The following is a 70,947-nucleotide window of genomic DNA, read 5'->3' as shown; positions in this document are numbered from 1 at the left end:
ATGTAGATTTTTACTTGGTCAATGAACTTAAAGAATTTAAAATTACAGAAAATTGCTTTGCATGTATATCTATGTCCCCACAGAATACCAAAGCCACATGGACAAGGAAACCCAATTACGAGTGAGAGACTGTCCATAATTGTATCTTTCTGACTGACATATTCCGTGTACATTCTGATGATAACAATGTACCCTTTTCACAGACTGTGGTGATACTTTTCTGTCTTATTTAGCTGTTTAAATCTGGCTAACTTTTAAATTATTTCATGTAAATGTGTAACACAATACTTTGTAAGATAGTACCCTGAAATTAGTAAAAAAAAATGTTTTACTACAGATGAGGTTTCTAAATCAGCTGCTGAGATTGTCAGAAAATATATCATCTCTCTTCTGACTAGTAATCCATAAATGTATTTCTTAATTTGGAAAGTAATTTTGGAGCAAATGGGTATGCAAACATTATATTTGGCAGTGTAATTCCTTGTTTGAAAACCCAGAAGTGTGAAAAGGATCCATATAGTTATTGCTCACATTATGGTCTTCAACATTGTGTTGTAACTAAATGCGACATCAAATGTTTTTTAAATGTGTCATTCCATACAGGACTAGTCTTGAAATTCCAGAGATCAATGCAATGATCATTAATCCAAAGGTTTGTAGTTGATAAACATCCATCCATCCTATAATTATATGTTATATTCTTGTGTGTGTCTATTTATCTCTGTCTATGAATTTGATGCCTGTTGTTTCCAACAGGACAACAGCTTGATAGTTGGAGGGGGTGACAATAACATTCACATCATGGACCTGGAGAGCGGTATCTTCAAGGTTGTAACAAACTCAAGTAACATTTCGATTGACTGGTAGTACAGACCATGTTTCACTTTTTTGGTATCCGTAATACAATGAAGGGATGATCCACACTCCGATTATAAACTACTGTTGTTTTTATTACCTTTTTTTGGTATAAAATACCCAAAATAAATGACATATAAAAGATATTAGAATGCCACTAATGTTGCTCCCTTGTGATTCGTTTTGCTCTGCAGTCTGTACTGAAGGGCCACACAGACTATATACACTGTCTGTCCTTTAGAGAGAGGGAAGGAGAGATACTCTCTGGTGGGGAGGATGGTGCTGTGAGGATATGGGGTCAGTGAACTACACACAAGTGTTTCTACCATGTTTCTAATATCTTTACTGATCTTTACAGAGAATGAAACAAATAACAGCTTTTAATTATTAATTTCTCCCTCCCCCAGACTGTCGTACAAAACAGCCAGTTCACTGTATTGAAGTTTTCAAATATATGGTAAGACCTGAATAGACACTCATCTTAAAAAGCTAAACAAAGTAATGTTAGAAAATACAACACTGAAAATCCCACTCTCTTGCTTTCACTTATTCTGGAATACTTGTACTTATTATGGGTTAGGAATGTGCACGCCCCCAGTTTGGAAAGTGGATTAGCTGTCTTGCTACAGACTGTGATTGGATGGTAAGTTGGCATTGTTGAGTTTGATTGGTCGGCAGAGATAGTGGAACTATTCTTTTTATTATTTATTCTTGTTTATTTTGTATCTAACTTCAGTGTTGTAAAATTATTGTTTTTAAATACCTCAGTTACAATCTGCCTGGTTTGAATGGTCAACTGCTCCTCTGGAATGTCTCTCTATGTATGTAATGTTACAATACTCCTATTGTTATGAAATGTTATCTGTTTCCTCTTTAGCTCTGTGGTGGAGGCCCATCGCTCTCTTTATGGCACCTTCGTTCCATGTCCCCCACCTCGGTCTTCCCTCTGTCTGGCTGTCAAAGGGAAGCTGTCTTTTACCAGGACCTGGTGAGAGGAACTTTTTAAATTTAATATGTGGTTAAAAGGAGTAACTTATCTGTTGAAAGTAGAGTGTATTGAATGACTATAATATCTTTGTTTGCATATGTATGTGTGTGTGTGGCTATTTATTAGGTCATTTTGTTTGTTTTTAGATCTTGTCAGTAGGTGAGGGAGCATATGTGTCCCATTGTTTACATGGAGGAACAGTGAAAGCTCAGATTCCCTGCACACCTTCTTCACTCAACACACTGGCTCTCAATCTCAAAAACACTGAACACAGGGTAGGTGCATCTAGTAGGTTCTCATTAATAACAATACATGAACCATTAAAGGAATATTCTGGGTTCAATACAAGTTAAGCTCAATGGACCGCATTTGTGGCATAATGTTGATTACCACAAAGAAAAAGTGATTTTGAACCCCATCTCCTTCTCTTAAAAAAGCAAAAATCGAGGTTATAGTGAGGCACTTACAATTTAAGTAAATGGGGCCAATGTTTGTAGGGTTTAAAGGCAGAAATTTGAAGCTTATGATTTCAAAAAAGTACTTGCATTAATTCTTATGTTAAACTTCTGTATTATTTGAGCTGTACGGTTTTTATGGTCATTTTAGGGTTTATGATGTTACATCTGCATTGGTAATTAAGTTAAAGTAAAATTGCATATTAACCTTTTCTGTGTAAAGTTATAAGCTAATTTTATCACACTAAAATCATGTTAACACGCATATAGTTTACATCTCGTGGCTATACTGTTGAAACTTGAGTATTTTAACATTTATGCACTGGCCCCATTCACTTCCATTGTAAATGCCTCACTGTAACCAGAGACTATTAAGCAGAGATGGGACAATTCTATTAAAATGAATAGGAGAATTTGGAACATCCAACCAAGGAGCTGTAAGCGCCAACGATCAACGGATGTAGAAAGGAAGCTGTACAGGTAAAAAAAAGCCAATCACCTTTTAGATACAGAGATTGCCTGTCATTCAACTCAAGAACACTCCTGCACATTAGCTATACAAGCCAGAAATGTTTTTTTTTTTTTTTTGTGTGTGTAATATGAACAAAAAAAAAGCACAATTTATGATACCAGTTTTGTCTGATTTTACTGCTGATTTAAAATATGCTCTTTGACCAAAATCTTGACCAACTGTTTTTGAGATTTCATTGTTCCCCCATTCAAGTAGATTGGAGCTGCACCGGCATGACTGGAAATAGCCTCCTGAGAGCATTTCAAAGATGGCCAACAGTGGACTGACTTGCTTGAAAGACTTTGCTGTAACTCACTGTAAACTTTTTTTAAAGAAAAGGAGGGTCGAAAATTGAATTTGGTTGTAATCAACATTGTTACAAATGCTGTTGATTGAGTTTAACTTGTACTGAACTCAGAATATTCCTTTAATAGCAGGTACTGTCACTCACAACAATGCCAACAGAATTAATGCAGCCCGGTTAAAGGAATGTCCCGGGTTCAGTACAAGTTGAGCTCAATCGACAGCATTTGTGGTATAATGTTGATTACCACAAAAATGTATTTTGACTCATCCCTCCTTTTTCTTAAAAAAAGCAAAAATTAAGGTTACAGTGAGGCACTTATAATGGAAGTGAATGGGGACTAATTTTGGAGGGTTTCAAGGCAGAAATGTGAAGTTTATAATTTTAAAAAAGCACTCGCATTAATTCTTTTGTTGAATCTCATGTATTTGAGCTGTAAAGTTGTTTCAATTGTCATTTTAGGGTTTGTTGACTTTACATCATCATAGTAACAAAGTTGTAAGGGAGGCTATAACTTTACACAGACAAGGTATGGAAGGAATTGTATCACACTAAAATCATGTTTACACACATCATTTATGCCTTGTGGCTAAACATTGAAACAATATTTGAACGTACAAAAACTGGCCCCCATTTACGTCCATTGTAATTGCCTCATTATAGCCTTGATTTTTTAGCTTTTTTAAAACAAGAACCGAGCCAAAATACAGTTTTTGTGGTAATCAACATTATGCTACAAATGCTGTTGATTGAGTTTAACCGAGTTTAACCCGGATATTTATTTAAATTTTGTAAATGCAGAAATTATAACTTTAATCCATATTCATCTTCCAGGTTATGACAGTAGGGGGCAGCAGTCACCATATTGATGTGTTCACCAACTTCAGTTACAGAGCCTTTTCCCTGTCATTCTAAACATGCACACCAACGCAACTGTTTTTCCTAGTGAATTTAAATGAGATTAGAAGGCAATTCAACCATGTAATTTTTTTTAATGTAATAAACTGTTTTTTATTAATTTTCAATGGTTTTGAATATGTCTCTTTTGCTTTTGTGAACCCTGAATCATGCGTTGTAGCTTGAAAAGACCTTAAAGAAGGTAATTTTTTACTATTCAGTTTGAAATAAAAGCTGTGTATCAAAAGTGAGCTGCCTTCCTAGACAGTATGTTTACAGGCTTCTAATTCGAGCAGACTCGGACCTATGCACCGCCACCAGCTGCTCTGCATCAGCAGGCAGCTTTCTAGGTTAAAGGACACGGTCAAAAATGTGTGTGAGAGGAGATGACAATCTCAGCAGCAAAAGGAGTGGCATGAGGGAAGAGGAGGAGACACGGAGCGCCTCAGACACATGATGAGGATGAGAGTGACTCAACATTCAGGTGCGGCGGCCTTAAATGGGCGGATCTGATCCCTGCGGCCGCTTGGACACTGTTCGCGCTTACCATAACAACGCTGGATTCCCGGATCCTGCTGTAGGACAGACCGGCACCGACTAACCAGCCCGGAGGGAACATGAGCCAAGTCTTCCGTATTTTTCCCACCGAGTGCTCGGGAGATTATGTGATTTAATGTGAGCTTCCTCTTTACTCCGAGTTTGATCATATTATCTCCTGAGCATGTGGCAAGAGCATATGCGGCTAGTTAAGTAGCTAGCCTAGCTAGTTTCAAAACAACTAGATGTTGGCTGCGGAATGAGTTGAGTAATGGACAGACGTGTTCGTGAAAGTGTCGAGAACTGAAGATACAAATCAAGGCGATAGTTCAGATCGAGTTTTGCATGTTTTTTACAGGTGTGCCGTTTGATCGTTTCACCTGCTGTACGTGAGTTTCTAGGGGAAAGTGTGGTTGGACATTTGATTATTACTATAAAGACACAATCTAGTTTATACAAAATGTAATCCGTGTATAATCCCCCTGAAACGCACCGAGGTTTTTCGTTTTATTTTTATTTTCTCTTGTTTCGAGTGGCGCTCCCAGATTGGTGAGTAAACTGGTAATTAAACTGCTGTCCAGAGCTCCGTATAGTTTCATTTTTATTTCTCACCCTGTTAGCCTATGTTAAGGAATTTAGCGTAAAATTGTATTTGTCTTCGAATCAGATCTGAGGCTAGGTGTGTCACTCACTTCAACCTTATTTTGTGCTATCATGGTCACGTGGGCTTAGATGTCATTAGTGCTTAAACTAAATTTAACACGAAAACGACGTGTTAATCTTAATTTTGAGAAACGCGTATGCCCTTCTCGCGACAGTAGTTCAGGAAAAACACGTCCCTTCCTGTTTTTGTGGAAAATGTTGGCCGTTGACTGTGCAGCTTTGTCTTGACTCCGAATTGGTCCAGTTTCTTTTTAATATCCTTTCCTTTTGTTTTTGCATCAAATTAAAATGGTAAGGGGTGTGTTGTACATATTTCCCGCCCTCCTTCCTTAAACCCACACGCAAAGCCGATACATGTGGTCTCTAGTTGTACAGGGAGAGAGTGGGGTTGGGATTTCAGAGGGAAGCTATATTTAGTGCCACAGCTGTTGATGCTGGTAAAGGGGTTGTCTTACGAAATTAGAACAAAATGCATAAGTAATAATACCTGTCTATTCCGCTTTTTACAGGATTAGGGCTTAAACCAAGAACCAGAGGACTGACAGGGATATATATCTCACTTTGCTGTGTGATCCTACATTCCATCAGTTACATTGAGTAACACTTTTCTCCAAAGTGAGGGAAACTACCAGTCCATGCATGCATGCATTGCATAGCTGTCAGAATGGGATTATTGTGACCGAGATGCCATTCACATGTCTGAGAAATCAAGATTTGGACAAAAACTTGTATCTCCAAAAAAACACATGACTTTTGTTTTTAACACACACATAACTCAGCATTACTAAATAACTTAAGTGCTCTCTTTATAATCTCAGTCAATCAATACTACACCACAATAATGTGGTAATCTGTTTACACTAGAGGGCCAATCGATGAAGAGGCAATTTCAAATAGATTTTAATCATAGATTCCTACTGTGGGCAAAAGCAATGGAAATAAAGCTAGAAATGAACATCAAGTTTTAAGATGATCTAGTAATTATTGCACTGTTGAGAGTGTAAATGTAGCACAGGCAATGCCATGTCTATGGAACACAGAAGTCAGCTGTGATTAATAAAGGGGAATGCACTGGAATCTGCTGGCAGCAGGAAGCTGGCTGTGAGGAACGTCCTTGGTGCTGATGCTTAAGTTCAAGCTTGATTCTGAGGAAAACTGGAAAGACAATAAGGTGATGGTTACAGTATTTCACCCAAAACACACAGCACTGAATCTCCTGGCACTTTAAGACATTTTACAAGTGACATTGAGGAGCGGTAAAACTTGATGAGGACACATTTTCAAAGACAATATGAACAGACGGGAAATGGCAGGAATGGCCGGAAAAGACTACCATCATCTCTTCAAGCTTCTCATCATTGGTGACTCCAGTCAGTACTTTTTGTTGTTTTCATACATTTGCTCACAAATTATGCTTGTTCAAGTTCTACCATGTGACATCATCAATAGAAAACTAATGCTTGCTTCCCTAATCAGCTAGAATATTCTGAACAGTATCCCCTTTATTTTCTGTACAATAAGTATAACCACGTGAATTTCTTTAGCACCATGGCCAATGCTAGGAATGTTTTGGAATTCATTTTGGTGTAGTTACTAGAGCATTGTTGTGCAATTGCACATTAAGAACGAAGTGGAAAGCTGAAATGAAACTACTATGTGTAAAGGCAGTCTGGATCCCCTTATGAATGAGCCATTTTATGAGTTATGGAGTACTCCCTTGGGTAGGACTGATTGTGGAAGTCATGAACCTTGCCTGAAGGTTGGGTCAATATTTTGTTATGTGAGATTTCTTGCTATGTTGTTTTGGATGGTGAAAAATATTTTGCCCCTTGCCAACTTTTATACCTAACTTGATGTAAATTTAATGTAAACCTTTCTCCATCCTCAGGGGATGGGGTCTTTTATGGTGTATATTTAGTCAAAATTTAATTGCCCCTGTATCTTATGGTAATGGTGCAGATGGACAATCTTAAGATATTTATTAGTGCTGTTGTTTCCACAAAATCTTTGTCAAAATATTTTAATGTCTATCTTTAAAGGAACGTTCCAGGTTCAATAAAAGTTGAGCTCAACCGACAGCATTGGTGGCATAATGTTGATTACAAAAAAAAATTATCAACTCGTCCCTCATATATTAACCAAATCAAATAAAGTACAAATTGTGGTTACAGTAAGGGGCTTACAGTGGAAGTGAATTTGACCAGTTCACAAATGTTAAAATTAACATTGTTTGAAAATTATAGCCTTATACATAATGTTTATAAGTCACCATAATACATGTTAATATGATTTTAGTGTGATAATTTGAATAAAATTCTATCCGAAAGCAAAACTTTGGTATCATAACGATGTAATGTTGGTAATTACATTTATACATGTGTATAAAAATCTTTAAAAAATATTGCTGTTCTAAAATTATGTTAACATGTATAATGTTCACGGCTTGTGACTAAACTTAAAACGGTGTGTATTTTAATTTTGGGGGCCCCATTCAATTTTATTGTGCCTTCCTGTAACAAGGGACAAGTTGAGCAACATTATGCTACATATGCTATTCCTTTAATATTTACATTGTTATTGTTTTTAGCCGAATGGTCAACAAAGAGAATAAGAAGAATAACCTTCATGTTTAATTTGAAATTATAAACTTTGAGATTGTAAACACATTACTGCTCACAGTTAAACAAATGCTGCTCTGACTCTGTTGCAGATGTAGGGAAAAGCAGTTTGCTTCTACGATTTGCAGACAATTCATTCTCTGGTGAGTTTGCTTGACACAGACTGTGCCTCTGTGTGTTTGTGCATTTAAGAGAAAATGTGGCAAGCCAAATACACAACCTAATTCACTGTGCTCTCATGTGCAAGACAGAAAGATGCACGAGTGTAGGCTTGTTCATGAAGATAACAACTTTGTAATTTTCATGCTCTTTATAGGCAGTTACATAACCACTATTGGAGTTGACTTTAAGATCCGGACAGTGGAGATTGATGGAGAAAGAGTGAAGCTCCAGATCTGGGACACTGCAGGGCAGGAAAGATTCAGAACCATCACTTCTACGTAAGACTAACACATGTCAAACATAATGTTCATTTAATGATTGTATCAACCAAGCAACATGTGTTTTTTCTGTCTTACTATCTTTTCCTCACTGTCATCTCTGTTGCACTTTCTAGGTATTACAGAAACACACACGGTGTCATCATTGTTTACGATGTCACAAACCCTGAATCCTTCGTCAATGTGAAACGATGGTTAAATGAAATCTCACAGAACTGTGACAATGTCTGCAAAATTTTAGGTAGGTTTGCCTTTGAATTTGTACTTTTTGTGATAAAAGGAAAGGATATGAAACCATCCCAGTAACCAAACTTGTTTCAGTTCTATCTGCGTCCGCTCTTTGTATTATGCATTGTGATATAAAAAGAGAGATTTTGATTGTATATTCTGAATTAGCTGTAGTATTGAAGGTTTACTTGTAATTTCCCTCTGACACTATCCCTTCCAGTGGGAAACAAGAATGATGACCCTTCTAAAAAGCTTGTGGACAGCCAAGATGCTCAGCGCTTTGGAGAGTCAGTTGGTGTAAGGTTATTTGAGACAAGTGCTAAAGAGAATATCAATGTAGAGGAGGTGAGATTTGTTTTCTGTACTGTGACATCTAAAAATATATGTGTATATATTATTGATGTAATTGTTTATTATTATCAAATTAATATAGCTGTTATAAAAAATTTAGTTTTTAACTCAGCCAGAAGATACATTTTGTCTTTCAATGCACTTTAATGTGGTTTTTACCCTTTTCATCTGTTTTTGTAAATTCCATTTTCTTTGCAGATGTTCATGGCATTCACCCACATGGTTCTTCGGGCAAAGAAACACAGCCAGAGTCGAGCGGAAAGAGAGAGGGAGAGAGAAAAGGACACTGTTCATATCAATTCCCACAGGGACCGAGAGAGGAGGAAGAAAGGGAAGAAATGCTGCTAGAGGTGCAGATGGAAAGTGGGACAAATCAAGCAGTTTACAGCTCAGAAAGATGACACACAAAGTTTTTTATGTTAACATTGCACTTAGATAAAGACGAGAGGATAGAAACTAATCTGCAATTAAGTGCCGAACATTGCTTCTGTTTTACACAGATGTTTATTAATGTGATATTTTTTTAAAAAGGGGAATTTACTGGCATAGAATTACACTGGCGTCAGCAGTCTGGTCAAGCAAAGACACTGTTCACAATACTGGTGTAATGTGTTCCACTGTTATTAGTGAGACAAAATGTTTCTTGTTGGATTAAAATGGAGTTGGTGTGTGTGTATATATAAGAATGTATGCAAATAATAAATTAGCAATGAAATATGACTTTGCCACAGCAATATTCATTTCTAACATCTATCAATTGTGAAAGTGGCATGGCATGCTTTCTCCTACTTACACTGTACTAATCCTGTGATAAAATATGTTTCTCAGTCAGTTAACTCAGTGGATTTGCCATACTAAATAAATGGTTTCTTTAAATTGTATCATGACCACTGTTCTCAAGCTGAATCATGTTTTGAGCCCTAAATAATGTTCATTCTAATTTACACACACTTCTACCATCAAAGAGGTGTATGAGTTTCTTCTGCAGAACACCAATGAAGATTTTTAGATGAATATTTCAGCTCTGTAGGTCCTCACAAAGAAAGTGAATTGGTACCAACATTTTTAAGCTCCAAAAGCACATAAGACCGCATAGAGGAAGTGCTTCCTTTGCCAGCTGAGGAAGTTCAACCTTCCACAGGAGCTGCTGACAGTTCTACTTGGCCGTCATCAAGGTTTGGTTCAGCCACCAAATCAGACAGGAGGAAAGTACAACGGACAGTCAGGACTGCTGAGAGGATTATCGGTGCTCCCCTGCCCACCCTCCAAGACCTGTACATCTCCAGAGTTACCAGAAAGGAAAAAAAAAACCTGTGTATGTGAGAACACTTGGTAATAAAGTTAATTCTGATTCTAATAAAAGTAATCCATAAAACTCCAGACTCCATGTCTTCAGAAGCAATCTCATACATATGGGTGAGAAACAGATCAATATGTAAGCCCTTTGTACCATCAATCTTCACTTTAACATTCTTTTTTTGTTGTTGTTTTTGCATTCACATTATTCGTGCATGTCGCCACCTACTGGGTAGGGAGGGGAATTGATAGTAAAAAAAATTCTCACCCACACTTAAGATATCTTATGGAGTCTTTTGGATTACTTTTATGCTGCCTTAATGTGAATTTGAGCTCCAGAGATTTGGTCAACATCCATTTGTAATGTGAGAACCAAGAAAGCTGATTTTTTTTTTTTTTCTAAATCTGTTCGTTTTGTTCTGCAGAAGAAGGTCATATACATCTGGTATGGCATGAGGATGAGTAAATTCTGAGATGATTTTTCATTTTTGGGTGAACTATATTTGCAGTAATTCCCTGAAATTGGCGTTTGTTTGACAGTCGTCTCTGCTGTGTCACCGGTCTATTGACGTAGACTGATGACGTCATCGTGAACATGGCCGCCGCCGAAAACGAGTAAGTGTTGGACTGCAGTTAACAGTGACATAAATATATTCTTTAAGAATCCGTATGTAATTCAAAGGTTGTTTGACATATACTATGAAATAGTTTTTAATCATAAGCCTTAAGTTAGTTGAATTAAAGTATACTTTTTAACAATACGGGATACATGTCATAGGTGGCTAAATCAGTTAGCATGACTACCGTGTTTTATTATGTAATACAACTTATACCTGATTTCGTTGGAAGTTGATATACATTTCTACGAAGTTAATGTTCTCGCACTAAAGTGATATCCATGGGTGTTAAAATTGTGTCAGTACGTAAGCCGCAGCGCGTATGTTGTATTTGTAGTATTTAAGGTTGTATTTGCGCAGGTTTGCTATTCTGTCGTACTCGTGTCAAGGTTTTTTTTAAACCAATTCTGCCTGAAATTTGAGTCCTAATCACATTTTTTTGGCCCCACAGTGTCCTGTCTGAAATTGAAGTGCTGCAGTCAATCTACTTGGATGAACTTAGTGTTATTCAAAAAGATGAGGGGTAAATGTTTGAGTTAGACTTTCATAAATGACTTAGAATAATTACCGTCCCTCTGATCTTATTGTTGTGAAAATTGTTTTGTCAAATCTCTCTAAATTAGAGGGTGGACAGTCTGTCTGGTGATCTATCCCTCCACTGCAGAGGACTGTCTCTCTCAGTTTGTCCGCCTCACACTGACAATGGATCTGGACTCGGAGGTTTGTTCGTCAAAAAGCTAGAAGATGTCTTATTTATTTATTTATTTATTTATTTACATTTATTTGATTAATCCAGTAGTGAATCAGGAACATCACTTTTTTTTATTACAAATAGCTACCTGTCTTATGTGCTGCTCGGGATGAGCTTTGTGTAGCTGTTTTCTTTTCTCACTTGACCTTTAATTCACTTCCAGTATCCATATTCATCTCCTTGCATCTCCATTAACAATCCACGTGGACTCTCAGATGATAAACTGCTCAGGTGAAGGATCCTTATTAAGCATTGTTTTAAACTTTGAATTGACTTTTTGTTTTACATTAAAAAGGACACATTTTTTTACTTCTACTTTTTCCTCAGTTTACAGAGGAGTTTGCAGATGGAGGCAGAGTTGTGTCTAGGAACTCCTGCACTGTACCAGCTCATAGAGGTTTGAATCCTTCCATACTTAGTTGATGTCTACAGTCTTTTTGTAGTTAAGTGCCTACTATCATCTGTCTGTCTGTCAAACAATTTCCCTATTTTCCATTCTCACAGAGAGCCAAAGAGATCCTGACAGAGAGCAATATTCCCCATGGGAACTGTGTTATCTGTCTCTATGGCTTTAAGGTTTGTTTTTTAAATTGTAAGAATATCATAAAATTATGCACTTAGTGTGCGCTGTATCCCGGATGTTTAAGTAAATGCTAACTATGCCGCTAAGACTATGGCTTAGACTGGATGCATTTGACACAACATGTACAAAACTATTAATATTGTTTGGCTACATTTCCTCTGCTTTGGCCTTCCCACTAGGAAGGGGAAGTGTTTACTAAGACCAGCTGCTATCACTATTTCCACTCACATTGCCTTGGTCGCTACATCACCCATTCTGAGATGGAGCTGAAGAACCGTGAGAAGGAGCTAGAGGAGGACAAGACCAGAGACAGAACAGAAGAAGGGGTGGGGTGGATTATCACAGCAAAAGAGATACTTACATCTCTATATTTTAATACTTATATACAGTTTCACAACTGTTTTTCCTTTGAGCAAAATGCTACAAATCTCCCATTATATATGTTGATTCCAGTCAGGGGTCTTATTGTTTGTTTTGCAAATTATTACATAATGTCCTCCTTTGATGTTACTTTTGTCATATAACTAGTTTCAACACATACAGTGGGCCCTAAAAAAAACATGGACACTAAAGGCACACTTTCATGTGCATGCATTTCCTTGCATTAGATAACAAAATATAAAACCAGGTGGCAATTTATTTATATATATATATATATATATATATATATATATATATATAAGATGGCATAAAGACTTTTTATACAAGACTTTTTACAAAGAAAAATATTTTTTTGTTGTTTTAAAATGATTTAACAATATAGATACTTTTAAAAATTAAGATCAAAAGTTTTTGAACACTTTTAACATGTCTATAGTTAAAGGGATAGTTCACCCAAAAATGAAAATGTTCTCATAGTTTACTTACCCTCATTTCATCCCAGATGTGTATGACTTTGTTTCTTCTGCTGAACACAATTGAAGATTTTTAGAAGAATATCTCAGCTCTGTAGGTCCATACAATACAAGTGAATGGTGACCAGAACTTTGAATCTGCAAAAATTCTGAGTCAGTGCAAAAGTAATCCATATGACTCCAGTGGTTAAATCCATGTCTTCTGAAGTGATATATGGTAGGTGTGGGTGAGAAACAGATACATATAGAATCCCTTTTTTCCCTGTAAATGTCCACTTTCACATCCACATTCCTCTTCTTTTGTTTTTTGGACAACTATTGATTTGGTTCTCACCCAAACTTATATCATTTCTAAATCATGGATTTAACCACTGGAGTCGTAAGAATTATTTTTATGCTGACATTGTGATTTTTGGAGATTCAAAGTTCTGGTCACCATTCACTTGCATTATATGGACCTACAGAGCTGAAATATTATTTAAACAAAATCTTAATTTTTGCTTTGCAGAAGAAAGTAAGTCATACACATCCAAGATGGCATGAGGGTGAGTAAAAGATGTGAGAAATGTAATTGTTGGGAGAACAATCCCTTTAATGTAATGAGCTACACCTGTAGTTACTCTGCTAGGACACCTGTGATAGAAACTGACCACTGATGATCTTGGTACACTTTTGTTAAAAAATAACAGTGAAGCTAATTCCAAGCATCTTTTGGTCCAAGATTTGGCCACCTTGTTTGATATTTCTTCGAATGCAGTTAAATTCATGCTTATTAAGTCTGGCTTAAGTGTCCAAACACATTTTGAGGCCACTGTAAAAGGGGAATGAGATGTGCTGTGAAGAAAAATCTTTGATATAAATTAGTTTTATTTCATTTCATTAACAGGCATTGGCTGTTGTTTGCCCTGTGTGTCGAGAGCCTCTGACCTATGATGTGGATACCCTCCTTTCCTCCCCGGCTCCTAGTTTCACCCAGGTAGAAATGCAGAGATACAATATAACTTTCTGTTGACACAGTTTTGGCACTTAGGTCAGACTAAAATGGCCTGTGCATGACTTTTATCAACATTGGAAATGTCAAGTGGACAAAGTCACTCTTGTGTTCAGTGCCAAGCAGTAGATTTTTTTGAACAGTGCGACATTGTCCTTTGTGCAATCTCTCTTGTTGTGTGGCCTGTTGTTAGCTGACCAGGATTACTGGAGGTCTAGATGGATAGCCGAACACTCCTATGTATGCTCACTGGTCACATGCTGTGGATATGAATGAACATTGTGTTTATCATTTTGTCACACACAGCTGGAGGATGCAGTCATTGGTGGGGAATTTAAAAAGAAATGGGCAGAGCTCCAAAAGGTTCTGGAACGGCAGAAGGAGAAGGGTGGGGTTATTGACCAAGAAGCAGAGTCTAAACGGTTCCTCATTCACATTAATGAGGTAAATCCAGGATGGAACATTTTATATTTACTAGGGCTGTTATGTAGGGAATAATGTACAGTCAGTCAGTCAGTTATTATCACAGAACAAACACTGAAATGGGTGATCAGGACCCAGACACAAAGCAGAGGGACCTTGTATCATCCTGAAGGGTTTAATTTTGTGATAACAACCGTCTGACTGTACATTATATCACTTATTACACACATATTAACCAAAAAAATAAATGGACATATATGTATATGTCATATATGTGACATATATGTATATGTCATACATTTACATAATAAATGGTGGCCAAGCAATGAGAGACAGCTGGGGGAGAATGATTGTTATCAGCCGGGAGAGGGATAAGGTGGAGCCAGAGCTGCAGTTCGAGAGAGATGTGTGTGTGTCTCTATGTAGCTGTCGCTCTCTCTCTCTGGCGTCCCTGGATCATCCTCATCTCTCTCCCGCTGTCAAAACTGCATTATTGTATGTATAAAACATTGCATCCGAATGCATTAACCACATCGGCACCTTAACTATAAAACAGTCATGACATTTGAATTTGTGAATGAAACGGATTACTTAAGGTAATTGATTACTGTAGTGGGACCAATAGAGTTTTTAACTGCCCCATCTTTAATAATGCTCACTGAATAACAATTATTTTGCAAAGCTTGAATCATGTATTGACTGGTTCACAAGCAATCCACGTTGATCTGAGCAGAAAAAACATACAATCCACACTGAAATGTTCTGAATACACAAACATAATTCAATCGATAGTGATGTTCACGGGTGCTCAACAGGCCAAAGCAGAGACGCTGGTCTTCAGATGTCACATTTTCCATGTTTGTTTACAGACAGAACGGCATGTGTTTCTCCCAGACAGTCACAGCAGCAGAATGAGATACATTTTTAAAAGTTGCGCTTGTACTGCTCTTAAAACATGGCGCACATAGCCGGAAATGCATAGAAACTATCATAGTTGTCCATCTAGTACATGTTTACAAAAGACCAAGATTTAAAAATAGCACAGATGGGTGCAAAAACGGTCCAGGATGCCTTCAAAATAGCAAGAAACAGCCCAACTGTTCTAATGTGACATTGCATCTTTTAAAAGTGGTGCGATATGATAACAGTCAAAGCCATTTAATCTAATGCATGTTTATGCAGAAAAACATCTAAATCAAGGTAGCCACTTGAAGGTGTTCTCTTGTAAGTCCCCTTAAAAGTATAGATGAATCTCCCATGACAGGCCTCCCTATTCTTCACCTGTGACTGACTGTCTTGCTGAAGAAACGTTCATATGCAGTTATATTTGGTCCTTTTTACGTCACAAATTCCAAACGAACCGTTTCTGGAGCTTTGATTAATAAATGCTCTTTTTCAATTAAGGAGGACGTATTCCGTTCTGAAACTAGCAGTGTGTTTTTATAGAACAATGTCCTCTTATATGTCAAAAGATCAAGGAAAATTTTATTTATCATGTCATGATCCCTTTAATTGACAGCCCTGGTATTTACATTTTTGTGTCGTCAAAGTCAATATTTGAAGTGAATTAGGATTTTGTCTGTTTTTTCTAAAGGCTCCAGCTAATCTTTCTGACACCCTTGGCACAGATGCATCAGGTGCTAAATCTAGTCCTTCACTTCCTTCCTCATCCCTAAATTCCACCAATACAACCCTAGCCTCTCAGTCACAGCATCAGTCCAGTCATGATAGAAGGCAACAAGGTGACTTCAAGAGAGGTCGTAGAGGAAGAGGAGGTGGAAAAGGTGGATCAGCGCGTCACACAATACCTACACCAGGGGTGGCACGCTTCAACAAGTTCTCACAATCTTATGAAAAGATCAGTTATGTCAACTCTGCCCCACTGAACAACATGTCACAAAAAGAAAGTGCAGCACAAGGAGAGGCATGTGAACTCGATGATAATGCAGCACAGCTCAGGCAGCCTTTGACCAATGAAGAAAAACCTGTTTCTACAGACTGTGGACATGATGAGAGCCAACAAAAAGTGGATATTTCTAAAGAGGTTACTCAGACAATCTTGCAGGAAAGGGAACATATGAGTAGAGGATGGAAGCGTGGTAGTCGTGGCCCAGGACGACATTATGGACACTGGCAGGAGAGGAACATTAAGGGACCCAATCACTGGGATGTTTCTGGGGGTGTCGGCCACTGTGTAGGAGGACATAGAGCCAGAGAGGGAGGGGCAGGTCATCATCACAGAGGGGGAGGGTCTCATAGAGGAGCTGGGAGGGGTTTGCATCAGAGAGTCGAAAAAGAATTTAGAAAGGAGGGAGTGCTCTGACAGTGGGAGAGGGGAGGTACAGGCAGAAAAACAAGAATACCTCCCAGTTTCAGCAGCTGTATTTTGATCTTTTCAGTGTCCATAATAAAATTCTGCACAAGCATTTAATTGACTTAGGCCTACGTTTTTCATCTGTTCTCAGGCACAATGATGTTCCTGTAGCTCAACTGGTAGAGCATGGTGTTAGAATTGCCAAGATCTTGGGTTTGATTCCCAGGAAACTGATAAAATGTATACCCTGAATGGCACTGTATGTCACTTTGGATAAAAGCGTCTGCTAAATGCATAAATGTAAATTTGTAAATTAGTTAAGATAAAGTAAACAGCTATGCAAACAAGAAAAGCTGTATCAGTTCACATTGCATGACAGAATTGGTAACATTATGTTCTCAGTTTTGGGGCCGGATTTACAAAAAATTTGTAAAATGGAAGTTCTTAACTATTTTATTCTAATGTCCATACTAGAGAAAAGAGTTACAAATGTTTTGGATTCTTGAAAAGACTTAATATTTTTCTTAATATCTTAAACTGTCAACATTTATAGCTAGATTTATTCTAACAAACTTAAATTTTTCCTAAGAACTTTATTATTTTCATGAATCCAGTCCCTGGAACAGCTCCATACAGTTCAACAAAACCAACTCTTCAGAGGAAATACTGGTTCACTCTACAATTGGGTGTTCTCACTGGTGGTTAGGAACGAACTCTAAGGCAACTAATAGCAATAGTGTTAATCCACTGTAAACACTTGTTGTTACAAAACAAAAATGAAACCCATAAACAGACAGCAAAATAATAATAAAAAAAATTGACAAAGCATTTAACTATGAACAGTGGAATACAGGAATTTAAAGGGTTGGCTAAGTTCACCCAAAAATGAAAACTCCCTCATCAATTACTCACTCTCATGCCATTCCAGATATGTATGACTTTCATCTGCTGAACTGAAAAGAAGATTTTTAAAAGAATATTTCTGTTCTGTAGGTCCTCACAATGTGTTGTCTGGATTACTTTTATGCTGCCTTTATGTGGATTTTGGAGCTTCAAAGTTTAGGACACCATTCACTTGCATTGTGAGAACCTACAGTGCTGACATGTTCGTCTAAATACCTTAATTTTTGTGCTGCAGAAGAAAGTAAGTCATACATATCTTAGATGCCAGGAGGGCGAGTAAATCAGGAGAGAATTTTCATTTTAGGAGTCTCCTAACAGTCGTCTCTTATGAAAAACATCTTTCTGCGTAGTAATAGGAAATATGTTGGCCCTAATGCTTTAATGTCTTCCATTTGGTGGTATTTTATAAGTAGAATTTGTTTTAAAATTAAATAAGTCATCTGTTAACAGCGTTTACCCATTTCAATAATGAAACGAAACCGTGATCATTCTAGACCCAACGTGGAGGCGCCAAAACCGCACTGCGCATGCTCGAGGAATGGTAGTGCGCAATGTTTTGAAATCGTCAAATATGTCTGGCGAAGCGATGACAATGTCCAACATTCGTCACCCAAGCATGAACAATTCATACAATAGCTGCGCTTCAGAAGAACGAATGGACGTTGAAATAGACGCTGGTCACGCTGGAACAGACCGAGGGAACTTGGAGACGGAAACACGAGCAATCTGTTCATCAAACGGTAGTGGCGGGGAAGAGGATGAGACGGAGGCCGCGGATCAGGAAAGAGAAGCCTCGGGCTCGAGTACTCCACGCTGCGGGGATGGAGTGGTGCACGGTTTCGGAAGAGAACAGGAGGTGTCGGTGGACATCGGAGAGACTTACTTGTGTCAGCGGGCGGACAAAACATGGCGTAAGCTCGTAGCGGAAAATACCTGTTTACATTTTATTTAAGAAATAGTTCATTTTACACTTATATTTTTATACCAGCCTCTAGAGGACCTATAACAATATTATCACATGTATTATTGTGATTAGAACAGCGCTGTATGATAAACGCATTTTAACGTAAAAGCACAAAAGAAATAGTATGCAACCTTATAGTGCACATTTATTTAACTTTGTCTTTTTCCCCTTAAGATTCAGCAGAGGTTATTCAGTCCAGGCTAAATGAGCAGGAGGGCAGAGAGGAGTTTTATGTACACTATGTTGGATGTGAGTGGAATGTTTACAGTATATAGCGTTTAATCAATTTCCAGTCGCAGCACAAGCTCCTTCAGTGTCTGCTACAGTTTATGACTTGGTACAGGTTTGTGTAGCCCTTACAGATATACTGAGCTCACTCTTTCATTTTCAGTCAACAGACGTTTGGATGAATGGGTTGGAAAAGCTCGTTTGGCACTGACAAAGACTGTAAAAGACGCAGTAAGAAAGAGTGTTGAGGAAGGAGGTGGAGTGGAGCTTGGGGACCAGCCTGAGAGGAAAATCACCCGGAACCAAAAACGTAAACATGATGAGATCAACCACGTTCAGAAGGTTAATGTCATACCTTTAATCATCACTCTTCTGCAAGTCTTTCTGCAAGTTATAGCAAATCTATACTTGCACTGTCACCAATAATGTATTATGTGACTAAGGATCGTGTTTTGTTCTCCTTTTGTTTTTGTATCGGTATATGAGTTCTTTAAAAGTCTGAATATGTCCATATCAGTCCTATAGTTAAGTTTGACTTTGTTTGACCTCTTATTTTTATTTTCCTCCAGACTTATGCAGAGATGGACCCCACCACAGCAGCCCTGGAGAAAGAGCATGAAGCTGTAAGCGGGGGCATCATTCTCTTAATACTCACTGAAACCTCAAGAACATAATTGTAATGGAGTGCAACAGTGCCTGCCCACTTTATAGCCATCTGGGTTTCAGAAGTAGTTTTCCCATTACATTTTTGCATAGGGATTTATTAAAATATGAGTTGTAAGCCTTGAACCAGACCAAGCAGCTCCGAGGTGAATGACAAAATTACAAACTTTGTTTTGAGGCAAAAAGTAGTTGGGAATTGGACAAAAAAACAGAAGTACATGACTCTGTCAAGAGGGCATGAACTACAATCCCATGAATAATTACAAATTATGTAATTTAATAAAATGGTGGAAATATAATAAACATCCTAAAATCAATATTTTCATTTAAGTATAGACCTTATTCACACTAGTGTCACTTTTTTTTAAAATGGGAATGACAACGAGGCTGTGAGAGATAGATTTACAGTCTCTTCAATGTGCTGTACTGAAGTTTTAAGTGTTTTAGGATCGTTCTGTGGACAAAACATTGAAAATATATCTGTCCAAGCACATTCAGTAAACAAAGCACTCCTGACAACATGAGCTGTAGATGGGTAATGTAGTTGTTTAGCAGGAATTCCGCTATCAAACACAATACAAAAGTATTGTTTTAAGTTGATATAACGCAGACTGAAGGCTTCAACAGAATCATATTCTATCGATGAACAACCTCAGAGCTCATGTTACTGTTGAAAATCTATTTGTCTATGTAAATAATTTATGGAAGTTTTTACTTCGGAACCAGACTGTTGTGCTCTATTGCACTGAGCGTACCCTCCTGTACAGTTTTTACAGTGAATAAGTTCTATCCATTTATATGGCATTTAAGAACAAAACATCAATCTGTTTCTTCATTCTAATGTCCCTTTTAATTTTTCAATTTTCAGATCACAAAAGTAAAATATGTGGACAAGATCCAGATTGGTAACTTTGAGATTGATGCATGGTACTTCTCTCCCTTCCCTGAGGACTACGGAAAACAGCCTAAACTTTGGATCTGTGAATACTGCCTGAAGTACATGAAGTATGAGAAGACTTTCAGATACCACCTGGTTAGTCCACATTATGGTTTTGTTGTTGATGCTGCATATGGTTGAATTTCTGCTATTAAACTGTAGGGGTGCTATAATTTTTGGTCACTTAATTACTGATATTTTACAAGCCTTTGTTCTGAGATAGGTATTGTGCAATTGTTCTGTCAATCTGCTGATTTTATATGATTTTGGTAGTGATTTAGAACATCCAGCATTTCTGCTATTACCGAAAAAAGCTTTATTTTCTCATTAAATTTCTCTTTTGTTTTGCTTCTTTTGTTACTCAATGTCTCTGTTACAGTCGCAGTGTCAGTGGCGTCAACCCCCAGGCAAAGAGATTTATCGCAGAAACAATATCTCAGTGTATGAGGTGGATGGGAAGGACCATAAGGTAAGTCAAATCACCAAAAGAATGTATGATTTTAAAACTTGAATGAGAATTAAATTAATAAATTAAATGTATTGTTTGAAAATACACCCATATATTTGTGTTGGGCAATTGTCCCAGTTCTTACACTCATTGCAATTTTCCTTCTCATTGTAGATCTACTGTCAGAATCTTTGTCTACTGGCGAAGCTCTTTTTGGATCATAAAACGCTTTACTTTGATGTTGAGCCATTCATATTCTACATCCTCACTGAAGTCAACAAACAGGGAGCACATATTGTTGGTTATTTCTCCAAGGTAAAGTGTATCTACTGTTTGTGTTTTGACATTTTACCTGAAATTTGTGCAGTTCTAGGTACACATTTCTTAAAAGAAAAGTTCACCCAAAAATGAAAATTCTCTCATAATTTACTCACCCTCATACCATCCCAGATGTGCATGACTTTCTTTCTTCTGCTGAACTCAAATTAAGATTTTTAGATAATTTCTCAGCTCTTGATTCATACAATGCAAGTGAATGGGTGACAACCTTTTGAAGTTCCAAAAATCACATAAGTCAGCATTAAAAGCAATCCATAAGGCTCCAGTGGTTAAATCCATCTTCTGAAGCGGTATGATAGGTGTGGGTGAGAAACAGATCACTTTCAAAATATTGTTTTTTGATTTGTTTTTTTGTGATTCACATTCATGCATTTTCCCCCCTACTGGGCAGAGAGAATGGTTTCAAGCAAAACATTTCCTAAATATTGATCTGTTTCTCACCCACACCTATGGATTACTTTTATGATGACTTTATGTGCTTTTTTGAGCTTCAAAATTTTAGAACCCATTCACTTGCATTGTATGGACCTGAAGAGCTCAGATGTTCTTCTAAAAATCATAATTTGTGTTATGCAGAAGATAGAAAGTCATACACATCTGGGATGGCATGAGTGTGAGTAAATGATGAGAGAATTTTCATTTTTGGGTGAACTATCCCTTTCAGTCTTATTTGTTATTTTTTGTCTTGATTGATCTATTTTGCATTTTTCATTTGTAGGAGAAAGAGTCCCCTGATGGGAACAATGTTGCTTGTATTCTCACTCTTCCTCCATACCAGCGAAGAGGATACGGAAAATTTCTAATTGCATTCAGTAAGTTTCATCCCTGTTTCACTGATCATCAGTTGCTCACTTCTGATGTAAAAACTTGCAAATACTTCTATAGATGGCTAATAGTTATTTCTCTCTTGTGCTAAGGTTATGAATTATCTAAATTGGAGAGTATGGTGGGGTCTCCAGAGAAGCCTCTGTCAGACTTGGGGAAGCTGAGTTATAGGAGTTACTGGTCATGGGTACTGCTAGAGATTCTACGAGACTTCAGAGGGACATTGTCTATAAAAGACCTCAGGTACAATTCCCCAATTCAAGTACACACTTGCATGCAAACAATTGCATGAGATTCTGAGACGCATTTAAATAGAGTTGTATACCTTTACAATTCTGGCAAACATTAAAAGAAAGAAAAATACAGAGATTAGACAATATTAACATGCTCAACTGCTTGGTATTTATTGCAGAGGCTTTTATAAATAGAACTGACTAATGCATACGGTCTATGCCCACAGTCAAATGACAAGTATCACACAGAGTGATATCATCAGTACACTACAGTCTCTGAACATGGTCAAGTACTGGAAAGGTCAGCATGTCATATGTGTCACGCCCAAACTTGTAGAGGAACATCTCAAAAGTGCCCAGTACAAGAAACCACCAATAACAGGTAAAAGAGGCATCCTCATTTTAATGATTTGTTGCTAAAAACAAATCTAAATATGTTTGTTTAGTTGAAAAATTCATAAATGTGCTTTTTTCTTTTCCTTACTAGGTAAGGAATATTGGTGTATATAAGGGTTTAATGAAAAGAGTTCAAATGTAATTGTGTTTTGTTTTAGTGGACACACATTGTCTGAAATGGGCGCCTCCTAAACACAGGCAAGCTAAGTTCTCCAAAAAATGAAGTGATATGAACGTCAAAACAATGAAGAGAATGAGACTGCTTCATCCCAAACTTTGATGGACATCCAACAGCTTACCTAAATGTCATGTAGAAATACTTTCTCTAAGAGAGAAGATTGTACATTTTCACTGTATTAAATCTATTATCTTTTTTAAATAAATGAAAATAGTAATATCAGTTGTCTTTGTTTGTGAGGCTTCTTTATTTAAAGACAACATTTTATTGTATCATTGCAGTACGTTAATTGTTCTGTGAAGTGGTTTAATATTTAATTGCAGACTCCCCTTGAAGTTTACATGGCTTTGTTTAAACTCTTGATGAAAAATAGCTGTGAAGTCAAACAACAGTTATGCTGATTTATACATTAGTATAAGGGAATATAAGGTGGAGGGTCAAATGACTTATCCAATATAATCTCCAACATTTGTAAGTTAATACTAACTGAAATATCTTAGATCTTGTCACATGTAATATATATTATATATAAGATCACACACACACTGACAATTACCCCTCTCTCTCTCTCTCCACTATTCCACCCAAGAACCCTCCAAGAATGCTAAATATCCACCCCATTTTCCTACAAACAAATCCAGATTCCGTAATCTTCTATAAGACCCCTGCTCTAAGGCTGCCACTCTCCCCATCTCCAAGCACCAAAAACAGTACAGAGCATGCGGCATAGCTACAAAACAGATCTGGGAATCCCAAAATGATGACCCAAATTCTCAAAAGATCTAAACACTCCACTCTCATACAGGTCGCGAATGTATTACCCCCTCACCTCACAATCCACTCTGTCCAGCAGAAAGGGGCTTGTTGATACATCATTTTGCAGTTCAGCCAGATGCTTGAGGCAACATTTAAATAAATGTCCAAATTAAATACTCTTGACCACTCTTGTCCAAATCTTGTGACTTAACTTGTCCGGTTAGTTTGATAGAAAGGATTTGTAATGGTGAAATAGGGGCAAGGACTTACTGTTCAATAGAAAACCAGGGAGGGGTTCTTTCAGGTAGAAGCGATCATTGAGCCAAATGCTTGAGACCAAACAATCTTGTGTAGGCCTACCCCACCTTTGATAATTGGCCTATGTAATTTGTTGAAATGTAATCTGGGATGTTTAACATTCCAAATGAAGGACTTTGCTATGCTATCAAATTGCATGAAATAAGAGAGGGGGACATCTATAGGGAGTGCCTGTAGCAGGTAGTTGATTTTTGGAATATAGTTAATTTTAATAACTTTAACCTTCCCAATCATCGATGCCCATCATGAAGCCCACCTGTCTACATTGCTTGAAAACGTTTTTTATTTAAGGTCAAAATTAATTCTAAATCAGACAAATTTGTTGGGAATAAAATACCGAAATACTTAATGCCCAGTTTGGGCCACTGAAAGGTGCCTGGCTGGAAGGCTGTTACTGGACAGTACGCTGTCAGAGCCAAAGCTTTGGATTTAGACCAATTGAATTTGTATCCTGAGAACTTGGAAAAGGAATGAATAATTATTTGGAGGCATGGCATAGATGAATGGCAGAGACGAATAATAAAATATAATCTGCGTAAAGCAGAAGCTTATGCACCACACCTCCCGCCACCACCCCCCCTGGAAAATCATTCTCCTTTCTTATCTCGGCTGCTAAAGGTTCCAGGTCAAGACAGAACAATAAAGAGGAAAGAGGGCAACCCTGCCGTGTGCCCCTATCTGGAGTAAAATAATCTGAAATTAATCCAATTTTTTGTACCGCTGCTACAGGGTGTCTATAAAGTAACTTAATCCAACCAATAAAAGTCTTCCCAAACCCATATATTTCCAAAATCTTAAAAAGATAATCCCATTCTACCATATCAAACACCTTTTGGCCGGCAAGTGAGATGGCAGCGACCGGAGACTGATCATTCGCTACTGACCACATGATATTGATGAAATGCCTAATGTATCAGAAGAGCTACTGTTGTGGCTTCTGGCACTTTTGTGGAAAATTACTCTCAAAGTCTTGGGGTTTTGATGCCAGAAGTTGCTCTGCAGAACAACTCAGCTTCTTTATCTCTGATAATAAATCTTCTGGCATCAAAACTCAAGACTTCGAGGGTGATTGTTCACAGAGGTGGCAGAAGCCACAACAAATTGGTGACCCCGATGTGATTGGAAAGGAGTAGAAGAGTGGAAGACCAGAGCGGGCTGGCTGGATGAGCAACACAAACAGGTGGCCACCTAAAATGTAAGCATTTTTGCTTATATAATTAATTTGTGTTGCTTGCCAGAGTTTGCCCGTGGTGGTAAGGACACTCAAAAAGCTCCTCCAAATTTAAAGAGAAGGTCGGGGGTTCAAGCCCCAGCACCACCAAGATGCCACTGTTGAGCCCTTGAGCAAGGCACTTAACTCCAGGTTGCTCTGGGGGGGTTGTCCCTGTAATAAGTGCACTGTAAGTCGCTTTGGATAAAAGCGTCTGCCAAATGCATAAATGTAAATGATACATTTTTCCTAAAGATAGGGTTTGTTGTATCATAAGAAAAATCATGGCAGCCACTCCTGTGAACATATTAGGATTAAAATATCCATTGTGTAGAGAACTTATAGATAAGTTCTCAAACAACTGGATAAAGAGAAACATAATATGATGATAAAATGGCCAAAGGAACGGGAATTTGTGTGAAATGGAAACTTTGATAACACAATTATAATATTAATGATAAGCGTAAAAAAGAGAGAAGGAGAAAATTCACTGAAAAATATAAGACAGGCAAGAAATATACTGAAAGATGCAGAAAAAGAGATAAGTAAAAAAGGAGAGGTCCTTGCAAAACCACCTCCATATGTGCCCCCAGAAGGTCAGTTCCCAATACTCAAGGGAACTGTAGAAGTTTTAGGAGAATGCAGATGGAGGGACATGTGGAGTTAAAAAAAAAAAAAAAAAAAAGGGGTGCTAGGGGTAAAACCGAAGAAGGGACAGGATAGAAAAAATGAGAGAACCCTGCCTTTAGATTGTTATGAACAGGCACAGACAGCATTAGAAGAAAATGAAAGCACAGTATGAAGAAAAAAACAGTGTGTGAAGAAGAACTGTTAGGGTAGGTGATGAGAGAAGAAGAGGAGATTGAAGCAGAAGCACAAGAAATAGAAGTAGAAATAGATTAGAGAAACAGAAAAATTTATACGAGACAGATACATTGTTGAGAAGTAGAAGTAGACTATTAGAGAGAAGGGAGAGAGAAAGTGAAGAGGAGTCATCATTTGATGGAGGAAGGTGGACACAGGGAAGAGAAAAAGACTACAAACTAAAAATAAAAGTGCAACCATACCTATCCTGGTATCAAATCAGACTCCTGTTAATTTGTTAAGGATAGATGCATTTTGTAAATTGGGAATATTTTTGGGAATTGCAATAATGATAGGAGGGCTATTGTTTTCTTGTGTACATCCTTTATTGAGGTCACTAGTTATCAAAGCATGGTTAAACAAATGGAAATGCTAAGATGTCAAGAAAATGGGAAAGAGAAATTAAAAAGAAAGGTGAAACTGACTAATATGAATATATATATATATATATATATATATATATATATATATATATATATATATATATATATATATATATATGAATATATAAAAGATTAGTCCCCAGCATTTGCCAATTTGAATGCAGCCACTCGATGCAGGCGCTCTTTCTAACCCTGTCAACATTTGTACACACTCAAGATGCCAACATATATAATGAATATAATTAATTTATGACTTTCCCTTTAGATTATGGCCAAACATAAAAAATTAATTCAATTGTTAAAAATCCAAAGTTTCGGCATTGCATTATTGCACACTTTTAACCTAAAGAATCATTAATTAATTGCCCAGCTATGGTGTTTATGGAGGATAGTCCAGTCAGAGTTACAGTCATACTTCTGGCAAGAGCTCCAGCCAACAGAGCTACAGAGGATGTTACAACCCAAGCTCAGAGAGTAGCTCTTCTCCTCATAATCAGGGTGGATATGGCTCCATCTATGGACAGTCCCAGTCAGGTATTGAGATTATTTCTCTACATTGGACAATCTTAATTCATAGTCAGGTGTGGCTGTTTTTACAACCAGTCCCCCAGCTACAGTTCTCCTCCACCTCTAAACTTTGGGCAACAGACAGGGAGGTGAGTTTAAGAGTTATGTTTGGCATAACTGATAACATGATCTTGGTAAAGAAAATACATTTATTTATTTTGTTCAGGGAATACAGGTTCTCAAAAAACCTAGAAGAGCTTACCGGTAGTTATATTTCAGAGTGCTGATGCAACTGATGTCATGATGTTCAGACATGTAATTTACTGATAAATTGAGAGATTTTAAACTTCATTTAAATTCTAGGTTACAATCAGGATTCCCCACCCATGAATGGTGGTAGTGGAGGAGGAGGCTATGGTGGTCAGGATGGCATATATGGCCAGGATGGTAGAGGTGGACGTGGCCGTGGAGGCGGTGTCTTTGGAGGTCGTGGGGTGGGTGGGTTTGACAGAGGTGGTCGTGGTCGTGAAGATTTTCTGCTCTTGAAAAATCGTATTCAGCACACGAGGTCCACTTGTATACATCAGTGTGTTGTTTAGAGAATCAGAGTTACACAATGTTGGATACAAGCTGAACATGTTAAGAGGTTTACCTGTTTGTTTTATCTAAAATAGATACAAAAGGGTTCCACCATATGCAAACCTAAACTGGTTGAGCTGAAAATGAATGGTGGCCTAGACCTCAAGTAATTAAAGGTAAAATGTCTTGATTTGGGGTGTAAAGTTTTTGATCCGCATAAAACAGTAACACTGACAAGAAGTGAAACTGAATACAGAGAATTTGTCCATATAGCAGCCAGAATGGTCTGATGTACAATTATTGTTGATGTTCATGTTTTCTCAAGAATTTACAGAAAATTATGCATGGCATTAAGTTGGTGCAAGCTTGCTGAATGTAATTTTTTTATTGTGTGAACTTTGTCTTTGTCTTCACCCATTTCAAAATGGAACCAGCCAAAGGTTCACAAAATTTTTTATAAAAATAATCCTAGTCCTAACCCTAACCCTAACCAGGGGCGGATCTACTGGGGTGGCATAGGGTGGCAAATTGGCAATAGGGTGGCCAAGTTGGCAGCAAAGAATTAAAAGTTATGGCCAATTTGACAATTTACGAGCGCGAATCTCCAATGTCCGACTGCACTGAATGCAGCACGAGATGGCGCCAGAGCAGCAAGAGACTGAAAAGTTCGGAAAAATGTGTGTTCTGATTAAACAATTAAAGTGATGTCCAGTACTTCATTTGAGTGCCGTGACCTATTTATTTCCACAGTGTATTTATGCTCACTTTAGTACAGCTCAGTCCATAGATCTTCATGTGTAAGTTTTTCTTTGTATAGTTTCTTCTTGTACAAATGCTGCGTGCGTTTGCTTCCCCTCTCACACATCTGCCTGTCATCACCTGTGTCTTACCTTAATGCCTTTCCGGTAATAATGCCCTTACTTCAATCATACTTCTATCTCCTATTAAGTGAGATCACATTGTATGGTCACTTATTCCTAATATGAACTGTTTCACATGAAACCTCAAATGCAAGACATTGATTGCATGAGATTAAGTTTGTCTGTATGAGTTTGTAAATGGCAGCCTGTGCCCTTTTTTAGTGTGTAAATACTATTTCTCATCCAACTGTGATAAACGTGATTAAATTAAGTATATATAAGTCTGCCATATGTTGCCACCCCTCAAAAATTCCTGCCCCCCTCTCGCCACCCCATAAATATTTTTCTAGATCCGCCCCTGACCCTAACCTAACCCTAATCCTAACCCTAAATAGCAATAATTTACCAGGTCTGGAATCTGTTCTTAGTCAACTTATCTGGACTAAATGAATGAATTACGGGTTTGGACATTTAAGTCCTGTGACAATAAGTTGGTCCAAAAATAATTTCTACCTCTTTGCCTTTGGTATTGCATCACATCATATGTTTGCCTTGACATGGCCACATTGCATGAAAGCAGTAGATAGACTTTTCAAATAATTAAGACCTAGAATTTTAGAAAATGCAAAAGTGATCACACAAGAGCATGAAATGCCATTCACTATGTAGGTGTATTTGCTTTACTCATTTTTGACCAAAAATGCCAGATACAACCTTGTAAAACTGAGGTCACTGTTTACAAATGTTTCTAGTTTTTAGTGACATTTTGTACACGTATGATATCTTAAGTTAATGGGTTACGTTGTGGTTTCTTATTTTATCAGTAGTGTTTGTTTTTGTTAGGCTATACAGTTTTCCTGAGTTGGTGAAATATAGATAGTGTATGAATATTTTTACATTTTTATTTTGTTTTAAATAGACATATTGGCTGAAACATTTTCATAAACAAAAAAATACTAAATGTATTAAATATATTATTGAAAATATCTGTCATTTAATGTTTAACTTTTTTCTTCTTTTTTTGTATCACTGTTAGTGAAGCAAATTTGTCAAGTAATTATTTTGAAAACAACATTTTTTTAAATAACAAATGATTAAAGCTTCCTCATATAAAATTATATTACACAATTACATGAGCAGCAGGTGATCTTAGACTCATCCAGTAGGCTGTGATCACACATTATGTTCCACTCATGAGGTGCTGTCAAGTAAGCACTTGTTCTACAGGATTATTGTGTGTTGCTTTAAATGCTTTAATGAATCTTTAAATCTCCTTCTAGGCTGTTTTCTGCAAGGTTCTGTGATTTATGCTTTTCCTTTTGAAGAAGATAAAACAGAGACAGAAAATCGTTGAAGAAAGGGACTGGAAAAGTGAGGATCAGTCAAGTGTAAATTCGAGAAATGTATGACTAAATATTGAAACGAAACCTTCAGTGGAAAAAAAATGGTTTTGCTTTAAAGTACAGTAACTTAAAGTGTTACATTTAAAAGCAATATAGAAGTGCTGAATTATTTCAAATGGGGAAAGGTGTTCACATCAGTTATTTCTGTATTAATTTAAAAGTCCTGTATGCATTTTCTGTGTAAAAAATGTAAGCATTGTTATCACTTGCAGCACAATGGGAAAAGGTCCTGGGCTAAAAAGTGCCTTAGATCTAATGAAAGAAAATCCTTTATTTGGTAAAAGATTCCGCTGATGCACTGAAAACAATGAAAAGCTGCACGTGTAAAGAGATGTGGTGAGAAATGTTCTTTAGAGCGAAATAGGCCAAATGGAAATGATGATGGGCCTCCATGACTTCAGGAAGGAATATCAAAAGGGTTTCCATAAGCCCCAATGGGTAATTATCGAATATGAATCCAGTGAGAGGGGACAGGATGGACAGGAGGCTTACAGAGCATTTTTTTTAAAGGGTGAAGGAGAGCCTCAAGAGTGAAATGGGGCACCACCCTCATCAACCTTCAATTCGTCTCACTTCTCTCTCCTTCTCCATCAGAATGGGCGATCGAGGAGGAATCAATAAGTTTGGTGGTAAGTGACAAACTCTTTAAACAAGGAACTTCAGGGTTTTAAAGAGTGCCTGGTCTAAGAGGGAGAATTGGGGGTATGGACATGTCACTAATTAATGGTAATTTACCAATAACTAGGGCTGTCAATCAATTAAAATGTTTAATTATACATAATATGACACGTCAGGCACAAAAGATAAAACATTCTCATGAACATGCTTGTCATGAAAATGTTTTGCATCCTCTCCCTAATTAATAGGAAACTTGCAGGTATACATACCATGTAAATCTGCCTTGTATATGCTAATTGATAGTTTTCAATTCTGTGACCCTGTTTGATTTAAACATGGGCATAAACATTGGATCTTTATAAGTACGTTTTTGTAATGAAATACATTTGTCTTGTCTGAAAACAAAACTTACTCTCGTTCACCTTGCAAGAACTTGCAACACACTAACTTGTCAAACATGCTAAGAAATTTGGAGTAACATTCAATGTTTTTGTTTTGTTTTTATTTTGTTTTTCAGATAATTTTCATGTCTATGACTAGATCCAGAAATTCTACAATTGCAAATTCAGTAGATGCAAATGGTGCAAAATGGTTGTTGGTGTGGTATGTTGCTGGTATGTTTGATAATCCATGGTTGATGTATTGGTTTAGAAAACTAAACGAAGTGAACAGGTGATGTGTAACACTAATCACCTACAGTGCAACTTAAACATTTTAAGTCAAACCTATATTCTCACTGTTGTGCTTTGAGTAGACATGTAAAACGGAAAGTGAATATTCTGATGTGCGAAAAGGAAATAAGTCAGATAATTGTAATCTTTACATAAATCATTGGCGTTTGTAAGTGTTATAATGACTTTAAAATGTAGGCTACTTGCGGTTGTAGAAAAATTATGACCTTAACCTGGGAAAATCATTAGAAACAATAATGATAATTGTAAATATTACATGAAGCTGAGCAATTCTAACAACGCATGAAATGTCTCAAAGAATGCTCAGGAGTGAGTATCCAAAATATTAATCAATATTTCTAAATTAACATCTGGTTAATCACAAAATCAATGATAATGTTGGATTTACTTCCATACATTTTTGGGGGCATCCTATAACTTGAGCTGTGAGCACTTTCCTTTTCAAAAGGTCAAACATTATTTGCATGATATTTAAAAGAATTTGGAAATATCTGAGTACAATATATTATCTCTGAGCTTATGGTATTTGATGTGATGTATTGACTGGTCGCACTGGTGTTTAGTGCTAATGGAGAATGGGCCACCAACTACAAAAAGGGGCTGTAATATAAAAACAAGTATGAAGTCTCGTGACATATTTCAGATTGCTTATGAGGATAAATCCATTTACAGAGGAAAGATTTTCCTTAGGATCAAGCTTGTTTATTTGTAATTTGCATGGGTACACAGCTTAGACTTGTGTGAAAACAACTCAGACACTGTATACTGTATGTTCACAAGAGTAAATAGTTCTTGGATTTATTAAATGGTGGCCAGTTTTGAATTACAAACTGGATAAGTCATTTGTTTGCTAAAAAATGTTTTTGGAAATGTATACAGTGTTTTGATCACAAAACAATGTAATAATATTTGGTTGGTTCTTGTATTGCTGTCATTTAGTCAAAAATGTGACTACTGGTTTGCATAATTCCTCCCAGGTCTTGTTTCCTTCATCCCGGTTAATATAGTACGTGTATAGGCCAAAGTAGGGAAGTCAGATAGGGAATGAGTAGTCTGGTAATTTTTTGTATTGTGTATTTGTGCTCATGCCTAATATTAATGTCTGTTCCTTCACTTCAAAGGGCCCAGGAATCATGGGGCTGGTGGACCTAGCGGTAAGAAAAACCATCACATACATGCCAAATAGCATGATCGTCCATTACACACAATATTTAGCAATTGTCATGCCTGTATGATTCTGAAAATTTGTATAATCTTTTGTCACAGTGCAGGAACAGGATAACTCTGACAACAACACAATCTTTGTGCAAGGACTTGGAGACAACTATAATGTGGATTCGGTAGCAGGCTTTTTCAAAAAGATCTGCATCATCAAGGTACACAATAAAGGAGGGCACAAGAAACATTGTGAAGCAGCTATTTTTGCATTGTTCCCATTTTTATTCTCATTCTCTTTCACAGATGAATAAGAAGACAGGATTGTCCATGATAAATCTGTATGCAGATAGAGAGACAGGGAAGCTGAAGGGAGAGGCTACTGTTTCCTTTGATGACCCCCCTTCTGCAAAAGCTGCCATTGATTGGTTTGATGGTGCATTGAAATGGACCATATTAGAGCAGACATCAGCTGCTTCATGTTCATGTTAACTCCTTTGTACGAAAGCTTAGTTTTTCTGTGTGCTTGCTGGGTGACTAAAAAAAGTCTGAAATTCAGGTTAATTTTTCAATTCAGTTTTCATGCTGATAATATACTGTATTTGTAAAAAAAAAAAAAAGCTACATTATATAGAAAATGCTAAATACAAGCATAGATTCAGATTTTGAACAGCTCTTTATGTTTAACTCCTTTTAAGAGTGGTGGCGTAGTGGGCTAAAGCACATAACAGAAGGTCGCTGGTTCGATCCACACAGCCACCACCATTGTGTCCTTGAGCAAGACACTTAACTCCAGGTTGCTCTGGGGGGGGGGGATTGTCCCTGTAATAATTGCACTGTAAGTCACTTTGGATAAAAGTGTCTGCCAAATGCATAAATGTAAATGTTTAACTCCTTTTCTCCACAGGTAAAGATTTCAATGGAAACCCAATCAAGGTGTCTTTTGCCACTCGTAGACCTGATTTTGGGCAAGTGGGTGGAAGCATGACAGCCATTCATGGTCGAGGAGGTAAGATAAATTCTCTATATGGTATTTAAGTGGTATTGAGGTTGTCCTCTTTTTTTTGGCATTGTTTTTGCTTTGCGCAAGCGCTTTACATAGAAAGGAAAAATACAAATAAAATATAAAATACAGAGCTTAATACAAATGGATTAAACATGCATTTCAAAACAACTAATTATAAAACAAATTAATTGAATACAGTAGTATCAATTAAATTTCTCCTGGAAAAATGTAGTTTTAAGACATGATTTAAACTCACTAAAAAAGACTGAACTTCTCTAAAGTTCTGAGGGTAAAGAGTTCCAGCTTCGGAGCATAAGAAGAGAATGCCCTGTCACCCAAAGAGCATAAACGAGTCTGAGGTCCAGTTGAAAAAACAGATTTAGAGGAGCAGAGATTGCGCTCAGACAAATATTGGGGAACCAAACCATGCAAAGCCCTGTAGGTAAGCATACAAATTTTAAAATCAACATGAAACCTGATAGGGAGCCAGTGCTAGGATTCCAAGATAGGAGTGATGTGATCACTTGCCCTGGCCCTTGTCAGGATTCTGGCTGCCGAGTTTTGCAAATTATTTAATGTAGATTTTGAGACTTCGGCAAGGAGAGTATTGCAATAGTCAATGCGAGAGAAAACAAAAGTATTGATCAGCTTTTCTGCCACCGAGAATGATAACAAAGGGCACAGCCTTGCAATGTTTCTAAGATGATAAAATTATGTTTTTTTTACTTGTGGATCAAATGACAAAATTGGAAAAAATTATAAATATCAGTGATAAATACTTTGTGTGCTATGTACTACGGGTGTAAATCGGACGTTTCATCAGGATACAATCGTATATCGATTATCTTGGCTGGTAATCCGATATTTGCAGATACTTCAAAGTCTGCCATGATACAATTTCTATTTGATTCGATTCAGGGCCCTGCGATCAATATTCAGATTTTGTGAGCCTATTTTACACAATCAATTAAAAAAAATGTTGCCCTCAAATGCAACCAAAATATAATTTGAATATTGTATTGAGCTCTCTGAAAAGTGCAAATTTGGTATCCACATTGGGACATCCTCAACAAATTAAGGTACTTCAGGTGTTGAAAAAAATTATACAGATAACTAATATAAAATAATAAAATAAAAAATAACGTTGTGGGGGCCTGGGTAGCTCAGCGAGTAAAGACGCTGAATACCACCTCTGGATTCACGAGTTTGAATCCAGAGCATGCTGAGTGACTCCTGCCACCACACGTGCTATGTCTCCGCGATAATTCACTCAACAAGCCACATAATAAAATGCACGGATTGATTAACCGTGATCCACGCACAACTTATCATGCGCCCCATTGAGAGTGAGAACCACTAATCACGACCATGAGGAGGTTACCCCATGTGACTCTTCCCTCCCTAACAACCCAGCCAATTTGGTTGCTTAGGAGACCTGGCTGGAGTCACTCAGCACATCTTGGATTCAAATTGTGACTCCAGGGGTGGTAGTCAGCATCAATACTTGCTGAGCTACCCAGGCCCCCCACATTATTCACTTTGATACAAAGGTGTATCCTAATGTTTTATACATGAGGGCAAATTCATATTTAAATGCCTGTTTTGCACGTTTTCAGGAGTGAGCACAGACAAGACCACAGAGACAGACCATACTGATGAGAAATTCTCTTTTGTCCAAATCAGATGATAATTTGATGTGGGACCACTATGCATTCAATTTCAACACTTTAAAAAGTAATCCTTGTTACTTGTGTTTTAAGTTGAAAAAATAAGTGTTATTGTTTTAGTTCTGGTTAAAAGTTTTTGTTTTTTTGTTTTGTTACATTCTCTCTCTATTCTGACTATGATATTCTTAAATATAAATGTTTTCTCTCTGATCTTGTTGTTGTTTATGTCACAGTAGTAGTATTTGTGCTGTTTATTAAACGCTTCTTTCTTTGACATTTTTGAAAACATTTGTGGTTTAGAATTAAAAACATTTGAAAAGTAGAAATTGTGATGCATTACTTTATTATATCAACACATACATATTTTCATAATCCACATTTCAAAGCACAAAGCACTTGGACATCCCACCTGCAACCAGGGAGTCACTCAGGTTGATGTGACATTTGACATGGATGCCAATAGGTCAATAAAAGCACAGGTAAGAGAAAGAGATATCTGTCACTGACTACAAGGGTTGTTTTGCCTTATCACTTCTTTTGGCTGTGCAGTCTGGCCTGAAGACAAAATACTCAGATAATACATAATATTATTCTGCAGTAAATGAGGCAGGAAGATCCTGATAAATGCTAATAATTATACAAATTCAGTATTCTAAAATATATTTTTAGAACTACCACCAATATTGTTTATTGAGCCCCATATATTTAAGCCCTAAGACACATCGGACCCAATAGTGAGTAAAGAATATCATAATATTTTCATAAAACAAAGTGAATGGTGACCAGAACTCTGAAGCCCCAAAAAGCACATAAGCCAGTTCTAAAGTAATCTATATGACTCCAGTGTTTTTATCTTCAGAAGCTCAATGATAGGTGTAGGGGAGAAACAGATAGATATTTAAGTCCCTTTTTACTATAAATCTCTACCTTTGACCAGCTCCGCCTCTGACCATTAGGTGGCGATATGCACAAAGAATGTGTATTACCAAAAAACTAAATTAGAAGAATGTGGAAGTGAAAGTGGAGCTGTATAGTAAGAAAGGATTTAAATATGATCCGTGTCTCACACCTATCATTTTGCTTCTGAAGATATGGATTTAACCACTAGAGAAATTTAGACCACTTTAATGATGCCTCTATGTGATATTTGGAGCTTTAAATTTCTGGTCACCATTCACTTGCATTGTATGGACTCAAAGAGCTGTGATATTCTTTTAAACATCTTCATTTGTGTTCAGCAAAAGAATGTAATATACCTCTGGCATGGCATGAGAGTAAGTAAATGATGAGAGAATTTTAATGTTTGGGTGAACTATCCCTTTAATTTTATGGAAGATGTTGTTTAGTGATAGATTTGTCCTTCAAGGTTTATGCAGCACCACCTGCTGTTCACTAAAGTGTAGTGGCTTTTGAATTTGAACTTGCAGACAGAGAGAATAATGTTACAACTCTTTGTGCCGCCACAGCTTTTTCAGAAAATTAACAATATATCAAGCATTATTATGCAACTCCCGAGTTTATAGTTTATACAGTCTAGCAAATGGTCTGCCAAATTCTTGGATTTAGTAGCTTTGAGAATATAGAGTCATCACTGATCTACTGCACCCTTCTTATAAACTGGGACTTTAAACATACTTATTCGAATACATAAACAATTATAATGCATTAAAAATATGCTATATTAATTTTATAAAACGAAACCTACTCGCGGATACAACGTAGACCTTTATTTTCTCGTGACGTTCAACGTAATCAAATGGCAGATTCGCCATCAAAACGTCACGCTTACAGCGTTAGGGAAACCCCCCTCTTCATGTATTTGAAGAAAAGTGAAGGCAGGATCAACTTCATGTAAATGTACGTTCATATATATTTTAATATAATTATGGTTGCAATCTATTATAACCCTCTTAAATAAACTTTAAACGTGGAGGCAGGTCGCCATGAATTGTATGGAAAATGCGTGTCCGAATCCAACGGATGTTATTTCTAGTGACTGATGGCGAACAGGCGAGGCTCACAGGTTAGTTACGCGATGGCCGCCCACTGTATTATGTTGTTCTTTTATTTACATTTCGCTTTCTGGTGGAATATAAACACTAATGCCGCTACGATGTTGCACCGGAACACAAGCGACACCGTTTCAGACTAGATTTAGAGCGAACACATAAAAAAGGAGCTAGATATTTTCCAGGAATTGTCTGTTTTCCCCGTTCGATACAGGCCTAGCTGTAGCAAGCTAGCGGCCGTCCGCTGTGACTGTCGAAGCGGGCAAACCTCCTCAAGACCCGCGCTTCGCTATGTGAGTCTTTTGGGACGCCGTTGAGGGCTAGTACCTTTTCATTTCTCAAACTGGTCTTAAATTGTTTGTTAGAAGTCACTGATTTTTGTTCTGTATCTTATTGTCACATCAGTTGAAGTTGGTCTTTAGCTCGCTCGCTGTGAGCTGCTAGCAACTCCAGTGTTTATTATGTTAGCTTGTTGTTGATGATAGTCAGCATGTCAGATAGTGGATATTTCGTTAAAAGTACAATGTTTACTGTTTATTACTACGTTGTTGTCCCCAGTTAGCTGTGTTTGTCGTTTTCCCGCTATATGTTCTGTGGTGTATTTAACATTTTGAGGTGAATATGGCATCTTTGTTTAACTAATATAAGGGATGTTAGATCTGCTTGTCAGGTTGACAGCAAAACATTGATCAGCATATTAATATAGAGGTGACACAGATGGGAACAGTTAGCAGCTCGTTACTGTTGTATGTGTGTGTTCTTGAAGAAAGAGGGGTTGTCTTGTCATTTGGATACTTTTAATATGCCACCTTTTCAATTGTTTAGTGTATTAATTATTACAATGTAAGGTTATAAAATGATTGTTAGCTACTGTTCTCTGTGTGGACACTGTCAAATTGATTGTCTGGTGAAATAAATTAACTACGTTTTTAAAGCTGTACTTAAAATGATTTATTCTGTGCTGAGAGGGACCATCTGTGTAATGTTCCAGTCTCGTCCTCTGTCTCTGCAGTGATAGCATGGATCCGGACAGTGGGGCAGACACTCAGCGAACTCTCAGTCTGCAATGGAAAAGCTATAAGCTAGTACAAGACCCTGGTCTCCGCAGGGTTACTCAGAAAATCTACAGATATGATGGGATTCATTTTAGTGTGCCGGTATGGACATAACAATTTTAATTTGTGTAAAATCTTGTGCAAGTATTTTTTGTAAGAATTAAGCCACCTACATAGAATAAAAATGATTGAAAGTAAATGGGAAGTGATGCACGTCACGTGTTTAATGCATTTGTCTTGAGATTTAGTTTGTAATGTCTGTGTGTTATTCTTGTTGTTAGGACTCAGGATTTCCACCTGTAGGAGACTTGCGGGATCCAAGACCCCGCAGAATCTGGTCTAGACATACAGAGTTGTCGCTGCCAGTGCCCAAATTTAAGGTATGCCTCCCTTATTTAGCTCTCTGGGCTGTTTGTCATACTTAGCTCTTTGTACATATCTCTTTGACCCCGTTTACACTAGGGATGGGCACGAGTACTCAAGTACTCGGAAGTGATAGCAAAGATCGATCATGAAAATGATTATCGAAAATGAAAATGCTTGATGTGACTTTTCTCTCAATTCGAAATTCAGTGACAACCACCTGACAGCTATACACTATCAAAGTGGGGCCTTATTTTTAATTTTGAGATTGATTTGTCATTTTCAGTGGTAACTTGTTTGTAAACAGAGACGTCTTATAGCAACCAAACTGATAAACGATGCTTCAATGCTAACATTTGTTCTACAGGTTTATGATAATCAAAAGAAAGGTTCATGTACTGTGTTTTGAACATTTGTCTCTGCACATGTTTGCTAAACAGGTTTTATTGTCATGTATTGTAGAAACTTTGACTCGTTAATATATATTATTTAATAAGTTAAGGTTTATCATTGTTTATCATTGATTATCAATCTCCCTCGGTGCCGACATGTTTGCGTGACATACCTGCATTTCGGCTAAATCAGAGCTGAAGTTTTCTGCATGAGTTTTAAGTGGCGTTCCATTGCATGAATGAAGGAAGCATCACAGTAACATACTTTAACAGATCGCAGCATGACTTCCTGTCTAGGGCAGATGGTTTGCACAAAATTTACGATGATATGGCGTGATGCCATAATCATCGTGCTTTTAAAATGCAGTGTTAAATTGAAAATAGTTTTGAAGACCCTGCATTCTGTTACATTCAGCTGTGCTACATCTAGATGTTTGAAAGAAAGATTCTGCCCCGGACAGAAAGTCATGCTGCGCTCTGAAGTTTGTTGCTGTGATAATTCATGCTCCCTCCCATTTAACTTGGAATTTTAAACTTCATACTGGGAAAACTGCAATGGATGGCACTTTATGTTGGACTTACAACTTGTGCATTATAACAGTTTATGTTAATGAATAGACGTTGGAACATCGAGACACAGTGCAGACAAATATGTACATGCTGTATTTGTACGTTTATGTGCGAACCCCCCCAAAATGCTTGACGAGTACTCAAGTAATTACTTTGAGTACTCGAGTAGACAAAATAACTAAAATGTCCATCCCTAGTATACACCTGGTATTAAGATGCTTCTCAGCTTGAGAATCTGGGATCCGATTTCAAGGGAAGTGAATTCATGACAACATACATCAGTCACTGTGTCATTGTGTTACTGCATGATAAATAACTGCGAAAATGTGAGGAAGACAAGGAAAGCAATGAAACAAAACAGGTGCAACTTTTCTCTCAGATGCAGTTCAAATTTAATCCAAGCACAAATGCCACATGGAGTACCCGTGTTATGAGCTTCAAATATGTGTGATTCTTATCTGTGTCACTACGTGTTGATATTAGACACACTGAAGAAGATCCGTGAAGTTATTGTGCTTGTATATGTATCTGCTTTTTCACATTTTCAGATTGGACATCATTTCCTTTTAAAGCTGCTCGTAAATGTCTAAGTTTAAACTCTTGTTTTAGTGCATAAGTTGATTATTAGGGGTGATGCTTCACTGCTGTCCGGGACACTTTCAGGATGGATTAGTGTTTACTAGGGATGTGGATAGTCAACATGGATAGTCAACATTCGGTTAACTCAGCGTTTCTCAACGGGGGCGGTACCGCCCCCTAGGGGGCGTTTGGACAGTGTTGGGGGGCGGTGTGAACGAGGCAGCAGAGAGGGGGGCGCTCAGGCACAAATGGGGGGCGTTACTCAGACGATCTTCAGGGCTCTGAGTGACTACCTGCTGGAGAACTCAATTCCGATCGCCAACATCCTCGCCTGTGCCACAGATGGAGCTCCGCTATGGTTGGCAGGTACCGTGGCTTCGCAACTTTGTTAAAGGAGCGTGTGCCACAGGTGTTAACAATGCACTGCATGTTGCACCGTCACAATTTAGTGGCCAAAAATATAAGTCCTTCTCTCCACCAGTCTCTGAACATCGCTGTCAGGGCCATAAACAAAATTAAGGCCCATGCTCTGAACGACCGGATCTTCTGGCAGCTGTGCGAGGAGAACGATGAAGCGTTTCAGCGCTTGCTGCTCCACACCGAGGTAAGCTGGCTATCCAAGGGCAACTGTCTGGCTAGGCTGTGTGAGTTGTTCACAAGTGTCCTGGAGTTTCTTGCCGGTGCCGACGCAGCTCTAAGGGACACGCTGTGGTCCTGTCGCGGTGACATCTTTTACCTGGCAGATTTCTTCGGGAAGATGAATGAAGTGTCACTCAAGCTCCAGGGAGATGCCGTGACACTGGTCCATTCAAAGGCCACCATCTGCAGTTTCCTCGCCAAGCTGGAGCTGTACAAACAAAATTTGAGCAGAGCCAATTTAATAATTTCCCTCAGCTGGCCAAGGTAGCCTATTATTATTATTAGTAGTATTATTATTAGGTATATTTTAATTTACAAAGGCAGACTAAAAATAATCTCAGTAACGTTAACTGCCTTTCTGTACTTGCATTCAGGTGGTTGATGAGCTGACCGACAACCACCTGCTGCGTTACACCGATCACTTGAGAGCAGTGAAGGCGGACATGGAGATCCGTTCAGGGACCTCGACCAATTAGATGTCCCTGAGTGGGTGATGGAGCCATTTCAAGTGGATGTGTCCAGGAGTGAGGACGAAATTCAAGAAACTCTCATCGACCTTCAAAATGATGAGGCGGCCAAGTCAACCTTTCGGACCTGTGGCTGGCGTGTCATGTGGGCCACGCATGGTCAGCGTTTCCCTCTTTTGTGGAAGAGGATTCGTCTTCTGCTCCTTGCTTTTCCGACGTCATACCTTGTTGAGCAGGGGTTCAGTCAAGCTTTGCACATGCAGACGAAGTACCGCAGCCGTCTCAATTTGGTTACCTCAGGCGCACTCCGGCTCAAGCTGACATCATTGTGTCCTGATGTTAAAAAGTTGGCTGCCAGTCACCAAGCTCAGGGCTCACACTAATGACCGTAATTAATTAAAAAAAAGTGGCTGTTTTTGACGTCGTTTTTTTCTTCGGTTCAGTTCAGGTGGCCGAGCTGTTGTCGTCTTTGTTCGTCATTTGAAATCAAATGACTGTTTGTAGGCTATTCAAATTTGAAGCCTAGTATATATTGCCTAATTGAGTGCGTGAACGACCGCTGCTTTTTCATTGGCCATTTAGGTTAGTGTAAAATAGTTAAAGGATGGGAAAGGAGGAGGCGAGAACCGGCTTGACGATATAAATCACAGTTTAATGGAAAACTTAAAAGACAACACAAACACACATGACGCACATGTCCGCTAACGATCTCTCTCTCCCGCACAGCCCTCTGCAGTCGACCTTTAAACCTCACGGAGGCATAATTAGCCTAATACGGGACCGGGTGTGTAGGATCACGACCCGGCCCCACCCTCCGCCCTGCCACATTCCTCCCTCGTTCTCTCAGGCTGGGAGCCCCGGCCTGACGTACATCCCCTTTCCCTGGGGGAGGCGCCTTCAGCTGACTGCCGGCAGGTCATCCCCATCTACCTGGGCGAGGGAGGGACAAGGGAGGGAAACAGAAATGATTAAAATGGGAGGGTACTCCTGTAACAGTGTAGTACCCCCAAAAAACTATAAAATTTAAAAGAGGATAAAGGCCAACGCAGAGCGACAGTGAGAGAGAGAGAGAGAGAGAGATGCAAAAAAAAAAAAAAAAACTTACTCGCCAGTTCTCAGATACGCCGCAGCTTGTTCCTCGGCCACTCCTCCACCCTTTGTCGGACAACAGCCGCGCTCTCGGGCGGATCCGAGGCAGTCCTCCAGCCCCTGGCGGACGGAACACCCGCCCGTATTCTCGGGGACTAGAAGGGTCTCCCCGCCCCTGGCAGCGGTTCTCTCGCTCCAGGCGGTCGGCAGTGAGCCCCTCCCGCTCAGCGGTCGGCGGTCTTAAACCCGCTCGCGTTTCAGCGGCCGGTAGGCGACTCCTCCGCCCCTGGCAGCGGTTCTCTCGCTCCAGGCGGTCGGCTAGGAGCCCCTCCTCCCTCGCGGTCGGCGGCCATCGTCCTCGCTCAGGTGGCTGGGCTCCTCGTCCCCTGGCAGATGGCCGCGGCTGCTCCGTTGGGGTGGATGGTAGTGGCGAGAACTCTACTACGGCGTATCCCTCCTCCTTCCCGGGTTTCAGCACCAATGTAAAATAGTTAAAGGATGGGAAAGGAGGAGGCGAGAACCGGCTTGACGATATAAATCATAGTTTAATGGAAAACTTAAAAGACAACACAAACACACATGACGGACATGTCCGCTAACGATCTCTCTCTCCCGCACAGCCCTCTGCAGTCGACCTTAAAACCTCACGGAGGCATAATTAGCCTAATACGGGACCGGGTGTGTAGGATCACGACCCGGCCCCGCCCTCCGCCCTGCCACAGTTAGTTACGTTATTGTTCACGTGATTGGTTCATCTTAAAAAAATTTGTGTGTGAGCCTGAATTTGTTTGAATTTCTAAATACATTTGCAATACCTTTCAAACAATCCATGTGTTTTTGCATTTTTTTCCAAACACAATATTACTCAACTTGAGGCTTTTACATGTAGTTTAAATATAATAAGAAACTTCTGTTTCAGTTTTTTTTTTTTACCAAAAACTCAGGCTTCAGGTATCAGTGTTGTTTTTTTTAGGGGGGGGGGGGGCGTTAAGAGGATCATGAAGAGGTCAGGGGGGCGTTTGTTCAAAAAAGGTTGAGAACCACTGGGTTAACTGTTCGACACAGCTCTAAAATCACTATTCGGTTATTCTACACGTACAATACAGGTCTGCAAACTGACGAGCTCGGCAAGTTCTGAAAAACCATCATGTTTTCCAGACGCATTTAGTCAGTTTTTCAAGTATTGGGTCAGATGGAGGCTGTTCAAACATGTGCATCTGCACTGTTTTTCTGTTATAGATCAATGATACTGACGTGTTGGACGAACGTCTATGACAGTTGCGCTGGCTGAATCTCACTTTTTTTCTTTCAGCACCTCTCGCTGTGATTCTTTTTTTTTTAATAAACACCTCGCTACATTTCATTTTATGTGCTGTGTTCTGAAGACGAGTAGCCAGCTTTAAGTGACCGTTTCAACATTAAACTTGATTCCAGTTTGTTTTTCACAGAATAAGGTTTCATTGCATGATCAACTGTAAGACTGTGTTTTTCCCCTTTTGCGCTTATTTAATACAATAATTAGACATGTTCAATGTAATTTGATTTTAAATCATTTAAAAATCAAAGCACCCCGAAGAGGCTATTTAACTGCAGCAGTGTGACTCCAATCCAAGATTCTATTATTTCAAGATGTAGCATATGCATTGTACTATGTAGACTCTAAGCTCACTGTGCACATTATTTGCTTCTGTTTTGAGTAGTGTTTGTGGAAATTCCATTACAATAAACATTCTTTAATCCTGCGTCCCAGTGAAAAACCACACTGTGAACCGAATGTTAAAAATGGTAACCATGCACATTCCTAGTGTTTACACCTCAAATGAGATATGCTTTTGACTACCTCCTTTTATGTTTTTTGTGATCCGATCACAAAACGTTTTAGACCCTGTGTAGACCTGTACTCCTGTGATCTCCTGTAGACCTGTGATCACCCAAAATGCATCTTAATGGCAGGTTTAAATGGGCTCTCTTATTTTACATGCTAATTTGTTGCTCTCTTCCCCATAGTTGGATGAGTATTATGTAGGCCCTGTTCCGCTTAAGGAAGTAACATTTGCAAGGCTAAATGATAACATCAAGGAACCATTCCTGGCAGAGATGTGTGCTAAGTTTGGTGAGGTTGAAGAAATGGAGATTCTGTTCCATCCCAAGACCCGAAAGCACTTGGGCCTGGCACGGGTCCTATTCACCAGCACTAGAGGTGCCAAAGATACAGTCAAACACCTGCACAATACTTCTGTCATGGGCAACATTGTCCATGTACAGCTGGATATCAAAGGTACATCATCTTTGAGCATTAATTTATAACGTTGACTGGAATTGCTTTCTGATTGATTGGATTGAGCCTCTGAAAATTCTTTAGAATGTAAGAAGCGGTATTATGGTTGTGCATATTGATTGATTCAATGTAAAATGAATATGAATGCATCCTTCTCTAATTGTATTCATATTTGTCTTTCTAAGGCCAACAGAGAATGAAATACTATAACCTGATAGTGGGTGGCTCATACACCCCTCAGACCGTGCCGACTGGTGGGAGGGCTCTCACAGAGAAATTTCAGCCCCCAGCTCCGACTCAGCCAGACACGGTGAGTACCATGAGATCAGCTACACTGGAAAGAATGCTTTGCTTTCCTGTAAGTAATGCAATTGAGTGGTGCTTTACCTGCCAAAATTCCTTGGCATCTTACCAGAGACAGCCCTCATTGCATTGAATTGTCTTGTTTTTATACACAAAACCCTGTGGTATGATTAAGAGAGTAGACCACAAATGTCTGAAACATACAGATCCCTCAAGCCTATCTCAGTGCATTATTGTGATGTATGGCAAGAAAAGCACAAGATGAATAAGGACTGTTGAGACTTTTGTATCTCAGCCTTTTTTAAATCATTTCAACTTTATGTTTGTGATGTTTCTTAGTGTTTCAAAATATAAGTTTTCAGCAACCATATTACACGTTTCCCACGCTTATCTGTAGAGGTCTTGGATTGCTTGAAATAAAAACAGAATTGGTACTGTACGCAGCCAAACCCTGAAAAAAAAAATCTGTTCCTCATCCTCTCAATTTTTAATGGCTGTGATTTTCTTTTCTTCTATTGTTAGTCATCTGATATCCGGCGGAGGCTCTCCACAGACCAGATAGCTGTGCCTGCTGCTGCCCCTCTAATCTCGGGCAGTACCACCCCTTGTTCTGTGGACACTGGATTTGGAGACCAGCGCCTAGACACCCCACCATCTTCATTGGGGGGCCCCTATACCCCTGGCTCCTCTGCTTCTTCACAGGGCGGGGGAACTCCTTACACCCCTCGCTCTGGGACCCCTTTCTCCCAGGACTCAGGCTACTCTGTGGGCAGGTTGGTTTTTGGATTTTCGCAAAGTCATGATTAGAACGTTTGCATGGTTTAATTTCTTTAACAAGAGTTTCCTGCATTGAAAATGATTCGTCGGCCACCCAATCCACTGCAGATAGTGTATGGGCCACCATATAGTAGAGTACAGTGGATCACTTGCACAAGCCACTCGATATTACAGCACAGACCACAAAACCTCACAAAACTATTTTTATTTAATTTTCTGTAACAAAAAATAACTTTTTTGACAGAAATGTTGTTGATTTATATGGAGTGATCTATTAATGGAAGAAAGAAGTGTACTTCATATTTTTATTACAACTGTGACTGATATTTGGTGGGGAAAAAACTTGCCTTGCGTGCCTTCGGACATTACTAGAAATTACATGTATCAATATGATTCTGATGAAAGGAAAACAATATCTGTTAAGGAGTTGGAAAAATATTTTCATTAGAAGCACAGTGCTCAGTAAAATGGTCAAATTACACATGGTACAGTAAGAATATTTTAACTAACCCTTTATAAAGTGTTTTGTTAGTTTGACTGCCTGTGGACCGTTTCACAGACTGTGATGACACCTCTGCTGTAATTTAGCAGCATAAATTTAGCAAGCCTTATTTTCACACTATTAAACTTTATTCTTACACTATAAAATGCACATTTACATAACACTATACTTGTTTACATTACTTGGACATTAATCTTAAAATAGTCAGCACTGCTGCTATGGGGTCACAAATACAGCTGCTGAGGGAGTGACATTTCTCTTTTCTGACTGACATTATATAATTAATTATAAACTAATAATTTTATATATATATATATATTTCACTTTTCAAAAGTAGTGATTTTGTTTTTGTTGAGCAAATGGGAACGCATATATTTTGCTATACTTTCACATTCCAACCCCAGAAATGTTTAAGGGGTCCATAGAACTTTTAAGTAGAAAAATCTGTGTTGTACTGAAAATGCTCCAGAAGATCACTTCCTTTTTTCCCCCTAGGCATGGTGGATATAGCGGCGCTTCACTCAGTAGTAATTATCCTGCAGTGGATATGCTTCCATCTTCCTCCTGCTCTTCCTCAGCTGTGTCTTCATCATCAGGATTCAAGCCACCTCGCTATGATGAACTACACGCTCCACCTCCGCAAGAACCCTCCATGTTCCAGAGGGGTCGACTGGGATATCCCCCATCTGCACCTTTCCGACCTAACGAACCTCCCTATCCTAATGTAGGAGGGTCAGGGATACCGATGCCGTTACATTCACCCATGCCACCTCCTCCAGGACCTCAGTATGAGCCTCCTTTGTCTGACAGAGAGAGGGACAGAGAAAGGGGACACAGAGACAGGGATCGTGACAGAGACTCAGCAGGGCGCTACGGGTTAAGCTCTCGTCGTTCCTCTTACCATTACCAACAGGATACAAACTCTTCCTCCTCCCCTTCCAAATCCTACCATTCGCACCACTCGCACCATACTGAACGCCGGGAGGATAGGGATGGCAGGGGGTATCGGAGGGACAGTTCAGGGTCTCGCTCAGGAGACCACGGAAGGCATCGGAACCACCATCACAACCACCACAGCAGCGGAGGAGGTGGGTCAAACAGGCGGAGGAGTAGCAGAGACCGAGACTGGGATAGAGACAGAGAAGGGGACTTCTCCAACATCTCTGACCCGCGTTATGGAGGACACTCAAACTCCAGCCACCACTCATCCAACAGTCTCTCTCCTCCACCTGCCACCACCTCGTATGGAGGATTATTGTCATCTAAAGACCTGTCCCCTTATGAAACACCCTCCTCCTCTCGGCTGGAGCCCTCACCAGCCTTCCGTCCTCAGCAGGGTGCAGGAGAGAGGGGCTTTGGTTTGGGAGGGAGTATGGACAATGACTACCGTACTCACTCTCACCACACTCCCTTGGCTCCTCCCCCTCCCCCACTCCCTCCAGCCTCTGTCATTGCAGCCGCTGTTGCCGAAACACTTAGCTCTCTGGATTTTGGCCAGGAGAGCCCTGTCCGAGAAGAACAGTGGACCAAACTTAAAAGGCATCCCAGTACCCCACCCCTTCCCCCTTGCACACCGCCAACCTCCTCGCCTCCCCATGCCTCTATACCATCATCCTCTACATCTCCTTCCTCTACCTCTCTGCCTCACCAACTCCCCTCTTCTACAGCATCCCTCTCGTCACCTCCTCCACAACGTGACTCCTCCCCAGAGCCAGACTCCACCAATGAGAGCCTGCCGTTTATGCACCACAGCAGCAGCTTGGACTCTCGTATTGAGATGTTGCTAAAGGAACAAAAGTCCAAGTTTTCCTTCCTCGCATCAGATGATGAGGAAGATGAAAAGGAGGAAAAAGAGAGGGGAAAAATTGACAAGAATACAGAAGGAAGGGAGAACAGACTGAGAGGAGAGGCTGGAGAAAGGTCTAGACACAAAAGACAAGGAGAGACAGACTGTGGGCAACAGAGAAGGAGGGGAGAGCGAGAGAAAGATGGGCGCCGCAGCAGAGGGAACAGGCAAGGTGGTAGAGGTGGGGAAGGCAGGAAAACCCCTCCAGAGGTTGCCTCATCCACTCCTGGCACCCATGGTTTAGTTTCAGACTCTCTACAGGGCCAGATTCCTCCCTCTCAGGATGAGCATACAGTCTCTGACCCACACAAGGTTGCACATACCCCTCCCACCTACAATGGGGAGAGACAGGTGAGCACTCTGATTTACACACATTTTAGCCTATTTGTAATGCAAACTTTCTAAAATCTTGAAAAAATAGCGAGTGACAGTAGATTTAAAAAAAATATTATTACCTTTTCGGATACATCAAGATGCCATCCATGGTGAATTTGACCTTTAGTCTCCACACCCCAGTCAAAAAACCTCCTCAAAATGGGTGCCAGAGGTGTTTCAGGAGAGGAGTAGTCCTCCACAATCAATTCCTGATGGATAAAATGAAGTACCATCCCACATTTTCTTTCTTGTTGAATATTCTGAATGTTGACAATGCACACACACTCTGTATTGAATAGTATTATTAAATGATTCCTTTAGAATTAAACATTCCCTATCCTATAACTCTAACCACAAATATCAGTTGCTCATCCACGTTGGCTACATGAGATATCTGCTTCTGTGAGAATGCAGATGCCAGCTTCTCCTTTCCACACTACAGGTGATAGTAAAGTGACACAAATAACAGGTTTGCTGCTTAAAGTTGTAACTGATTAAACCTACTAAACAAAGTAGTTTGTTGAAGAACATCATGTGACTCAGAACATCGTTAAGTTATAGTTCACCCAAAAATGAAAATTCCCACCCTCATGATATCCCAGGTGTGTATGAATTTCTTTACCAGAAATTCCTTTACCTTTAACACATTTGGAAACAAAATTGGAAACATTTATTAGCTTAGTAGGTCCTTTAAATGCAATTGAGTGGTGATTTCTCTTTTGAAGGTCCAAAAATCAATGATAGCCAGCATAAACTTCAACTAATACGACACCAGCTGTTATATTAATGTCTTCTAAAGTGACACAATCACATTTGGTGCAAAAAAGATACATGTTTAAGTTCTTATATTAACTTTTAAATCATGCTTCCGGTCGGCAGCGGTAAACGCATGTGACATAATTGCATTTGAAACGTGTGAGAACTGATGCATGTGTGTCACAGCCGGAAGAGCATCGCTGTTTACAAATGAAAATGAAGAATGCAGGACAGTAGCTTGGTTGGTTTTGGTTTAGATCTGTCTCTGTCTTTTTCTTTACTCACAATGGTTTGTTTGTGTGCTTATCCTGGACGTCTCAACCGAGTGGACAACATGAGATTACGTCTGTGTCATGGCAACGCGAACATGTCACACGAGAGACCGCTCGGACTTTACCCTTTCCTGAAGCGATGGTTTATAGTTAAAAAGTATTTAAACTGTGATCTTTTTTCACACCAAAAGTGATTGTATCTCTTTAGAAGAAATTAATTTAACAGCTGGAGTTGTATCGTTGACATTTATGCTGACTGTCTGTGATTTTTGGACTTTCAAAAAAGAAATTGCCTTCCTTTTGCATTTTAAGGACCTACTGATCTAAGATATTTTTTAAAAAAAATTAATCTTCAAATGTGTTCTGGTGAAGAAAGAAAGTCATCCACACCTGGGATATCACGAGGGTGAGTAAATTAGATAATTTAAATATTTGGGTGAACTGTCTCTTTAAGAAATCAATCAAGCATCTTTTTTGCACACTCATCCGACTAGCGAGTTTAAGCAGTGAGCACCAGACAATGAATTGGAGAGAAAGGCATTGGGAAGCAGGAGACAAAAAATTATTAACAAATAAAAACATCACCCACGTCTCCCTAACCACTATCTCAAAATAATTTTCAGATGTTTTTTCCCTTTCTGTGCAAATCAGTGCAATAAATGGCACAAATCTGTCTTTCGTGTTGTAATGTTATCAAAAATGAACACTCGTGTTACTTTGTGCTTGAGTTTGTGAAAAAACTTCGAGATCATAGTTTCTGTCAGGACTATGGGCATGTAGTTGATGCATCCAGTCTGTGATCAGTTCTGTAGTGAGTGCTTGGTTTTAGTATGTGTGTCTGACCATTTGTTTCTAGCAACTCACTCTATCTCTGGGGCACACATAAGCACAGTTTATATAGAATTCTGAATTTTTGAGAAGTGATTCAGAATCGCTGGGGAATGATGAACGATGATCTGGGAATAACGTTTTTCTTCCATCCTAGTCCACACGTAAATTTCACAAAATGGGTTTCGAATAGTTTTCTATTACAAAGTTTTGTTTAACCTTCATTCTCTCTCTCTCTCTCTCTCTCTCTCTCTCTCCTTAGCCATCTCCACACTCCTCTGGGGAAGATATGGAAATTTCAGACGAAGATGACAACACCATCACTACAGCAATGGCCCATCACGCTGCCTCATCCTCTTCACCAGCAACCTCCACACAATCTGCCCTCCCTTCCCAAATCCCAGATCCCTCTGCTAGCCCTCCCCCTGATAGTAACCAGCACTTCAGCACCACCATACCACCTCCACCCATTCCGTCGTACCCTCCCCACCTTCCTCCTCCACCTCTTCCTGGCTTCTCTCTGCAGCCCCCTCCACCCCCTGGCATACCCCCTCCACTTCCTCACATGGAGCTGCACCCCGAGTACCCTCCTCCGCTGCCACACCATATGTATGACTACGCCAGCTCTGTGGAGCTCATGAGCCAGTACTGTGGCGGAGCGCCCATGTCATTCCAAATGCAGACGCACATGCTTAGTCGCCTCTACCAGATGCGAATAGCTTCTGCAAATAGCACTACTGCACCTTCTGGAGAAGTCCCACCCACCTCTGAATATCCTCCTTCATATCACCTCCATTCTATATCCCCCCTTAATCACCCACATCACCCATACTTGGACCAAGATGGAACTGTGTCGACTCACTTTGACCAGGACCATCGCTACATCCCTCCTCACTTAACTTACCCCTACCCAGACCCTCATGCTGCACATCTTCCTCCCCCACACCATCATGCCATCCCACCCCCTCAGAGCCCCTGGCCGCACCACTTACAACCCCAGCAGTACCCCTCCCACTACCCTCCACCTGGCTTTGGCACGGTGCCTGCCATGGATGGAGAGCTGTATGGTGCAGCAGGTGACCAGATGGCCATGATGGGGCACAACCCCTATGAGGCTGTAGTGCAGCAGGTACTGGCAGCTTTGATTGAGGAAATGAAGAACATCATGCAGAGGGACCTGAATCGCAAGATTGTGGAGAATGTTGCCTTTGGCACCTTTGACGAATGGTGGGACCGCAAGGAACAGAAAGCTAAGGTAGCTTTCAGAGTTTTTGGAGAGTTCCATTCCATATTTACCCTGATTTATTCCTGAGATCAAATTGTGGAACAGTACATTATTGGAGTTCTCCTGCTCTGGTGTAACACATCATAAACACTAAGCTGACGTATCTTATATGATAATTTGCTGAAGCAAATCAGATGCTGTATATTCATCTTTTTTATAGTCACAAGGTTCCAGTATCATGGAAAACAATGGAATTACAAAATTGGGATGTCCAGACCTGTAAAAGCCATAGAAATTAATTAAATCTGAAGTCATTGTAACTATTTCTAGTCATGCGAGTATTTCATTAGCCAGAAATTGCTCTCAGTGAGTGCAATATCTGTTATATATTTTTTAGAACTATCCTTTAGTAATCAATGACAACTGCAAAATTATTTGCTCCTCCGGTTATTCAGGAGTTCTTTAACCACTTTGTCTCTTGTTTGTTCAGCCATTCCAGACATCCATGCGGAGTGTGTCTGTAGTTCGTGAGGAGGAAAAGAAAGACGAGAAGATGAGCAACCGGCCTCGGGAGCCCCTCATGTCTCTTGTAGACTGGGCCAAGAGTGGAGGCATGGAGGGTTTCTCGTTGCGTGGGGCATTGCGTTTGCCTTCTTTTAAGGTGCATGACCTTATTTCCCACTTCCTAAACTCACTAGATTCGTACTGGCACACTTCTTCACCATGATTTTAATAATTTTATTATGTGAAAAATGCTGTTACTAATGAGGAATATGCAATGTAGGTGAAGAGGAAGGAGCCTCAGGAGCTTGTAGATGGTGATGATCTGAAAAGAGCCAGGCCTTCCACTCCACCTGACGAGGAAGATGAGGGTATGACCCATATTTTGTGCCTTATGATCAGATAGATAGCATACATTATCTTTGTAATGTCAATTTAAATTGTACTTTGGTTCTAACCTCTCTCTATATACTCTCTATCTCTCCCTCTCTCTCATTTGAATATTTTGTTTACATATATAAATAGACTTTGTGTATTCTGTCTCTCATCAGACTCTTATCAGGGTAAATCTGCAGACAGTGCTTCAGGAAGAACAGAGGAAAGGCGTACAGCAGACAGACAAGCAGCCCGCAGAAGGAACCGAGCCAAACCACGCAAACCGTATGACCTGGACAGCGAGGGAGAAGAAACATCAGATGGCTCCTCCTCTGAAAAGGTTTGTGTGTGTCTATTAGGGGTGTAAAGGTTGTACGCTGTTCATCAATTTTTAATTACGGATTTGGAACACAAGGTTAAGCAAAGAAAGCAAAGCGTCAAATAGACAGGCACAGTTACAACCTCCGCTAATGCACCTGTATGGCTCTGGAGTCTCTACCTGTGTCTCACATAGGTCAACTTTCTAAAGAGAGTTACTGCCCAATAGAGGTGGGCGATATGACCAAAATCTTATATCACGATATAAGTAATTTAATATCACGATATTTTTGTACATCACAATATAGAAGTAGTTTTCTGTAAAATCAATAAAAATGGATTTATATATTAAATAACCTTATTGTAATGCCAATTTTTGGAACTCCAGTCAGTGAATTAAATATTTTATATATGAATACTACTTCCTCTTTATTTGTAACAAGACAAACAATTTCAAAGTATATAAATAATAAATACAAAAATTTACTTGTTTTGAAATAAATCAACCTTACCAAAATGCTAAATTTCTCAGTATGCCACATTTCGGTTTGAAATGATGTTGACCGTTGTTGTTGTTGTTGTTGTTTTTATTATTAATATTATACTTTCCTGAATAAACTTCATCTCAAAGCAATGTGACAAAGAAAATAAAACATAAGAACAAAAAAATCCAATGAAAATAAACACTTCTTGAAGAAAATAAATGTCATATCTTGTTGTTCTTGCAAAATAAGTAAATGACTGAATTATTGCGGAGTTCATCTTTTGGCTTTCATAATATTCCTTTGTATGCTTCATTTTGAGGTGGTGAAACCGAGTGCTTATGTTACAAGTAATTATATTGTCGTGCGACAGTCTGCAGATTACATTTTTCTGCTCAGTTCTGGCTTTTGTGAACCTACACCACAGATGCCACACCTGTTTTAATAACAAGCTTCTCTTCATTTTGTGGACCTGTTTTGGAGTCATCACATTCTGTGGAGATTTCTTTCTCCATTTGGGGTTTTCCTGGGTCAATAATGATTTTAGTTGCGTGAGTGATCCCGCTCTGAGTTCTCCTGTCTCTGGAGCGCAAATATCTTCGGAGCTCTTTGGAGCTCCAGAGACATTCGCGTGTCAGATGAGAAGAATATTTAGCTCTTTTGAAGCACCAAATGTGTGATGAAGGCCATTCAATTTCATTTGGCGGCTGCAGAAAAATGTTCAATGCTGGAAAAACCCTGCCCATGTTTCTTCAATTTTCTCAGTCTCACATGAAGCCCTGCCCACAGATAGAATAGCCCACGCTGTGCACATGGATATTTACATATCGCGATATACACAATATAGCAAAATTTATATTGATTGACACCAATCTACACCAGTGATATCATCGCAACGATATACACCGGTCAGCCAGAACATTAAAACCACCAGCCTAATATCATGTAGGTTCCCTTCATGCTGCCAAATCAGCTCTGACCCATCGAGGCATGGACTCTACAAGACCTCTGAAGGTGTCCTGTGGTATCTGGCACCAAGATATTAGCAGCAGATCCTTTAAGTCCTGTAAGTTGCAAGGTGGGTCCTCCGTGGATCGAACTTGTTTGTCTACCACATCCCATAGAGGCTCAATCGGATTGAGATCTAGGGAATTTGGAGGCCATGTCAACACCTTGAACTCAAACCATCCCTGAACAATTTTTGTATTGTGGCAGGGTGCATTATCCTGCTGAAAGAGGCCATTGCCATCAGGGAATACCATTGTCATTAAGGGATATACGTGGTCTGCAACAACCTTTAGGTAGTTGGTATGTGTAAAAGTAACATCCACATGAATGCAAGGATCCAAGGTTTCCCAGCAGAACATTGCCCAGAGCATCACACTGCCTCCGCCAGCCTGCCTTCTTCCCATGGTGCATACTGCTGCTATCTCTTCCCCAGGGAAATGACACGCATGCACCCGGCTGTCCACATGATCCAAAAAAATACGGTATTCATCAGGGCAGGTCACCTTCTTCCATTGCACCACATTGACGCTAAGGTGCCTATTGTAGGCGCTTTCGACACTGGACAGGGCATGGGCACTCTGACCTGTTTGCCCCATACGTAGTAAGCTGCAATGCACTGTGTGTCCTGACACCTTTCTATCATTGCCAGTATTAAGTTTTTCAGCAATTTGTGCTACAGTAGCTCTTCTGTTGGGTAGGACCTGACGGGATAGCTATCGCTCCCCACGTGCATCAGTGAGCCTTGGGCGCCCATGACCCTGTCGCCAGTTCACCAGTTGTCCTTCCTTGGACCACTTTTGGTAGGTACTAACCACTGCATACCAGAAACACCCCACAAGACTTGTCGATTTGGAGATGATCTGACCCAGTTGTCTAGCCATCACAAGCTGGCCCTTGTCAAAGTTGCTCCGATCCTTACACTTGCCCATTTTTACAACTTCCAACACATGCAATTCAAGAACTGACTGTTCACTTGCTACCTAATATATACCACCCCTTGACAGGTGCCATTGTAACAAGATAATAAATGTTATTCACTTCACCTATAAGGGGTTATATTATTGTAGCTGATCAGTGTATAGTGTCATATTGCCCAGGCCTACTGGCCAATTAACTGTTAGTACAGTTGAAGTTTAAATACGCTTAGGTTGAAGTTATTAAAATTAATTCTTTAACCACTTCACAGATTTCATATTAGCAAACAATAGTTTTGGCAAGTCGTTTAGGACATCTACTTTGTGCATGATATGAGTAATCTTTCCAACAATTGTTTACAGACTGATTGTTTCACTTTCAATTGACTATATCACAATTCCAGTGTGCCAGAAGTTTACATACACCAAGTTAACCAAAACAAATTCCAAAACATTATGGCAAGCCTTTAGGCAATTAGCTTCTGATAGGTTAATTGGAGATGTACCTGTGGATATATTTGAAGGCCTAACTTCACACTCAGTGCCTCTTTGTTTAACATCATTGTTAATCAGCCAAGATCTCAGAAAACAAATTGTGGACCTCCACAAGTCTGGTTCATCCTTTGGCGCAATTTCCAAACACAATGGGACCATGCAGCCATCATACCGCTCAGGAAGGAGACACATTCTGACTCCTAGAGATTAACGTGGTTTGGTGCGAAATGTGCAAATCGATCCAATAACAACAGCAAAGGACCTTCTGAAGATGCTGGAGGAAACTGGTAGACAAGTTTCTATATCCACAGTAAAACGAGTCCTGTAGCGATATAACCTAAAAGGCTGCTCAGCAAGAAGAATATACTGTTCTAAATTAAAAAAAAAAAAAAAGCCGGACTACACTTTTCAAGTGCACATGGGGCAAAGATCTTACTTTTTGGAGAAATTTTCTCTGGTCTGATGAAACAAAAATGTAACTGTTTGGTCATAATGACCATCGTTATGTTTGGAGGAAAAAGGGTGAGGCTTGCAAGCCGTATAACACCATCCCAACCTTGAAGCATGGGGGTGGCAGCATCATGTTGTGAGGGTGCTTTGCTGCAGGAGGGACTGGGGCACTTCACAAAATAGATGGCATAATGAGGAAGAGAACTTGATGCAACTTCTCAAGACAGCAACCAGAAAGTTAAAGCTTGGTCGCAAATTGGTCTTCCAAATGGACAACAACCCCAAGCATACCTCCAAAGTTGTGGGAAAATGGCTTAAGGACAGCAAAGTCAAGGTATTGGAGTGGCCATCACAAAGCCCTGACCTCAATCCAATAGAAACTTTGTGAGCAGAACTGAAAAAGCATGTGCTTAAAGGACGCCTTAAAAACCTGACTCAGTTCTGTCTGGAGGAATGGGATGAAATTCCAGCAACTTATTGTGTGAAGACCAGGTTAAATAATTTAAAGGCAATGCTGCCGAATACTAACAAAGTGTATGTAAACTTCTGAACCACTGGGAATGTGATGAAAGAAATAAAAGCTGAAATAAATCATTCTCTCTACAATTATTCTGACATTTCACATTCTTAATATAAAGTAGTGATCCTAACTGACCTAAAACAGGGAAAGTTTTCTACGATTAAATATCAGGAATTGTGTAAAACTGAGTTTAAATGTATTTGGCAAAGGTGCATGTAAACTTCTTACTTCAACTGTATGTTAAATCATTTGATGACATCACAGTTCTGCTTGTGCTGATGTGTAGCTTAAAATGGCTGGTGGAGAAAACCACGTAAATGGTCTGCACTTATATAGCGCCTTTTTAACCTTGGTGTCTCATTCACCCATTCTCACACACATTCACACACCAATAACGGCAGAGCTGACATGCAAGGCACTAGCCTGCCATTGGGATCAACTTGGGATTCAGTGTCTTGCCCAAGGACACGTCGGCATGTGGAGTCGTGTGGGCCAACCGAACCACCAACCCTGCAATTAGTGGACAACCCGCTTTACCACCTGAGCCACAGCCGCCCCAAAGTCTAGAGAGAGGAAGCCCCTTGCATCATTCAAGTCTCCTGTCTAAAAACATTTTCAATTTGCAGTCATTTCCAGCCACGATGTTGAAAAAACATTGAGAAAACAGCACTGTTTGCAGGCATTGCTCGACACGAGTGTCATATACTGGTTATTGGACTTTATGATAGTAATACATAGATAAATGATTATCGTTTACGCCGACATCTCTCTGGTAATAAAAAAAGCGCAGTTGAGCCTGAAACAGCACCCACTCCCTTCTGGTTTTAAGTAAAACAATGACTAAAGTGCTTTGGGTGTTCACTGCCAAAGATATGTTGCCCTACTACGTCGATGAAGATTTGGAATTTCGGCGTATGATTAAAACACTACAGCCACGTTACGTCCATTTAAGTTATTCCTTCTGAAGTGATGTACAGCTTCCGAATGTTATATAGGCTGTATTTTGAGTTGAGTTTGAAATGCACTTTAGGTTGATGCATGTAGCATAATAATGCAGGTATTAAGTTAAAATGTTGATTTAGTAATTAGTGGAAACTTGTTTTTGAAGTTAAGGACCCTAATGAAAATGACCTATGGTTTTACTATAGTAATATTGTAGGAACCAAGACTGTGGTAACCATGGTTAAGTTTGTGGTTGCTGTGGTTCAACTACAAATAACATATTGTTACTGTGTTAAAACCTTCAAACCGGTTGGTGTTTACCAAATTCTTATTTTGGATTTGGCTGTATTTTTAATTTTTTTTAACATAGCAAGTACCGAGCTGTACCGAATCTGTGACCCTAAAGCCATGATACAAAATCTGAACATTGGGAAATTTGAATTTGAACACTCCTAGTGCCTATATGTCTGTTCATTGTTCTGTATGTCTGTATAATAGTGGGCAAGTAGGAACAACCTATCCCTCAGTTTCATGTGCTATGATGTCTAAAATTATAGGAATATTTTTTTTCACTGAGCTTGTTGCAATGCATTGTGAGATGCCTATAAAGGCCAAAAAAGCTATTTAGGTTGATAGCTCTGTAGGGTCTGTATAATCTGAATGTGATCTGTGTTGTGGAGTTCAGAATGGCATACTACCCATCTTTCTTAGTAAGAGTAGTATGGTGGTGTGCCATTCTAAACTCTGCCTATTTGTATTGTTTTTCTACTTGGTGCTATACATTGAATAATGACTAGATGGCAGCATTTCTCTCCTTGTCTTTTATCCCCCCCCCAAATAAAAATATGTACTCTTTGGTGATTCTCATAACTACCAACAGATGAGATTAGATATGTTATTGCCATTCTATAACAGTTGTTAACTTGTTTTGTGGTTAGGAGGATGAAGATGACAGTGACAAAGTGGAGTCAGAAGGTAAGGAGTGTTTTCTTTTTCTTTTGTGCTGTGTTCAGTTATTTGGGCAATTGTTGTTATGTGCATTTTTTTGGGGGGGTTTTAAGTGTTTATCCTGTCTTGTAGATCAGTTTGTATAAAATATGTATACAATCATATTTTCTCTTACTCGTGTCCTCTGTTTCAAAGATGAAGCCCTGAGTGCAGACAGTGATGATGAGAGCATTTCTTCATCCTCTTCTGAGAGCTCATCATCATCCTCATTGTCCTCTTCCTCTGAGGATGATGATGAAGGTGAGCAGGGTGCAGAGAGTGCGTCATTGGACACAATGGACGAGTCTACAATGGATAGTGTGGCTATGGACGCAGACAAAGATGAAAGGTATGTCTCCCTGAGAGAACTGAAACAATAAAGGAAAATGCATCAGAAGACACATATATTGACGTCACTTATGTCTTGTGTCTCTTTTAGGGACAAAGCAAGCCTGGACCAATCATCAGTGACTACTACAGAGGTCAAAGCAGGTCAGTTAAAAAGATACCATTTTGATAAATTATAAGGAACGAGATGGAAAATGCATTCAAAGGTCTTGATTTTGTTTTATTTTCAAACTTTATTCTCTCTTCCACTACTAGAAGAAGAGAGTACTGCTGCAGTTGTGACTCCATCTTCTCCATACCCTCGTCCTTCCTCTCCTATTCTTCTCCTCCCCCCTCTCAAGAAACGCCGCAAGACTGTTTCTTTTTCAATGGAAGAAAATGAGGTCAAGCCATCCATTCTGCCATCTACTGCTTCCTCTCCATCTCCCACTCCTGCCTCACAGGCTCCAGACCATCCCATTTCAGCTTCTCCTGGAAGCACACCCACAGCAGCTGCTCCACATGTAGCCTCCAAGCCCCTCCCTATGCTCCTTCCGTTTGCTTCTCGTCCCAGTGAGGGTAATGCCCTTGCCTCCCCTGCTTCCCCTTCCACTGTTCTTACTGTCCCTCCACCTGTGCGTTCCCTGCACCCCGATGAGCCCAAAAAGACTGCTGCTGCCCCTCCAGCTCCACAAACTTCATCTCCCAAAAACTCTTCCAAACGTGGGGTGGGCAAAGACTGGTCCAGAACACCTGCTGCACCTGTCTGTCTCACAGTCCAGAACCTCCCACTAGACCACTCCTCATTGGTCAAAATGGCCTACGAGGACCCCATCCCTGTTTTGTTCATGCAAAAAGGTCGCCAACGTGGCCGACCTCGGACACTCAGCCAGTCCTCCCTCCTGCAACCTGCTCTGCGGGAAGAGGACGAAGATGATGATGATGATAATGATGAAGAGTTGGAGCAGCGGCTGAAACTCAGGGAGCAGCTGGGAGTGTCCAGCCTGCTGCAGCTGGCCTCTGCGTCTAAGCCTGACTTATCTGTGCTGGCTGACATAGCATTGAAGATGGACCCAGAAATAGACATTGACTCTGAAGAGACAGAGACCTCAGATGAGGCAGAGGAGCACAAGCTAGAGGAAGAGGGAGACTTCTCCCCTCACCCGTGCCAACCACTCCTGGATCCAGAGGGTCTATTCGTTCTGCAGGAACACAACTACTCTAAAACTCCTGCTCCTCCACTCCTCACCTCTCCTCAAAAGAGAACGAAACAGGACCCTACCGTCCTGCTCCCTGCAGACCTCAACCAACATGGTGTTCAGGAAGCACCAGAAGAGGTTATTGAAGAAGCTCATGCAAACAGGGGAGAGCATGCAGACGTGTACAAAGATCTTTCTCTACTGTGCAAATCCGAGGTTGTGACTGAGACACAGACCAAGACCCTCGGCCCTACACACAAGAGGAAAGGATCAGTTAGGGGGGTGGAGATGGAAGAGCGGGGGAAAGGGAAGAGCAAAAAGAGGAGTAGGAAGGACAAAGAGAACGAGGAACTGCAGACCAAGAAACAGAGGGAGAAACAGATCAGGAAACGGAAGTTAGAGGTTTGTGGTCCTGTCTGGTTTTTATTAGAGAACTCACTGCCTGAGTATTCAGTTGCAATGAATTATAGCCATTGCCCTCTTAGGATTGTTCTTCACAGATCAAGAAAGTTAGATTGACGTAATGTACTTTTCAGTTTTGGGGATTCACTAATTAAATGCAGCAAAACTACTTCCCTAACTATGTTTTTCAGTACTGTGACAGTAGCTCAGATGTTTTCCAAATAGAGTATGTTTCCAAGTACTTCTATAAATTAAGTTTTTTACTTTTTGCTGGGCTGATTTTTAGTCCCACCCCATCCCAGAAGGATCATTTTAATCTTTTAATGAACAGTACTTTTATTTTATGTTTTCAAGTAAAGGAACTGTTTTGCCTATGTCCTGAAAATAATAATTATTATAAATTATCACGATTCAGGCCTTGTTCAAAGTTTTGTGAGAGTATAGAATTGTGTACTTATGTACAGTATATCAAAGCCTTTATAATTTCTGCTTTTTAAAAATCACATTTTAATAAAATACAGGAATACATTTTTTTTTTTTTAATCCGATTAATCAATGAAAAAAAATCGAAGAATAATCGATTATCCAAATAATCATTAGTTGCGGCCCTAGTGCAATCAGTAAATGGTTGGTTTGGGTCATCTTGAACTTACAGTGACACACAGCAGTGTGGATGCAGCATCATCCAAAATAATTAGTTTTCAGTTACAGGCGCCAATGTAGAATTTCACTATTCACAATCAGCCATGATTAATTTATTACAAGAGTGAAAGGTAAAAAAAAACCCTAACCTTAAGTCCTCATCTCATGTATGTGATAATGTGTAATAATTTTATATCTGCTTTTAAATTATTTTTGTTAGGAGCCAACTATGGTTTTGGGTAGCTTAATAGCAGTTTAACTATTTTAAATTATATGTAGCTTGAAGTCTGGGAAGCTACAGTTTCAGAGTAATTTCCTCAGCAATAGTCCTTATACAATAAACTTGGCTACATGTTTAGTACTTTTTCTCTGTTATCTATATGCTAGTTGAATACAGCCAATCATTTTCAGAATGTAGCACTTGATGCTGTTATTTTACCATGTTTGGTTACCCTGTAGAAATTTTAGGCTGTTGCAATTTAACAGCCTAAAATCCCACTGAACACCACACACTGATTTTCATGGTTTTTGTTACAGAATTGCATTATTGGATAATATTGAAAAGTTTGCCAATACTGGCGAAAAATGTAGTTTCCCTTGCATATTTAGATGTGTGCAAATAGTTTGTTCTCCCACCTGACATTTTTTCTGTTGTCAGGAGTTTGAGGAAGATGTGGATGTAGAGCAACTAGAGTCTGGTGAGCTCTCCAGCTCTGACTCTGGAGACTCTGAGTTTGGTCTGGACAGATCTATGGACTTTGAGAAGGAAGAGGTTAGAAAGAGTGAGCGTCTTTTTCTTCAGGAGGCTGGCGTTACTCCCTCAACCCAGCGGCAGCCCAAACATGCCACCGCACACACACCAGTTCCGGCACTATGTCATACATACAAGAACCGCAGCGAGTTTGAGCAGATGACCATCTTGTATGACATTTGGAACACTGGCCTGGACCAGGAAGATATGAGGCTCCTCATGTGCACGTACGAGAAACTGCTGCAAGATGACCGTGGAACTGACTGGCTCAATGACACACACTGGGTCCCTCATACCAATATCCTTACTGCTGCTTATGAAAGAGATTCAGGGCTAAACAAATATATATATATATATATATATATATATATATATATATATATATATATATATATATATTTAGCAATTTTGTTTTAGTATGTGCCAGCAAATATTTTACATTGCCAAGACAAACAGAGGTTAGAGATCATTTTAACCACAGATATTTAGTATGAGACTGTCTCTTTTTACAACACTGCTTTCTCAGTTGTTGATTTCTTAACCTCTTGCCTGCACTTACCAACATCCCTAATCCTCGGCGGAAGAAGAAGGCAGCGTCTGGGCAGCTAAGAGAGCATGTTACAGGCTGTGCTCGCAGTGAGGGCTACTATGCTATCAGCCGCAAAGAGAAAGATGTCTACCTCGAACTAGACCAACCAGTGACTGTGCAGGAAGTTGGGGACTATGACACTGCAGTAAGTTTACTTTTAGATGTGGAAATTCAACTATGCAATTAACTTGCATTTGAAGACTGAAGACTCATTCATAGTTTGTTTGATTGGGAAGATAATGTGTCAGATTTAAAGCTGAAGTGTGTAATTTCTGCAGCAAAAGTGTCACGCAACAGAATTGCAATTTTCAAACAACTTTCCCAAACACTTCCCCAGCCTGCCATTGGTAGGACAAATTGATAGTCCCACTCCAAAATTACACCATTGGTTCAGCCGATGTTGCTGTGTTTTGCTGGTTGGGATGCTCAGACCAAAGTTTATGTGTTTATGCTTTTTGGGGAAATCAACCTATGATATTTATGAATTTGGTAATACTAGGAGAGGTTAGAATATTTTAATAATGAATAATTGCACAATTCACCTTTAAATGAGTGTTTTTATGTTGGAATGAAGTCTTTTTTTCAAATAGATTTCTTGACTAAAGAACCTTAAAGGGTTAGTTCACCCAAAAATGAAAATGATCCCATAATTTACTCACCCTCATCAATCTTAGGGGTGTGACTTTATGTATATGACTTTCTTCTTTCAGCCAAACACAATCGGAGTTATATTAAAAAATATCCTGGCTCTTCCAATCGGCTTTATTATGGAAGTGAATGGAACTTTAGATTTTGAAGCCCAAAAAAGCGCATCCATATGGCTCCAGGGGGTTAAAAAAAAGCCAGAAGTGATGCTGTTTTTGTAAGAAAAATATACATCTTTATAAACTATAATCACAGGCCTCCCCAATACTCTGCGCTTCCTCGTTAGTCACTTCTCATTGGAGTTAACACTACGCCTAGATCATGCACTGGATCTCGACTCTCTCTTGTACGCGCAGACGGCCGTTAATGGAAGCTAGTGATTAGTTTAAAAAGTTATAAATATGGATTTCTCTTACAAAAATGGATTGCTTTGCTTCAGAAGGCCTTTATTAACCCCCTGTAGCCGCATGGATTACTTTTTTGATGGATGGATGGACTTTTTTGGGCTTCAAAATCTAAGGTACCATTCACTCACATTATAAAGCTTGGAAGGATATTTTTTAATATAACTCCAATTGTGTTTGGCTGAAATAAGGAAGTCATATACAACTAGGATAGCTTTAGGGTGAGTAAATTATGGGATCATTTTAATTTTGGGGTGAGCTAACCCTTTAAGAATCTTGCCTAACTGTTGAGCATGACTAGGTCATATAGTTTGAATCCATCTAAACATCCCTCCCTATCATTCTCCATTACAGGGCTCCAATCGTCTGTTGTCTGAACGGCGCTCAGAACAGCGGCGTCTCCTCAGTGCTATCGGCACTTCAGCAGTGATGGACTCTGACCTCTTGAAACTAAACCAGCTGAAGGTAAAGTTCCTCAGTTCATTCACTTGACAGAGACCTTGATCATATTATCAGCCCTGATTACAGTGACCTTGCCATGTCCTCAGTTTTCCCAACACCAGTGCAAGAATTCCTATCATTTTATTTAATGTTTAACATAAGAATGATACCTTTTATATTGCCTGGCATTAAGTAACTTGGACAGGCTGATTCGGTGGGCAGTCTTTACCCTGGTTCACCCTCTCACGTGTTGATATACAGCAATAGAGTAATTCAAAGCAGGGTTATAAACCCTGCTGACTCCCGTGTCATTGACATTTTAAACCTGAGCCTTATCAGCAGTGCTGGCAGCTGGTTTACTCTGCATGCTCTTTCACATAATGTTGATGAAATAGAAGTAAAGGCTATTTCTCAGTCCCTTCTCTTATAGGCTTCATAATGACCTGTTCCTTGAGGAATGGTGAAATTAATTCATTCCATTTTAGGATAGGGTGAACATATTTTGTTTGGTTTACTTGACAAAGTCATTGTGGTGGTAGTAAATAATATAAATGACTCCATGAGGTTTTTCACTGCGAAACAAGCTTTTGATCTTTTGCACTGGTTACATGTTGAAAAGCGATCTAGTGTCTGTTTATCTTTACAATTGTTGTCTTCATTGTAAGTTTGGGCTGGTTACTGGGAGCATATACTTTTTCTTTTGATTTCCAATCCTGCTTTATCACACCTACTTGTAAATTCCAACTGATCTCAGACCTGTTTTGGATTATGCAGGTTCATTAGAATTATATCTAAACTACAGGAAGGCATTAATCACCGTTACTTTAGGTAGTAGGTCTGTACAGTTAACTGTTTAGTATTCTCTCTCACTTATATCTCTACGCTGGCCTGTACTTCTGAGCAATTTTGATACTTTGTACTGCTCCACTTACTATGTTATTGCCGCCTTAGGATGGATTATTTATATTCTTGTAATCCACATTTGTCCTTCTAGCTTTGGATAAAAGTGTCTGCTAAATGATTAAATGAAAATGTTGATTATTTCCTGTTGATATTCTAATGTATATATGATTTAAAAAAAAAAAATCCTTATTTTGTTTAGAGCAACTGCTTGCCATATTTGAATATATACAGCTCTATTGACAAGCTGAAAAATGTTTCTGAATTACGTTATTTCTGTTTTATAGATCCGTATTGAAATTTTGGATAAATAATACACAGCAAAGTGACACAACAAACCAATAATGCTGTCTATATTGCATGGTTACACATTTTAATTTGACTGTTTCAGGTTGCTGTTCAGTGTGAGCTCACTGATCCATGCAGCTGGACTGTCAGCAGCACTCCAATTATAATCAACTAAGCTGTTTACACTGCAGAATAAACATCTTATTTACCTTTGCTTGCAGTGCAGACAGCATCATTGATTAAAACAGAACGTTCTAGTTTTGTCACATCATCTAGTTAATGTGCACAGTCTAGGTAACTGAATTGCAGACGATGGTTTTCTTTTGCATTTAATCATTATACTTGCAATTAATCTTTGAAATAGGTCACAATTTGTCAAATGTTGCTAACATTTTAGGCCTCTGATTCGCCACTGCCTTCATGCACACTGCAGGATTGGGATGAATTACAATGCTCAAATGTTGAGCAAAATATTTTGTAGATTTTTGACAAAGGTTTTGTACATGGAAAACTTTAATGTAATCAGAATATTTAAAAATTATTTAACCCTGGTAGCCGTACTCATAATATTGATTAATATACTAGTAATTATGCAGTCGTACTAGACAATTTGTCTTAACCTGTTAGAGTGAAGCCACAATTATAGAAGTGGTTACATTAAATTTTTCATGCTTTTAATTAATCTCCCTGCAGTTCCGTAAGAAGAAGTTGAGGTTTGGCCGCAGTCGTATCCATGAATGGGGTTTATTTGCTATGGAACCCATCGCTGCAGATGAGATGGTCATTGAATATGTGGGACAGAATATCAGACAGGTAAGCCACACAATACAGGGTAAACTTGTCCTTTTGGTATCTTGTGCTTAACTAGAATTTACGGCTAATAAATGATCTGCTCTAGTAAAAATTAAATGGCTTGTGGACTGGTTGGTCTCATCCGGTACATTAGATGAGAATAAAAGGCACAACATGATCTCAATACATGTCACAATTCAAGGCGTCTTAATACATAATACAATAAGTGGAACATGACTGAGACAGCAGAAATAATGTTACCGTTTCATTTCAAAAGGAAAAATATAATTAAATGCATGCCTGTTTCCACTTATTAGACAAAAATAATAAATGTCCTCATAATGAATGTCTAAAAAATACTCAAACCAAAAATTCTAAATAAAAAAATTATTTATTTTATATTGTGAGAAATAGTGATATATGTTAATATATTATTGTATTGACATCCCTAATCACATTACATGCTTGATGTGTTGGTGTTAATAAATTATATGTTTGTTGTTAGATGGTGGCTGATAATCGGGAGAAGCGCTACGCTCAAGAAGGCATTGGAAGCAGCTACCTATTCCGTGTCGACCATGACACCATCATTGATGCCACAAAGTGTGGCAACTTGGCTCGATTTATTAACCATTGCTGCACTGTAAGTACACCCATAGAAATACATGCATGTCCAAATATCTCTTTGGGTTACGTATGTGACCTCTGATAAGCATATTGCTGCAGCTCTTACTGTGAACAGCTGCATGTGTTATGTTGGTCCCCTTTCAGAGACAATGTTACATTAAAAAAAAGGGCCCAAGGAAAGTTGCCATTAAGTTCAGCATGGTTAATCAATGTTGTCCCTTGTAACCTGTGTCCCCTACCCATTTGTTCCATGCCAGTTAATCATTGATGAATGTAAATAGATGTTTATAGATGATCTGCCCGGTGGATTAGAGCTGTTTACTACTTTGGGTTTGGGTTTCTTAAATTATGTCTAGAATAGACCATTACATTGAAGTTGAAGCTGGTGTGTAATTTTGTTGTATTTAAAATCTCATCTTCTAAATTAAGTCAACTGTGAGACTTTCATAAAAAGTAGTAGTAGTTTTCTCTATATAGCACCTTTCCCAAGCTCAAGGTCAGTTTACAATAAGATGTTATCAGTGATGCATTTCAGTGCCATATACGCAATAAAGTATGAGAAGATGAGGAGGCAACTGAGACTTGTACTCTGCCAACCGGATTGAGATGAGTAACTGTGACACTATGAGGACCTATTAAGTAGAGGGAATTGGGCATTCCAAACTGGGAGTAAAGGGAATACAATTGTTTGGTTTTTTTTTAATCAATAATGGACATGTATTGTTCTCACTCCATCTGTAAATAGAATTAATGATTTCACAGTATGTGATCATCCCCTCCAGCAAGAGTAGCCATTCAATGATCTAATTTCTTTGGGCACATTCCCCACAGAGCTATGTAGGAAAACAATATAAACATTACCTGTCATTGCAAATGTTTAAGGTTCTAAAAAAACCTGCTGTAGCATCTCCAAGGGAACATAATTCAATGCATTAAGTCCATATTTATTGTCTTATTTACGGTTTCATGTACTTTTACTTTCACAGCCCAACTGCTATGCCAAAGTGATCACCATCGAGTCCCAGAAGAAAATAGTCATATACTCCAAGCAGCCTATTGGTGTGAATGAGGAGATCACATATGATTACAAGTTTCCCATTGAAGAGAACAAAATCCCTTGTCTGTGTGGGACCGAGAACTGCAGAGGAACCCTCAACTAAAGAAAAGTGTCTTAGTCTTTTCCTGATAAACGACTTGCCAATCAACTTTGTCGGCCCACAAGCTACTTTGCTCAGAACGCACAGATATAGGTAGTGTAATGATCAAACTCCTTAAAAAACATTTTAAAAAATTACAAAAAATAAAACTTCTTTAACATGCAGACACACACACTGTCTAGCTGATAAGAGACCCACCCAGTCTCCCATGATGAGTCCTTGGATTGGATGTTCTGTAAACACAGCCCAGGAGTCACTGAGATGTCAGCACTGCCACATCATCTTGAGTTACACCTCTAAAATAGTGTCGTCTTCACCTTTAAAGTAGTGTTTTCTGTTCCAGACCAGGCCCTTATCTTATTTATTTCTTCCTCATGCAGCTGTTTGGTGATGACGTTTTGTGAAGGTCTGTTTCTAAGTACAGCTGATAAGCTGTTTAAGTACTTTTACACACAAATATTCCGCTCACGTATGCATAACATTTGACAGTGGCAAACACCCTTAAAGTGCTATTTCTTTTTTTTTTTTCTTCTTCTTTCTTTTTTTTAAAGGCTTTTTCAAAGGCAGCTTTTAAAGACCTAAAGACATGGATTCAAGACTTTTGTAATACAGCACCCCAGTTGCGAGAGAGAGAGAGAGAGTAATGATTTTGGTTATTGTATTATCTTTATTATCCCTGTTCTTCTCACTTTTCCAGTGAATTTAGGGCATTCATGTAAGTCAGAGTGGCCTGCTTAGCAACACAATTTTGCTGTAATCTCTTCAGATGAACTGTGTAGAATCACAACGGCCGATATTTAATTAATATGGAGCAGTTTTGGCACACTTGCTTTTTTGAAAATATCTGAATGATCTTAATTTAAGATGTCCCTCTACCCAGCTTGACTAATTTAATTGCTAGTATTCTGTAACAATAAAACTTTATAGTATTTACAATTTGTTACATTGTAAATGGCTATTTTAAGCTATTTTCTTATATAGTCACGTTGACTATCATTTTAATACCTTACATGAATGATAGCCATTTTTCCTTAATTCATCCATAGTTTTTAGCAATATAAAGAGGATAAGTTGGTATTTTAGCAAGAGAATATAAAAATAATGGAATTTGTTGTTTTCCTTTTATATTTTTTGGACTATTGAAGTTGAGACTTGTCTTTTAGAGAATATTAGAAATGTGGAAAAGTAGGGTATATTTTTAGAAATTTTGCACTCTACTTTGGAGTTAGTTACACCCAGCTCCTCTCTCTGGTGAATAGACATGTAAAATGTATTCCCTCTCAAGCCTGTAATTTCTAAAAGAAAAGTGAAACAGCCAGGTTTAGTGTTTTGCAAATATCACAGCATTAAGTTCATATTCCAACACATTATGGATTTCCCCATGTCTCCCAAGAGATGAAGCATGTGTGAAGATTGACTAGAATGTGTGATGTCTGTTTATCTGTCCTCTCGTATTATTGGTTGTCTCTCCATCACTCTTCTCTGCCAGTAAACAACAGTTAAAGGAAAAGTTCACCCAAAAATTAAGATTCTCATAATTTACTCACTCTCTTGCTATCCCAGAAGTGTACAACTTCCTTTCTTCTGCAGAACACAAACAAAACATTTTAGCAGAATATTTCAGCTCTGTAGGTCCGCACAATGCAAGTGAATGGTGGCCAGGCCATTTAAAGCTCCAAACATTCTTACAACTCCAGAAGATTTATCAAAGCCTTCTAAAGTGATCCAGTTGGTTTTAGGTGAGAACAGACCAAAATGGAAATTCCTTTTCACTGTAAATATTGCCATTGCAGTCTCTAGGCACAATCATGATTTCAAGCTTGATTACACTTCCTAGTGCTTGAAGTGTTTGTAGAGCACTAGATAGTGCTATAGGAAGAGTAATCAAGCTTGAAATCATAATTGTCAGGGAGACTGCTGATGTCAAGCTCTGTAGTGAAAAAGATTTTGGTCTATTCTCACCCAAGACCGATTGGATCATTCAGATGATGTTGATTAACCCATTGCAGTTGTATGGATTATTTTTATGCTGCCTTTATGTGCTTTTGGACCTTCAATGTCACCATTCACTTACACTGAATGGACCTACAGAGCTGAAATATTCTTCTAAATACTTTGTGTTCAGCAGAAGAAATGTATACACATCTGGAAAACACGAGGTAGAGTAAATGAGAATTTTAATTTTTTGGTGAACTATCCCTTTTCTAATTTGTTAGAGGGCCTTGCCAGCATTTTGTTCCATTGAGGTAAAAACCTGTAAAATATGTAGATTTATTGCGATCTTTCAGTAAAAACTGATCCACAGAAGCATAACCATAAAAAATTAAAACGACAAAAAAGTTAAAAGTATAACATGTAAATATTGTTGAGGTGTTTGTTTCTCGTAGAAACACACTGTTCTAGTCTGTAAATATGTTCATCCTTTTCCTACTTCCCATTGCAAGAATATAATTGTACATAACTATCATTCAGTTATCTTGTTTGTTTGTTTTTTCCTTTGATCAAAAGTTTTAATATTATTTGCAATATTTCTCTTGTATTAATGCGTTGGACCCTTTATTAATGGTGCATTAAAATATTTTTTAAAAATATATATGTTGCTCAGTTTTTTCAGTTTGAGAAGAGTGAATAGATCTCTATGTCTCGTGGTTTTCAACATGACAGGCAATCACCCGCACTCTTTAATTAGATGTGTGCCAGCCAGAACTGGTTCTGTACATTTATAGTTTGTGGAATATGACCTAACAATCTTTGTTGGGAGATGATAGTACATATTCACAGATGGGAACTATTTTGGTCCTACTGCAACACTGCAAGGAAATTAAGTACAGAAAATGTGAGCTTTGGATGGGATCTCTCTTGTAACATACTAAACAATTGCTTAACTCTGCTTTGTATAACAGGCATGTACTCATGGGAAGGCAACCTTGGAAAATGTATCTTCATATTGCAACATGTTTGTTGATATTACATATTCTAGCTGGCAATGTTATTGGGTTTTACAATCAAATTACACCCCACAGAGTTTCAAAATAACTACTGGAATCAGGGTCAGAAATAAACAATGGCTCAGGGCAAACATGGCCCAAACTCTCAGAAAAAAAGGTACTCCTTAAGGTCCAAGGCCTTAGTTGGGTTGGTATTCTTGGTTTGGGTTCAAATTTGTACCCTTAAATAAAAACTAAGGTAATTTTTATTTATTCGCTCCTAGAGGAACAAAACATGTACATGTAAAGGCACACAATAGATCATTAGGGTACAATTGTATCCAAAACTAGTTGGGCTGTATAAGATACAGAAAATGTCCCCTTGAGGGTACCGCTGCAGTAACAGCCCTTGAACCTTAAACAGTAGGAATATTCCGGGTTCAACAGATGTCAAACTCAATAAACTGCATTTATGGGATAATGTTGATTAGTATAAAAAAAACATTTCGACTTGTCCCTTCAAAATCGGGGTTACAGTGAGGCAGTTATAATTGAAGTGAAAGGGGGCCAGTTCTTAAACATTTAAATACTCACTGTTTCAAAAGCAGCGGCGAATTCTCAGGGCCAGCAAAGCCTTCTCTGCTGACCTAACATGCCAAATAAATATTTCTCATTCCTTCTTTCTCAAACACCTTTTTGCCTATGTATTTGTAATCACTTTCCACTCTTCA

General features: G+C 39.0%; 5 protein-coding genes across 9 annotated transcripts in view; all 5 read left to right on the top strand.

The window, feature by feature from the left end:
• Positions 1–25, top strand: part of LOC127647328 (THO complex subunit 6 homolog) — a 2,018-nt gene extending 1,993 nt beyond the window's left edge. Inside the window, exon 4 of the mRNA XM_052131500.1 lies at positions 1–25. This exon is cut by the window's left edge and continues 163 nt beyond it. Coding sequence (XP_051987460.1) covers positions 1–25 — 25 coding nt within the window.
• Positions 1–9,594, top strand: part of LOC127647327 (ras-related protein Rab-35-like) — a 9,622-nt gene extending 28 nt beyond the window's left edge. Inside the window, exons 1-12 of one of the 3 annotated variants that reach the window (XR_007971044.1) lie at positions 1–121; positions 604–652; positions 757–828; positions 1,050–1,152; positions 1,263–1,312; positions 1,436–1,498; positions 1,733–1,843; positions 1,990–2,118; positions 3,948–4,685; positions 5,720–6,580; positions 7,921–7,971; positions 8,145–8,242. The exon at positions 1–121 is cut by the window's left edge and continues 28 nt beyond it. Coding sequence is in view for 2 of the 3 variants with exons in the window: in XM_052131498.1 (XP_051987458.1) it covers positions 6,502–6,580; positions 7,921–7,971; positions 8,145–8,268; positions 8,385–8,509; positions 8,717–8,841; positions 9,046–9,195 (654 nt within the window). In the remaining variant the exon portion in view is untranslated. Of the gene's footprint in view, positions 122–603; positions 653–756; positions 829–1,049; positions 1,153–1,262; positions 1,313–1,435; positions 1,499–1,732; positions 1,844–1,989; positions 2,119–3,947; positions 4,686–4,707; positions 5,097–5,719; positions 6,581–7,920; positions 7,972–8,144; positions 8,269–8,384; positions 8,510–8,716; positions 8,842–9,045 lie in introns of those variants that run through there. The other 2 variants (XM_052131498.1, XM_052131499.1) reach the window with 2 other exon arrangements.
• A 1,130-nt stretch (positions 9,595–10,724) lies between these two features.
• On the top strand, positions 10,725–16,958 carry rnf25 (ring finger protein 25). The gene is made up of 10 exons (XM_052132217.1): positions 10,725–10,758; positions 11,212–11,283; positions 11,384–11,480; positions 11,675–11,742; positions 11,839–11,908; positions 12,016–12,087; positions 12,274–12,420; positions 13,835–13,924; positions 14,246–14,383; positions 15,957–16,958. Exons 1-10 carry the CDS (start codon positions 10,739–10,741, stop codon positions 16,683–16,685), a joined length of 1,503 nt encoding a protein of 500 aa, XP_051988177.1. The 5' UTR covers positions 10,725–10,738; the 3' UTR covers positions 16,686–16,958.
• Positions 16,959–18,099: 1,141 nt separating this feature from the next.
• LOC127647910 (histone acetyltransferase KAT8-like) lies at positions 18,100–22,962 on the top strand. The gene is made up of 11 exons (XM_052132436.1): positions 18,100–18,490; positions 18,718–18,792; positions 18,935–19,113; positions 19,341–19,394; positions 20,303–20,467; positions 20,751–20,840; positions 20,994–21,134; positions 21,877–21,970; positions 22,076–22,226; positions 22,444–22,598; positions 22,771–22,962. The coding sequence occupies exons 1-11, from the start codon at positions 18,118–18,120 to the stop codon at positions 22,833–22,835; spliced, it is 1,542 nt and encodes a 513-aa protein (XP_051988396.1). The 5' UTR covers positions 18,100–18,117; the 3' UTR covers positions 22,836–22,962.
• A 13,852-nt stretch (positions 22,963–36,814) lies between these two features.
• Positions 36,815–69,853, top strand: setd1a (SET domain containing 1A, histone lysine methyltransferase). Of its 3 annotated transcripts, none has more exons than XM_052132300.1 (21): positions 36,815–36,831; positions 37,830–37,974; positions 38,154–38,252; positions 43,979–44,249; positions 44,435–44,559; positions 45,075–45,325; positions 46,327–48,028; positions 50,171–51,163; positions 51,624–51,794; positions 51,918–52,005; positions 52,186–52,349; positions 58,077–58,113; positions 58,282–58,474; positions 58,565–58,617; positions 58,732–60,053; positions 61,354–61,744; positions 62,002–62,180; positions 63,439–63,549; positions 65,407–65,526; positions 66,011–66,148; positions 67,119–69,853. In XM_052132300.1, exons 2-21 carry the CDS (start codon positions 37,837–37,839, stop codon positions 67,290–67,292), a joined length of 6,720 nt encoding a protein of 2,239 aa, XP_051988260.1. In that variant the 5' UTR covers positions 36,815–36,831; positions 37,830–37,836; the 3' UTR covers positions 67,293–69,853. The 3 variants fall into 3 exon arrangements, with proteins under 3 accessions (XP_051988260.1, XP_051988257.1, XP_051988258.1); XM_052132297.1 differs by having other exon boundaries at positions 58,729–60,053; XM_052132298.1 differs by lacking the exon at positions 36,815–36,831 and adding an exon at positions 36,876–37,110 and having other exon boundaries at positions 58,729–60,053.
• The last annotated feature ends 1,094 nt before the right edge of the window (positions 69,854–70,947 follow it).

The sequence above is a fragment of the Xyrauchen texanus genome, chromosome 8, assembly GCF_025860055.1.
Source record: "Xyrauchen texanus isolate HMW12.3.18 chromosome 8, RBS_HiC_50CHRs, whole genome shotgun sequence".
Classification (NCBI taxonomy): Eukaryota; Metazoa; Chordata; class Actinopteri; order Cypriniformes; family Catostomidae; genus Xyrauchen; species Xyrauchen texanus.
Note: the sequence above shows the minus strand (reverse complement) of the source record. Positions and strands in the feature narration are given on the sequence as shown.

Excerpts from the sequence above, each read along its gene's own strand:
- rnf25 (XM_052132217.1), top strand. The coding sequence starts at position 10,739 with ATGGCCGCCGCCGAAAACGA. Across the intron at positions 11,481-11,674 it reads CAATGGATCTGGACTCGGAG|TATCCATATTCATCTCCTTG; the intron begins GTTTGTTCGTCA and ends ATTCACTTCCAG. Across the intron at positions 13,925-14,245 it reads CGGCTCCTAGTTTCACCCAG|CTGGAGGATGCAGTCATTGG; the intron begins GTAGAAATGCAG and ends TGTCACACACAG.
- setd1a (XM_052132297.1), top strand. The coding sequence starts at position 37,837 with ATGGATCCGGACAGTGGGGCAGACACTCAGCGAACTCTCAGTCTGCAA. Across the intron at positions 44,250-44,434 it reads TGTACAGCTGGATATCAAAG|GCCAACAGAGAATGAAATAC; the intron begins GTACATCATCTT and ends TGTCTTTCTAAG. Across the intron at positions 44,560-45,074 it reads CTCCGACTCAGCCAGACACG|TCATCTGATATCCGGCGGAG; the intron begins GTGAGTACCATG and ends TTCTATTGTTAG.
- LOC127647910 (XM_052132436.1), top strand. The coding sequence starts at position 18,118 with ATGGTAGTGCGCAATGTTTTGAAATCGTCAAATATGTCTGGCGAAGCG. Across the intron at positions 18,793-18,934 it reads TTATGTACACTATGTTGGAT|TCAACAGACGTTTGGATGAA; the intron begins GTGAGTGGAATG and ends TTTCATTTTCAG. Across the intron at positions 21,135-21,876 it reads TTGTTGGTTATTTCTCCAAG|GAGAAAGAGTCCCCTGATGG; the intron begins GTAAAGTGTATC and ends TTTCATTTGTAG.